At 47.7% G+C, this 72,089-nt stretch overlaps 1 protein-coding gene across 1 annotated transcript; it reads left to right on the top strand.

The window, feature by feature from the left end:
• Positions 1-18,589: 18,589 nt before the first annotated feature.
• LOC147736873 (uncharacterized) lies at positions 18,590-65,385 on the top strand. The gene is made up of 3 exons (XM_086953550.1): positions 18,590-18,624; positions 29,508-31,471; positions 62,489-65,385. The coding sequence occupies exons 2-3, from the start codon at positions 29,539-29,541 to the stop codon at positions 63,826-63,828; spliced, it is 3,273 nt and encodes a 1,090-aa protein (XP_086809676.1). The 5' UTR covers positions 18,590-18,624; positions 29,508-29,538; the 3' UTR covers positions 63,829-65,385.
• The last annotated feature ends 6,704 nt before the right edge of the window (positions 65,386-72,089 follow it).

The following is a 72,089-nucleotide window of genomic DNA, read 5'->3' as shown; positions in this document are numbered from 1 at the left end:
ACTCTTTTCAATTGGACGCCAGTTTAGTTCACGAAGAATAGGAGCAGCCAGGGCATACTTCGAAAGCTGAACAAGCATTGGCATAGCCAATAGGTCTCGCTTTTGGGACCTTATAAGTGTTTAGCCATGCAATAGTTGGTGTACTTGCACCAAGGATATTCGGCTGCATAACTAAATACTTATAGGGTCCAAAAAGCAAGACCTATTGGCTATGCCAATGCTTGTTCTCATTGCAAACCAATTTATAGGTGTTTATTTTCAGATCTGAGGCGTATAAAGAAATCTTTGTGCGGCGTCGTCTGTGGATGGTTATGTGAAAGTGTTCATTTTTTTCTTTCATTTACTTCCGTTGGTTTTGTGCGTCTTTGCTTTTGTTAGTGGGTGTTGTCTGACGTGTCTTTTTTCTCTGGATGTAATAGTCCCATATGGATGTAGGAAGACGTTGTGCCCAGCGCATTTTGGACTGTTTGCTTCAGGAGACGTTAGCTTTCCACAACAATTACTGAGGACATGGGACTGTCTTGCTAAAGCTTATTTTGTCGAAATTTTTATGCTTATGGCTTTGCATTATTGGAGCTTGTACGTGTACCCAGACAAAGCTGCAATACATACATGTATACGCGAGGGAGACAGGAAACACATGACCCTGAAGTTGGAATCAATGTTGTACACATTACTTGTAAGTCATTTACGAATTACAGCCGCATTCAGCATCATGTGTCTCTTCATCGGTCTTACCCTCATTAGGAAAATGCCACAGTGAAATGTGCAGTTTGACTAATAATTCTAAGAAACACACCCGCCCAAAAATACGAGTATGAAAATAATGCAGGATGTCAAAAGCACACGATATTTATTAGTAAAGAAAGATCTGAAAGCAATCTTACTACAAAAGGTTCACAATGTGTTCTTACCAGTAGGAGTGCGCTTTTGGTCTGTGAATGATGGCAGAGACCTGGAGTCGTTAAGGTTTCTGTGAGTGATGACACAGGCGCTATGTGCTTTGCATAGGTGTCAATGATGGAAGGCTCGGTTTGAGTGATGTCAAAAACAGTTTGGGCTTTGGGTCTGTGTGAGTTATGACAAAGGATGTGTGCAGTGAGTCTATGTATGTCATGATTTTGGCAGACACAGCGTGTTCTATACATGGCATTACGAGTGATGCAGACAGTGGGTGAGATGTTATTCCGTGTGACGTTTGGGCTCTGTGAGTGATGGCATACAGAGGGTGTGCTTTAATTCTGTATGAGAACTGGTCTCTGTGAGTGATGGCAGAGCGAATGTGTGTGATATTGTCTGTGTGAAGATTGGGCTCTGTGAGTGATGGCAGACAAAGGTATACTGTTAATCTGTGTGAGGGTTGGTCTGTGAGGGATTGCAGATATAGGGTGCAATATTAGTGTCACGGTTGGTCTATGTGAAAGTTTGACTGTGTGTGGGATGGCAATCACAGGGCACGCTATTGGTCCGTGAGGGTTAGTATGTGTGAGCGATGGTAGACACTGAGTGCGCTATCAGTTGGTGTGAAGGTTAGTCTGTGTGAGGGATGCCATACATAGCGTGTGCTATTGTTCGGTGTGAGGGTTGCTCTGTGTGAGGGAGGCCAGACACAGGGTGCGCTATTAGTTTCTGTCAAGGTTGGTCTGTGTGACCTATGGTAGAAACATTGTTGGTCTGTGTCTGGCACGGGCGTGCTATTGGTCTGTATCTGACAGCAGACTTGAGTAAAACTGCTCTAAAGGACACTTCACTGTGAGGCGACTCGAACTGCCTTTGATTCCGGTCACGCGCACACATGTGATTACAAGCCCGGAGCAGGATGTGAGCACTAGCGTTGTGCGTGGTCGTGATGATGCTACAACATGCAAGGGATGCGCGCGCGAGCATTGTGCGTGATCGCGATGACGCTACAACATGCAAGGGATGCGAGCGCTTCTGGCAAGCTGATCACCAGCCAAGTAGCATTTCTCAGAGCCCTACTAAATGCCTCCCCCAGACAGCGCATGCGCTGGCTCAGGCGAGACCTAAAAAAGAGACTTGCAGCTGATTCTGCACAACCTACAGACGGCGAATACAAGCCTTGTCTATTCCCAGGTAGAGAATATTACCGTAATCCACTCGTGCGAGTAACAGGGCCTGAATAAGCGTTCTTTGTGCCATGTGAGGAATGATCCAAATAATCTTCCTCACACTTCATCGCGACAAAAACAGGTGGATGCCGCTTGGGGTCGCATAGACAGGGTTTTATCCAGCCAGAATCCCCATTTTTTTACTTGAGGGATAAAGTTAGAAGAACCCCCAAAGACTCAGGTAAATGTTGTGGACCCTAGAGCTGTAGATTCCTACCTAAACCCATAACCTCGGTTTTATCATTTTTGAATTTAAGGGAGTTACTTTCCATAGAAGAAGCAACTCGTCTTAGACCAAGATGAAGGACATCCGCTGTGCCATCATTTGAAGGCGTGACCTGCAGGTTCATAAACGCTGTAGTGAACATGCTGCCCGCGGATCTATCATACCAGGTAATATGATACATTTCCAGTAGATTTGTACTTTGTTACAATGATAATTCTGACAGAATGAGTGGTCTGCTGTGCTTTTGCAATCAAAACAATTCCTAAAAAATACATACATACTGATTAAGTGTCATACACATCCGGCGCCCACCGATGAAAACATACTGCATACGCTGAGTCTGCTGACTTCAGCTATTGGTTACACTCTCAGACGAATGATGGCATTTTGATCATCCCCCGACTAGACTCTGCTCTCTTCCTCCTCAGTCCGCCTCAAGACTATCCTTGCACATGATTAAGCGGCCTCACGATCCTCGATCCACCTCCACTCAGCATTCAACAAGGCTACCTCACGACTCTTCCACTCCGCCTTGAAGACCCGGGACCCCTGGACTGCTGATCCTCCCAGGTCAACTGAAATTAGCATTCAACAAGGCTTCCATAAGCCTGAGCACGCTTGGACTACCGAACGGTCTTTTCTTTTTGCTGACGATTTTCTAATATGCTCAATTACCTTGAAACAATGCTGTAAAGCGCTCCGATACCCTCGGGTCTGGTCAGCGCTATATAATACTCCTAAAAAAAACAACAATTCTTTTTAAAATACCTGAAAATAAATGCAATTCAGTGCCAGGACAGAGTGCCCGGTCTTTGAATGTTCCTTTTTCTCTTTTTACATGTTTATTTAGTTTATTTCTCTTTTATAAATGTTTTTAGAGCAACCTGCTGCTCTCCACACAATAAAAATGGGCAGCTTGCTTGACAGACATTTCATTTGTGGTGCACTGCATCCAGAATGATCACTTCTACTAAACTGGGCAGCAATCTTGAGACTCATTATTTTACCACTCCAAGATTTTAGTAACACTGTGTCAGCAAGCTGTGATTGGAAGTAACATTGATACTAAGCAAAATAACATTCAAAGGTGGGTGTCCAACTTGGAATGATATTTGTTCGGTGATTGGATGTTTAATCGCTGCAAGACAGCCACCACGATTCATTTAAATCTGGCAGTTATGAAGGATCTTGAAAACAATGGGAAATTAAATCCAACACCAGTGAAATCCAGGAGCCTGCTGATAAGTACAGTTTCATTATTTAATGCAAGCATATGCTTGCCATGTTTACGCAGGGGCATATTTTTTTTTTTTACTTCTTCTCCTTTATCTTCTACTAGCTTCCCCGCTGCGCATTGCTGCGATCGCAGAAGAAAGGAAACTTGTTATTGATAACATTCAATTTACATTGTGTCATTTTTATTGAAACGTATTCATTTTAATATGGAAAACATTTCAAAGTGTCGTTTTAATTCTGTTTATTTATTCGAGTGCTTGTGAAAACACGATATTTTTTGTTTTTCCGTCCGTCTGGTGCGTACACAAATAAATCAGAAGTTTTTCCGACGCGTGAGCTGGCCACATAGAGTTGTCCATGTGAGAAACACGGATTCTCCAAATCTAGTCCACACACTTGCAGCGATTGTCCTTGTGCTTTGATGATGGTCATTGCAAAAGCGAGTCGCACCAGAAACTGTAAACGTTTGAATTCAAATGGCATATCTGTTGGGATCATTGGAATACGTGGCAACAGTATATCTTCGCCCTTGAATTTCCCATTCAAAATTGTAGCTTCGATGACATTGTTAATTTATTTTATTTATTTTTTATGCCAGAAACCTTCGTAGGAGTGTACTCAACAACTTCCCAAAGTTTCATGGCGATCAGATGAATGGTGTAGTAATGCATAAAGGACAAACAGACAGACATACATTCGTTTTTTTAGATATAGATATGCCTGTTGAGTTTGTGTGTGTTTTATCATCGGTAGATAAGTGAGTGAATGTAAGAATGAGTCGTCCCAGGCTGATGGGGTGGGTCTGAGAATGAGGACCTCCGTGTTGTCTGATTTCAGCTTCAGTCTTCTGTCCTACATCCAGTCGCCGACGGCATTCATCCTCTGTGGAGGTTGGCTTTGGCGGTGTGGGGGTCTTCGGTGAGGGATATGATCAGCTGGGTGTCGTCGGCGTAGCAGATGATGTTGAGGTGATGTTGTCGTGCGATGTGGGCGAGCGGTGCCATGTAGATATTGAACAGCGTCGGGCTGAGGGAGGATCCCTGTGGGACGCCGCAGATGATCTCGGTGGTTTTTGAGCGGAAGGGTGGGAAGCGGACGCTCTGAGTTCTGCCGGAGAGGAAGGATGTGATCCAGGCCAGGGCCTTCTCTTGGATTCCGGCGTCCTGGAGGCGTGCTGATAGGGTGCGGTGGCAGGCCGTGTCGAAGGCTGCTGATAGGTCCAGGAGGATGAGGGCGGCTGTTTCTCCTTTGTCCATCAGGATCCTGATGTTGTCGGTGGCGGCGATGAGGGCGGTCTCGGTGCTGTGGTTGCTGCGGAAGTCGGATTGGGAAGGGTCCAGGATGTTGTTGTCTTCGAGGTAAAGGGTTAGCTGTTTGTTGACAATCTTCTCTGTTACTTTTGCTAGGAACGGGAGCAGGGAGATGGGCCGGAAGTTCTTGAGGTCCTTGGGGTCCGCCTTGGGTTTCTTCAGTAGGGCGTTGATCTCGGCGTGCTTCCAGCTTTCTGGGAAGGTTGCTGTCTCGAAGGAGATGTTGATTGTTTTCCGGAGGTGGGGCGCGATGGTTGTGCTGGCTTTGTTGAAAACGTGATGAGGGCAGGGGTCGGATGGGGATCCGGAGTGGATGGAGTCCATGGTTTTGATGGTGTCTTCGTCGCTGACGTTGGACCAGGCGGTCAGGCGACTGGTGCGGGTGGAGGTCGCAGGGGTGTTGGTCTCGGTGGTGGGTGCGGGGGTGTTGGGGTTAAAGCTGTCGTGGATGTCGGTGATCTTGCGGTGAAAGAAGGTGGCCAGGGAGTCGCACAGATCTTGTGATGGTGGGATGTCGTTGGTGTTGGAGCTGGGGTTGGAGAGTTCTTTCACAATGCTGAAGAGCTCTTTGGTGTTGTGTGCGTGTGTAGGAAGGTGGCTACCTGACTATGGTTACCCCAGATTGTTTGCCTTGTGTTTAGCTGGTTTTCGACTTAGTTGGCCTGGTTCCCTGCTAATCAGGGCCCCAGGCTGTCTGCTCTCTCTGTAAAATGGATTCCATGTACCCTAGGTGCAGAACTAGATTGGCTTGGGTCACCTATCAGCCCCTGTACAGAGCACTATAGGTGCGCAGGGCATAGGTGCCACCAAGGCCTACCAGGGGCTGAAGCATATCTTTTGCTCCCCCCTGACTGGTTCTTAAATTGACACCACTGGCTGATCACTCAGCTGGGGCAAGGTGGTGTAATCACCCCTTGCTTAGATATAGTATGCCTATATCTAAACCTATCTGGACACATATAAACCTGTGAGTCACTCCTATGGAAGGCCTTATCAATCCTGGAGGCAGAGTGCGTGGTTTAATGTGAGATGGAGCTCTGGCATGAGCTGAGCCTGTCTGCAGCTGTCGGGAACAACTTCCTAAGCTGATCCGGGATAATGCCATACCATATACTATTAAGTACCTTATAATCCTCGCGGTTATATAGCAACTTTGGTTTGACTTTATCAAAACTTTCGTGTAAGGTGTCATACGAATTGGAATACTACCCCCTCGCCAGTCCTGGCGACGGGGGTAGCATTCCACCCCTCTAGAGGGAGAAGACATGTTACTTTGCTGAAACGCGGTTGGTTTAAAATGAGCCTCAGATCCACAAAATGGATGCCTCTGCCACAGACACGGGTCTGGCCTCCTGCTGCTGACCGAAACTCAGCAAATGGTGGCCTGGACAAAGGGTTTCCTGTCGCAGGGCGGTGTCAAACCACCCCAGACAGGAGATAGTGGATTGTAGCAGGGAGGTTTCAAAGAAACCAGACACTGCCTGGGGAGCACAAGGCTGCCCCTTGCATAATCCGGCCAAACCGGTTCTGGGGCATCCCAGCCCCAGTCCCAGCGCGGCCTGGATCAAAGGAAAGGGGTGTATCCACCCCCTTCCTGGGTCCCACCCATAGGAGGGGACCTAGCAGGATGTCCAGCCCACCAGATTCGAATAAGAGTGGGAGCAGTGCCAATGCAACTCAGATAATCCTGAAGAAACATAAGAAACGAACTCTGGACCCTTCGACCTACTACTCGACGTATAAGACTGAAGAATCTCCCTTGTGGTCAAGGAGTGACCACCCTGTGCAAACAGGCACCATCCAGCACCTCGACCCTTGCTTTGTTGCAGTTCCCGCCGGAACTCGAGCGACAGAGATCAACGAGATCAAGCTTGCCTGCCTTCCTCCAGCCCGATCCACAGTCCCTGCAGAGCAGAGACCCGTGGAGGCGACCGGAAGCGTGGGGCACGCCATCTTGAAAAGGCCACGAGACGCTGACCGTGCAGCCCACGAGTGACCCTCGAAGCTGTACACCGGGGTTTGAGAAGCCCCAGCCCCGAGCTACACTTGCACCAAAGCTACCCCCTCCACACTCGACGAGTGCTGCGTGGGGCCCTTCTGCTTGTGTTGGCTCGACGCGTTGGCCCGGTCACTTGCCAGCTGGCTTGTGGCCCCTGTGCCAACGAAAACCCAAAATCGACTTGCTTTTCTGGTTGCTCCAGATCTGCACCAGCTCCTGTGAAAAGGAGCCCCCACTCTGACCCTCCTGGTCTGAGTGAGAAGCAATCTCCCGGTTCCGCGTGGATTGCTTTTGCCAAGTGCTGTTTGCTGCAATCTTGAAGCCCACGGTGCTGACGGTGAGAGCCTACGTGGGGCAGATCGTGACCTGCTCCTGGACGTCGCAGATGCCCCAGAGCCCACGTGACAGTGGAGAGAAGTCTCTCGACAACTATCTGATAGCGCCCGACATTGCCTGGTTCCGTCCTGGTTCCACCCTGGTCACTGCTGAGTGACCCAGACTCTGTCCCCTCTGCTTTCAGATTCATATCGACTTTGATCCACCCTTGGATCACACCGGACACTTCTGCTTCCCATCGCCTGCAGCATCTTCAGCTCCAAGCACCAAGAGCCTGCATGTCAAAACCCGACGCCACTTCGACCCTGTGCACCCACTTCCTGTGGGTGAGGTAACATTGCAACGCCGGTGTGCCCACGTTGGTACACACCTCTAGAGTCTGTGTCTTAAGTGTTGTTCCTCTAGGTTCAGCGGAAGTGCCCTTAAACTAACTTTGTGTAACTTTTAAGCACCATTGACATTGCATTGGTGCAAGCCGCACTTTTACGTGCTGCACCCGAATCCCGCGGGCTTTTCCCGACTTCAGCATTGCTAGTCCAGACTGCTCCCAGTGATTCCCTAGGCCCTAGGCCTAACCACTGTTCGATTGGTATCTCTTATACCACTTTTTTAATATATGGTTTGAGTGGCCACCCGCCCTCATTCATAATTGTGCAACTTTATATGTTATACTGTGCTTTTGGTTTAACGCTTGTGCCCCTTTGCTCATAAAGAGTACTGGGGATTAATTTAGAAATAAACACATATATTTTTATAATATATACTTGTGTGGTGTCCTTTCATTTGGTATTACAGGATTGTATGTGGTAAAACAGCTCGCTTAACACGACCTCTTAAGTTAAGCCTTTAAGGCTGCTTAGTCCATGCTACCCCTAGGATAGCTTGTCTAACAAGGTTGACTTACAACCAGACACCATAAGGGATTTTTTGGACTGATACAAGGTGGTTCCAGAATTGGAAACATCACATATCAGGCCAACTTCTCACAGCGTTGGTTTCTAGGCGGTCCACGAAGGCGGTCTTCTTGGTGGTCCTGATGAGTTGGTGGTGTCTGCGGGTGGTGTTCTTGTGGGCTGTGTGGCTGTCTGGTGAACGGTCGCAGAGCCATTTCTTTTCCAGCTTTCGACAGGTGTGCTTGGAGGTTCGGAGGTCTTCAGTGAACCAGGCAGCTTTCTTGTTGGTGTGGTTGGTTGTGGAAATCTTGAGAGGGGCAAGGGTGTTGACGCAGTCGTTGATCCACTGTTTGAGGTTGGTTACGGCGGTGTCGGGGTCAGTGGGGTCGGCGGGTGGTCTCAGGGCGAGGGTGGTAGTCAGTTGGCCCTTGGTGACCTTGCCCCAGCAGCGGCGTGGCAGCTGTTGGGTGCGGTGGTGTGTGGTGGGCTTCCTGAAGGTGAAATGGATGCATCTGTGGTCGGTCCAGTGGGGTTCGGTGGTGTGGTTGAAGGAGACGTGGGGGCTTGCGGAGAAGATGGGTTCCAGCGTGTGTCCGGCGGCCTGGGTGGGTGTCAACCAAAATTAGGCGTTTGCTTAATTATGTACCATCCTAAGACGCCTACTTCTTTTTTGCATTAAAACACATAACTTTGTAATGTTAGTAGCCCACTTCTGAACAGTACAAAAAGTCACTATCAATCAGGTAATATGACAATCCTATTTACAATAACAACCATACATTATTGTACTGATGAAATAAACTACTGTCAATACATTATAAGGATATGACAGGCCATTGGCGAAGTCACTGATCAAAATAAAGAGAACACAGCAATTCTGCCATTTCCCCGAGGCTTCATCTTATTATGATATGGTTGTGGGCTCTCGTTCACCGGGACCAAAATTGATGTACTTTGCATGAAGATCCATTACTGTAGGATCACTTTAAAAATGGTGGAAACCACTTAAACTGTGAAAAGCAAATGGAAAACTATACAGGAATGCAACCAAAAAAAGACTCTGCTGTCATTATAAATCAGGCTGTCCCAGGGGGGGGTTCCTGTTGTTGTTCCAGACCTTCAATTATATCGGAGTTAGGAGTAAAGACAAACGTAGGGGCTTTGAGTAAGGACTTTAAAGAAGGTTTTATTGGAATGTAAGTCTTCTTCTGCATAACAGAACTATCAATCCGGTATGGGAAATCAGTCTTGCAAAGAGTTCAGAAAAATAAAGGTAGGGTTTGGGACACATCCGTCGGTAACTCCGGAAGACCAATGGTAGGAGGGCTTCGGACCAGTTCTTCTCCCCGTTGCAGCCCGGCGTTGCACGACAGGTCCGCCGACACCCAAAAGCAAAAAGACAGGCAAGAAGACTAAGGTTACTGGGACGTCCAATATGTACAGCTTGTTAAGGAAGGGGGGTGAAGGAAACCAAGTGCAAGTGAATCCTCTAACGTGGCGCAGTGCTTTCAGTGCTCGTGAGGGTAAGGGCACAAGGGATACAAGGTACACTCCGAGGCGGTAACTATTCAGTATGGACGTTACTACGTCCAACCCACCCTGCTACCCGGCCCCGTACCTTGTCAAGCCACGTTCCTCCCTCGGGACCGTGGCAGGGCGAAGCACCGGAACGTTGGCCTCCTGGCTTGTCGAACACAGCAGGGCTCGTCTGAAGCTTGTCCTCCTTCCCGGTCTCACTCGCGTTGATCCTTCCGGTCCGCAAACAGTCCTCCTCGAGGGAAACGCCGTCCGCCGAGGAAACAGTGCTTCCGCTTTTTGACGTTGCTCCGTAGAGAAAGGGCGTGGCTGACATACCCGGCTCGTTCCAATTAAAGGAGCCGGGTCCAGTATTCGTCTTTCTTCTCGCTCCACTCGGTCTCGGGCAGCTGTGGGGACAATGTGCAAGGTGAGAGGGGAGCGGCGGACCACCAGTCCAGATCATTACGGGGTTCACCCAGCACCCCGTCACATATCTCCCCCCCTGGCATCTCCCGATCGGGGAGAGGAAAGACCCTGGACAAAAAGTCAGCGTTCCCATTGTCTTTGCCCTTACGATGCTGTACAGAGAATGAGTAGGGCTGTAGTGACAGGAACCACCTCAACACTCTAGAGTTCTGGCTACTGTTCTGGTGGATCCATCTCAAAGGGGCATGGTCAGTATGTAGGAAAAAATGGGTCCCCTCTAAATAGTACTTTAACTTGTCCACTGCCCACTTGATGGCCAGTGCCTCCTTCTCGATCGTGGAATAGTTGCATTCCCGAGGAAACAATTTCCGGCTCACATATAGTATCGGGTGTTCAATCCCATCCTCACCCAACTGGGATAACACTGCCCCTATGCCCACATTTGAGGCGTCCGTTGCTAGAATGAAGGGTTTTGTATAGTCAGGGGACAGTAGGAGTGGTGAAGTAGTCAATGAGGTTTTTAGGGAGTGAAAGGCATTCAGAGCCTCCTGGGATGGCTGCATGAACTTCTTGTTTGCTACTTCTTTCCGCAGGAGATCCGTTAGGGGAGCCGCGGTCTCTGCAAAGTTAGGAATGAACCTACGGTAGTAACCCACCAGTCCTAGGAACGCCCTCAGGTCTCTTTTTGTTGCTGGGAAAGGCACCCTCTCTATTGCCCTGATTTTCTCAGTTTGAGGAGCAATGGCCCCGTCTCCCAGAACGTATCCTAGGTAGTTCACTTTGGTGAAGGCTGCCCTCGACTTCTTTGCATTAATATGCAATCCTGCTTCCCGTAAGGCTGACAGTATAGTCTGCAAGTGTCTCAAGTGTTCGTGCCAACTAGTGCTGTATATGACAATGTCATCTAAGTACGCAGAGCTGAAGTTGGTGTATGGCCGCAGTACTTGGTTCATGAGACGTTGAAACGTCGCTGGTGCCCCATGTAGGCCAAAGGGGAGAACTGTAAATTCAAAGGATCCTTCATCTGTCACAAAGGCGGTCTTCTTCCGATCTTCCTCACGAAGAGGCACCTGCCAATACCCCTTCGTGAGGTCAATAGTAGTGATGTAACGGGCGTCGCCTATCTTCTCCACCAGCTCATCCACCCTGGGTATCGGGTAAGTGTCGAAGTGGGACACCGAGTTTAGGGCCCTGAAATCCATGCAGAATCTCTTCGTGCCATCCGGTTTGGGGATCATGACGATCGGGGAAGACCAGGGACTCTGGGATGGTCGTATTACCCCCAAGTGAAGCATCTCAGAAACTTCCTTCCGAACGGCTTCTCGTCGTGCGGCTGGAATTCTATAGGGCCGTTGTTTCACTATCTTCCCTGGTAATGTTTCGATCTTATGTTCCACTAGAGTGGTTCTTCCGGGAGTATCCGAAAATACGTCTGAAAAGGGGGTCAACACTTCCTGTAACTCTTCTTTCTGTCTTGGGGACAGATCGTTATTCACAACCAACTGTGGTAACGAGGATGGTACAGGGTCTGCGGGTGCGACCACATGACTGTCTTGAGGGGGAGCCCCCAACCACTCCTTGAGTAGGTTGATATGGTATGTTTGTGTTTTCTTCGGAGATATCTGTAACCTGTAGGTGGTTTGTCCAATGGCTTCAATCACTTGATAAGGTCCTTGCCATTCATTTTTGGAACTGTTACCTATGGATGGAAGAAGTACCAGAGCCCATTTTCCTACTGCTATCTTGCGTAGCTTCTTCCCGTTGTCGTAGTTCGTTTTGATTCGCTCTTGTTGCCGGTCGAGGGAAGAATTAGCCAATTCCCTCAACTTCCCCAGCTTGTTTCGTAGTTGTGTGGTATACTCCAACATTCCTTTCTTCTCCATTTCTTCTTCTGTTTCCCATAGTTCTTTAGTCATTTCCAACAGCGACCGGGGAACCCGTCCATACAGCAATTCAAACGACGAACAGCCTAGGCTGCTCTGTTTTTGGGACCTGATCACAAAAAGGGCTAAGGGTAGTAGCCTGTCCCAGGATGGACCTTCTGCAGACAGCATTTTTTTCAGGGTTGCTTTGAGTGTCTGATTGTATCTTTCTACGAGGCCATCTGTCTGGGGGTGGTATACCGAGGTTTTCAGGTGTTTAACTTTCAAGAGCTGGCACACCTCCTTCATTAACTTGGATGTAAATGGGGTCCCCTGGTCTGTGAGTACCTCTTTTGGAAAACCGACCCGGGAAAACAGTTCTACAAACTTCTCTGCAATGGCTGACGTTGTGGTGGTACGTAGAGGAAATGCTTCCACAAACCTGGTGGCGTAATAGACCACAACCAAAGCATAGAGATGGCCTCTGGGAGTTTTCGGCAGAGGACCGATAAGGTCCATCCCCACTCTTTCGAACGGCGTCCCTATGATAGGCATCCTCTGGAGGGGGGCGGCCGTTGGTCGTTGCGTGTTCCTCCTTTGACATATCTCACACTTTGCACAGTAATTCTGTACGTCCTTATAAATGCCGGGCCAAAAGAAATGACGGAGGATTACATCTGTAGTTTTTTCCTTGCCTGTGTGACCGGCTGTTAGATGGGCATGGGCAAAGAACAACACCTGTTCTCTAAAGGACGTTGGTACTAGCAACTGTAGATCCCCCTCATTCTGGGCTTGTCGATACAGCAATTCTTTTTTTATCAAGAACCTGGGGAATGTCTGGTTGGGGTTCCCTTCATTCGCGTGAGCAGACTCCCATGCATTATATAAGGTTCGGTCTTCAGCCTGTGCAAAGCGGAAACTTTTGTCCGCGACCCAGGGGTCGGGAGAGAGACTAACGTTTTTTGGAGATTGATTCGTGTTTAAGGTTTCCTTGAAAAGGGAAAGGAATTCAGGATTATCGGTACCAAGTATCATGTCCTCGGGTAGAGAGTCCACCACCCCCACCCGGACCTTACAGGGATCTCTTTGGGGCAAGTACAAAGTTAATTCAGCTACCGGGTAGGGTTTCACGTCGCCATGGACGCAACGTATATACACTGTGGCTGGGGTAGAGATTTGTTCAGGTTTAACAAACCGGTCCTGGACGACCGACTGTCGGCATCCGGAGTCTAACAGAGCTTTCACTATGAGACCGTTCACCTTCATACTCACATAAAAGGCACTACCAAGCTCCGCTGAATACATCACGGTCCTTGGTAGATAGCCCACTTCCATGGGTTCTTCTGTAGGTTTTTTCCGCGGGCACATTCTGGCGATGTGGCCCCACTCTCCATATTCGAAACACTGGGGTCCTCTGTTCAAGGGGGAGATCATGCCAGCAGGACGGGACCGAAATGCTTCGGTCTTTACTTGGGGTTTCTTGTCGGATTTTGACGGTACCATCAGTTTTTGAGTTTTTTCTGTTTTGTCAGTATCCCAAACTACAGTCCGAGGTTGTGCTCTGGAAAAGTGTGACGCCATTTCAATTGCTCGGTTTACGTCCAGATCAGCATGTTGACGTAACCATCTTTGTGTGGCATAAGGCAGAGCCTCCATGAACTGTTCCAGGTATATCTTGTTTAGAATTTCTTCCTTCGTACACGTCTCCGGTCTTAGCCACTTGTTGGCGGCCATTCTCAGTCTAAAGAAAAGGGTCTTTGGATTCTCTCCAGGTGCTCCTCTCTCTTTACGGAATTTTACTCGGTAGGCCTCCTGGTCTAGACCCAAATGGTCAAGAATGACTTCTTTAATGGTCGAGTAGGTTGTACTCCCCAAGGGGTTTGCGGCCTGATAAGCGGATTGGGCCTCCCCAGTGAGAAGAGGAGCAAGGAAAAACGGCCACTTCTCTTCAGGCCATCCCATAGCCCGGGCCACCCTCTCGAAATTGAGTAAAAAAGCATCGGGATCCTCTCCTGGTATGTATTTTTGTAGAGCCACCCCGCTATGATGAGGGGTAATCTGACGCACTTCCCCTGATACGATTTGAGTGGGAGGCGGCATTGTTTTAAGGCCTTCGAGTTGGGCCGATACTGTGGACTTAATTAATTCCCTATCAGCTTGAGCACATTGGATCTGTTGCTGTACTGCCCACTCGAGCTTCTCTTGGCCTTTAATGATATGGTCTATGAGGGCTTCCATCTCTTTTTGGCAGATGGATGATGTTTCTGATCCCACTTCTGACACCAGTTGTCCCAGGGGGGGTTCCTGTTGTTGTTCCAGACCTTCAATTATATCGGAGTTAGGAGTAAAGACAAACGTTGGGGCTTTGAGTAAGGACTTTAAAGAAGGTTTTATTGGAATGTAAGTCTTCTTCTGCATAACAGAACTATCAATCCGGTATGGGAAATCAGTCTTGCAAAGAGTTCAGAAAAATAAAGGTAGGGTTTGGGACACATCCGTCGGTAACTCCGGAAGACCAATGGTAGGAGGGCTTCGGACCAGTTCTTCTCCCCGTTGCAGCCCGGCGTTGCACGACAGGTCCGCCGACACCCAAAAGCAAAAAGACAGGCAAGAAGACTAAGGTTACTGGGACGTCCAATATGTACAGCTTGTTAAGGAAGGGGGGTGAAGGAAACCAAGTGCAAGTGAATCCTCTAACGTGGCGCAGTGCTTTCAGTGCTCGTGAGGGTAAGGGCACAAGGGATACAAGGTACACTCCGAGGCGGTAACTATTCAGTATGGACGTTACTACGTCCAACCCACCCTGCTACCCGGCCCCGTACCTTGTCAAGCCACGTTCCTCCCTCGGGACCGTGGCAGGGCGAAGCACCGGAACGTTGGCCTCCTGGCTTGTCGAACACAGCAGGGCTCGTCTGAAGCTCGTCCTCCTTCCCGGTCTCACTCGCGTTGATCCTTCCGGTCCGCAAACAGTCCTCCTCGAGGGAAACGCCGTCCGCCGAGGAAACAGTGCTTCCGCTTTTTGACGTTGCTCCGTAGAGAAGGGGCGTGGCTGACATACCCGGCTCGTTCCAATTAAAGGAGCCGGGTCCCATTTCAGGAGGGGTCCAGTATTCGTCTTTCTTCTCGCTCCACTCTGTCTCGGGCAGCTGTGGGGACAATGTGCAAGGTGAGAGGGGAGCGGCGGACCACCAGTCCAGATCATTACGGGGTTCACCCAACACCCCGTCACACAGGCATAGGTGAAAACACTCATGATACCCTTTCTTAAGATGGGGGTAACTGACTACGCCGCTTATGGCAAGCTAATCCATTTCCCTAAACTACTGTGTTTCACGGGCTGCAGGAACTTGCTTGTGCATGCTGTGTCAGAAGCTTCAGAGTGTCCTGTAACCTCTCCTTATGTCAAGAGTTGCAGATAGTTCATTTCTATACCTGTGCCATAGGCTGCATGATTCACATGGCTTGGCCTCTTCTCCCTGCATTCAAAGGCTGTAGGGAACTTGGACATGTCCACTCTTCAGTCAAGCGATGCAGTTCAGTTACTCACCTAGAAAGTGTCCACTTCCTCACAATGCTCATGTCCTTTCATACTAGGCCTCATCCTCGACTTCACCTACCAGGCTTCCCCTTCTTATCACCCTTCTACTGGGGTCTACTCAGTGGCGCTTCCAGGCCTTGCCCCTGCCGTACATTCATGAAGATAGTGGATATCTAGACTATTGTCTTCTCAATGACCCCATTCCTCCCTCCTTTCGCAACTCCACGACTAGGCCGAACATCCCCGGACTTGCATGGACCGGTAGCAAGCACTCCCCTTCTGCCCGGTTGCTTACCGCCTCCACGGCGTGCTGCAGTATAGGTGTGATCTTGGAGAACATCCTGGAGTGCTGCAGCCGCTGCCAGGAGTTCCTGCTCAGCTCTTCCAGCCGCCACTGCCGCTCCAGGGTCAAGCCGGGCCGGGGGTTAGCTCTGCTAAACAGCCTGTGGGGTTTCCGGACACCGTGGCACTGACAGGAGAGGCAGAGCACCGAGCTGGTGCTACCACCGGCGACCGCTCGGAGGCACCCGAATCACAAACCACCAACTGACAACTACTGGGAATGACTTCAGCAGGTGGGCGTCCTTATGCTTTCAGATCGCACGGGTAATGAAGAATTACAGTCAAAACAAATCAGAGGGTCCGCCACACCTGAAACTGGTTGTGCTCCTTTCATTGTATTGTACGAGTAGCATTCCCGTTCTAAAATGGAGAGCACGTGCACGCTAAAAGCAGTTTACCCCATTACAATGCGTCCCCGTCGACGAACAATGACGTACCCATGGCTACCTCCCACATCCGTGTGCCGGGGGCGGTGAGCCAGCTGGAGCGTCTTCGGATCAGCAGAGGCTGCTACAGGCAAGGGGTGCGCAGACTTTTCTGTTTTCCAGCTTTCTTATCTTTATGGGGCCAAACACATGGCCCCATAAAGATAAGAAAGCTTTTACTTCAGCCGGAAAGCGGATGAGCCCGTCCAAGTGGGCCGTCTGAAAAACAGAAAAGTCTATGTAAGAAAGTGCTCTTTCCCAATGGCTGGCCACCGTTTAGCATAAACGGTGACGCCAGCCAATGGGAAAGAGAGTCGGGGCTTAAAGCCTGATACTCAAAGCCCCTCTAATTCATTAGATCTCGCCAGCGAGACTGCGCAGCCTACGCAGGCTCGACCTAAAAAGGTATGAAAATGTACTTTAGTGCAGGAATGTGGTGAGATGCACTACAATGTGTTACACTAGCCCCTGATGCGTGGCACTTGGCACGGCTGATACTTGAAAATGCCTCCTCCCAGGTGGAACATCATGAAAACTCTTGCACCTAAATTCAAAACGAAAGTGAAAAACAGACTCAACAAAGAACAGCTTTCACCTAGTCTAAATACAGAAAGGCAGACTCTCTTATCCCTTGAAGATAAGTGGAAGAAGCCATCAGCACCAACTCCCTATAACGTACAACAGCCTAGGAAAAGAAAAACCAGTAACAATAAATACAGAAGCTGTTTCCCTCAAGATTAAATAAAAGCACCTAAAAGTGATTGAATTCGGCAAACTCCTCCTTTACTCAAGCATGTCGCTAAATTGCGGATTTGTAAAGTGTAACTTATCGCCCCTAAGGGTATCCAGGCGCTGGGGCCATTGGGGAGATTAAGTGAGCTGTTGCCCAGAGTCACATGATGCTGAGCTGCGGCGAATGCTGGGGCTGAGCAGTGAGCCCTGTGCGCCGGAGTCAGCTGCTCTGGCCGCTGCGCCACACCTGTCCCCGGAGCCCTGTGCGCCGAAGTCAGCTGCTCTGGGCGCTGCGCCACACCTATCCCTGGAGCCCTGTGCTTCAGAGTCAGCTGCTCTGGCCGCTCCACCACACCTGTCCCCAGAGCCCTGTGCTCCGGAGTCAGCTGCTCCGGCCGCTGCACCACACCAGTCCCCGGAGCCCTGTGCTCCGGAGTCAGCTGCTCTGGCCGCTGCACCACACCTATCCCTGGAGCCCTGTGCTCTGGAGTCAGCTGCTCTGGCCTCTGTGCCACACCTGTCCCCGGAGCCCTGTGCGCTGAAGTCAGCTGCTCTGGCCGCTGCGCCACACCTATCCCTGGAGCCCTGTGCTCTGGAGTCAGCTGCTATGGCCGCTGCGCCACACCTGTCTCCGGAGCCCTGTGCTCCGGAGTCAGCTGCTCTGGACGCTGCGCCACACCTGTCCCCGGAGCCCTGTGCGCCAAAGTCAGCTGCTCTGGCCGCTGCGCCACACCTATCCCAGGAGCCCTGTGCTCTGGAGTCAGCTGCTCTGGCCGCTGTGCCACACCTGTCTCCGGAGCCCTGTGCGCCGAAGTCAGCTGCTCTGGCCGCTGCGCCACACCTGTCCCTGGAGCCCTGTGCTCTGGAGTCAGCTGCTCTGGCCGCTGCGCCACACCTGTCTCCGGAGCCCTGTGCTCCGGAGTCAGCTGCTCTGTCCGCTTCGCCACACCTGTCCCCGGAGCCCTGTGCGCCGAAGTCAGCTGCTCTGGCCGCTGCACCATACCTATCCCTGGAGCCCTGTGCTCTGGAGTCAGCTGCTCTTGCCTCTGCGCCACACCCGATACTCAATACTATGGCTGACTTGGAAACTGACAGGTTTATTAAGTGGGATGTAAAGTTGGATCCTTTCTTACAACTGTGGCTGTCACTCCTCATATTTACATTTATAAATGAACTGTCACTCTTTAGTTTCTCTTTCATATTTACATTTATAAATGAACTGATGCTCTTTAGTTTCTCTTTCATATTTACATTTATAAATGAACTGACGCTCTTTAGTTTCTCTTTCATATTTACATTTATAAATGAACTGACGCTCTTTGGTTTCTCTTGCTCTTTTTCTTGTCTAGGGTGAAATTTTTAAACATTTAATTCAAAGATACATTTATAAACCTCTGCTTTGGGGTCAGTGGAGGCTGGGCCTGGCAGGACTCACTGCTGCTGCTGACTCTGCCACCGCTGACCCGGAGACTATTCACCCTCACAGGAAGAGGAGAGCTTCGCAGCCTCCGCTGCTTGTGCTGTCGTTGCCGCCGCTGACCCGGACTTTATTACCTACAAAGGCCAGGGAGAGGCTCGGTCTGCTGCTGGCGCTGACCCGGAAGTGATTTGATACAATTGAGTGAGAAGGAAGCATCGAGAAAGGACAGAGGGTGAGTCTGAGAAGGACCCAGAGGGGGGAGGATGGAGTAGGAGGGGCTGGGGCAAAGGAGGGAGAGGTGGAAGGGGGAAGGGAAGGAGGCCCTGGGGCAGAGGATGGGGAAGGAGTGGGGGCAGAGGAGGGGGTCAGAGGAGGAGGGGGGCCCGGGGGCAGAGGGGGGAGGGGCGACTGGGGCATGGGAGGGGGGCTGGGGCAGAGGAGGGGGGTGGAGGGGGGGGCAAAAGAGGAGGAGTGGGAGGGGGGACTGGGGCAGAGGGGTGGGCTGGGTTAGAGGAGGGGGAGGGGGGCCTGGGGTAGAGGAGGGGGGCCTGGGGCAGAGGAGGGGGGTCAGAAGAGGAGGAGGGGGGTAAGGAGGTAGGGGGGTGATCTTGATATTGTGCTCTCTGATGTAAGACCTTTTAAGGCAGAAGAAGTCTGTCCTGAATGTGAGTCTTTAGTTCATAATCGGAGGCCTCCTCCCCTCTCGTGGCCTCCCCCCCCCTTTGGTGGCTTCCTCCCCTCTGGTGGCCTCCTCCCCTCTGGTGGCCTCCCCCCCTCTTGTGGCCTCCCCCCCCCTCTTGTGGCCTCCCCCCCCTCTTGTGGCCTCCCCCCCCCTCTTGTGGACTCCCCCACCCTCTTGTGGACTCCCCCCCCTTCTTGTGGACTCCCCCCCCTTCTTGTGGACTCCCCCCCCCCTTCTTGTGGCCCCCCCCCCTTCTTGTGGCCTCCCCCCCCTTCTTGTGGCCTCCCCCCCCCTCTTGTGGCCTCCTCCCCTCTTGTGGCCGCCTCCCCCCCCTCTTGTGGCCTCCTCCCCTCTTGTGGCCTCCCCCCCCCCCTCTTGTGGCCTCCCTCCCCTCTTGTGGCCTCCCCCCCCCTCTCGTGGCCTCCCCCCCCCTCTCGTGCCCCCCCCCCCTCTCGTGCCCCCCCCGCCCCCCTCTCGTGGCCTCCTCCCCTCTGGTGGCCTCCTCCCCTCTTGTGGCCTCCACATGATTCTTGCTCAGATCGCAGCATCTTTTTGTTCTAATTTCGAACTTCTTTTCAGCCGGTGCGAGGCTGTGGAGACTGCACTGTTCATAGGAAATCATGAAGACATGAAGTAGAGGTGGAAGGGAGAGACAGAAATGATGTAGAAGGATATGTGAGGTGGAGAGAGGAAAAGTATACAGAAAAATGTGAGGTACACGGATGGAAAGATGAAGAGTGGTAGATAGAGGAAGATGTGAAAGAGAGGTAGAGACATAGGTAGAGTTTAGAGTGAGGTAGGGAGAAGGTAATGTAGAGAGGCAGAAGAGGACAGTATTCCAAGGGGGAGGTGAAGAGAGAGAGACAAAAGCAGCAAGAAGTGGACGATGCACGATAGAGAGAGCAAAATGAAAAGAGGTAGAGCCCAACATTTCAGGTAACAAGAGCGGAGAGGGGTGAAGTGTAGAAAGAGGAATTTGAAAACATATATGAACTAGAGAAAGAGAGGTGATGTTAATATGGAGATATCGAGTTGTGGGAAAATTAAAGAGGAAGAGACATTTAGGTAGAGCGATCCGTACAGATAAAGTTTGAGAGAGATAGTTGAGGTGGAGGGGGTGAGGTGAAGTGGAGAAGGAGGTCCAGAGAGAGAAATATGTGTTTGCATGAAAGAGCGAGCAAGGGACAGAGAGGGTTGAGGATGGGCAGAGAAAACTTTACATATTTAAAGAGAGAAAAGTTCATGGTCGAGGTAGAGGGATAGAGGTAGCCAGAAGTAGTAGTAGTAGTAAATATTTAGAGAGGTGGAGGAAAGGGAACAGAGGTAGAGGGTGAGAAAGAGAGGTGGCGAGAGTAGTCAGTGAACTAAGAATTATGTAAATGTTAAAATGTATGTAGTGAGCGAGGGTGGTGTGGCAGAGAGAGAGGAGATAGAGGAGAATGGGGAGGCATGGAAAGGGCAGGGAGAGAAGTAGAGGTAAGGTAGTAGACATGAAGAGAGGATGGAGGTGAGGTAAAGCTAGAGATGAGTTTGTGTGAGAGGTGAAATGGAATCAAGGGAGAAACAAGGATGTAATTGAGAAACAACATAAGTGCGGTACAGAAATAGGGATGAGGTAGAGAGTTGAGTAAGAGAGCGGGAATCGAGAGCGATTAGATCTAGATGTAAGTACAGAGACTGAAAGAGAGACAAGGGCATGAGAGAGAGGTATAGAAAGAGAGCGAGGCAAGGGCATGAGACAGAGGTAGAGAAAGAAGAAGCTGAGTGAGGTATATTGGATGAGAGTTGAGGTAGAGCAGGCTGAGTTAAACAGATCAGGGATTGATAGAGGAACATAGAGAAGTAGAGAGAGGCTAAGAGAGAAGGTGAGGTTAATCTAGAGATGATTTAGTGTGAGAGGTGAAATGGAATCAAGGGAGAAAAAGGGATGCAATAGAGAAACAAAATAAGTGCGGAACAGAGATAGGGATAAGGGAGAGAGTTGAGTTAGAGAGCAGGAATTGAGAGCAATTAGATATAGATGTAGGTACAGAGACTGAAAGAGAGACAAGGGCATGAGAGAGAGGTATAGAAAGGTGGAGCCGAGTGAGGTATATTTGATGAGAGGTGAGGTAGACGAAGCTGAGGAAAAGAGATCAGAGATAAAAGAGAGGGTGGGGGTATACATAGAGAAGTAGAGATAGGTTAAGCGGGATGGTGATGTCAAATAAGGAGAGAGGGATGAAACACTCTCATTTCACTATAATTGCCAGCAGCTGCCGGAGAATGTGAGGGTTAAGGCTGAGCAGACCAAGCATGCACAAGACAATGTGAGGTTTAAGGCTGGTCATGCCAAGCATGCACAAGAGTGTGAGGGTTAAGGCTGGGCAAAACAAGCATGCATAAGAGAATGTGAGGGTTGAGGATGGGCAGACCATGCATGCACAAGATTTGTGAGGGTTAAGGCTGGGCAGACCAAGCATGCACAAGAGCATGTGCGGGTTCAGTCTGGGCAGACCACGCATGCACAAGAGAATGTGAGGGTTGAGGCTGGGCACACCAAGCATGCACAAAAGGTTGATGAGAGTGTTGAGGCTGGGCAGATCATGCATGCACAAGAGAATGTGAGGGTTAAGGCTGGGAAGACCAAGCTTGCACAAGAGAATGTGAGGTTTGAGGCTGGGCACACTAAGCATGCACAAGAGAATGTGAGGTTTGAGGCTGGGCACACTAAGCATGCACAAGAGAATGTGAGGGTTGAGGCTGGGCACACCAGCATACACAAGAGAATGTTAGGGTTGAGGCTGGGCAGACCAAGCGTGCCCAAGAGAATGTGAGGGTTGAGGCTGGGCAGACCACACATGCACAGTAAGGAGCAGATACATTATTTTTAGTGCAACTCAGTGCAGCAGTTAGGTGCAGCGCTGTGATGTGCGAGGGAGATAAAGCAGTGCTGAGCCAGATTTATGAAATACAGCACGCTGCTGCACACTGCCCCGGCACAAGTACACAGTCTACCTTGTGCCATACAAAACCTTTACACCATAGGGCAGAGGAGTGTGTGCTGTCTAGCATAGGATTAGTACTGGAAACACACCATTCCAGTATAAAATCCTATACATAGAGTAATCCTTCTACACTCCACAGGTTGTGGTGTTTGTGCTGTGAAGTGCAGGGCAGGTTGTTTTTGTGCTGTGAAGTGCAGCGCACATGCAATGTGTGGAGTGTTTGAAGAAGTGACAATGTTTCTCCGTGTTATCACCTACTTCAATTGCTTTTTTAACATAAAATTAACAGACCCTCAGTACTCTCACAATGCGATATTGAAGCCTTGTACATTTTTCCATATTTCCGCGCGTCGCTAATATATGAAGTATCGCGTGTCCATGGTAGTGATAGAAAGGAGGAATTTATTTCTTACAGAATGCTCCATCCACAGATCGCTTCCTCCTCAGATACTGACACCTTCCAACTCCCTCAACATCATTCCAGATGCAGTGTTGCCTCAGACTCTGTGTGAAGAGTGACCCGTGATTATTTGAGGTGTTACATGTGATTGTGCAGATCTGTGCCCACCCTGTGCCCACCCTGTGTGTAGGTCTCTGGGAGTAGGTGATGCTCGTGAATGGCTTGGACGAAGTCTAACCTTTCAATACAGAATGTATGGAAGTGATTTGTGTGTGCGAGACGGTGTGTATGTGCTTGTTTATGATTGGGCCTCTCGGGTGGATACATTTTATATATGAGTGTGTAAGCGACTGATCCGTCTGATTACTTATTTCCAGTGTGTGGGTCTTTGTGCCTGGGGGTTGAATTGTGTTTCACGTGTGTGTGCACGGCAGAGCACAATGCCTGTGTAATTGTGCAGCATTGAAGATGTGGTTAAGAGATATCTGGTTTGTTACATTAATCCATTTATAAATGAGGTGTGAGGCTGTACAAGTGAGATTTGGAGTTTGTGTCACATCTGTGAGTATACAGTTGAATGGAGTTTTTAAAGAGCAGTTTCTTTGTGTGTGTGCTGCAAAAATGTTGCCAAAGACAAGCCTGTCTGCTCCCAGGCACCCCTGTCCACATTCGCTGGGACCAGGAAACACGTAGTATACTCAATATTTCTCATAATCAGCATAGGATCTATAGTCTTTAATGTACACAGATTTTAGTATCCCCCCCCCCATGCTTGCCTCGACTTTAGAAGTAAATGTTGTGTATGCCAGCCACACATATAGGGTAATCGGGCACTCAACAGCACTCACTGCGGACCAACAAACAATAAGACTCTTCTACATCCTCAGATTGAGGAGTCGTTAAAAGCGGCTTTACTAAACCCACCCTCCCTAGGCAAAGATATGGTGGAAATACTCAAAATATTAGAATCTCCTAAGCCGGATATCCTGTTCTTAACTGAAACCTGGTTGTCCGAGGAATCTACTCCACATCTCCAGAAGCCAAACCCGAAGATAACCAAAAGAGAACAAGCTCAGAGGAAGGAGTGAGATAGCAGCAATTATTCACCAGTGGATCCACACATCTCTGAAACAAATTACTCAAACTGAAGGGGTAGATCTGCTTTCCTTTCTCAAGTTTGGAATTGATGACGACAACTCGGCCCCTAAAGATAATGAATTTGCTGAGTTAATGATGTTGAGTTTACACCAGCAAATGACATGCTCAGATCACATGAAATGAAGTCCCTAAGATCTGATCTGGGCATATAATTTGAATCGATCCAATATAATCATCCCATCTTGCATACGGTCCAATCAGTATTTGATCAGCGTTGTATTCCGGTAGATTTTTCTAACTTGATCCACAAGCAGCAAATGAAACCATACACACATGGCGATACATTAATACAGAACCAGTGTTATCAACACTCTCACAATCCCACCCCTGCCCCACTTACCATCAATTGAAGACGTTCTCTCCAAAGAAAAATAATCCACTCTGTGGCTCAGACAGGCTAGTTATAAACCGCATCAGACCGGTGCTCTGGTACAAGGTAGAGTTAAAGAAGGCGAAACCTGCATTGCTTCGAAACTGGCGGGAAAGGGATGATGAAGAGCGAAAAATCAAATTTAAAATTGAGCTTGCAGAATATAAAGGCAAAACCGCTCATGCAAAGTCCTCTGAATAGGCAAATAATAAAAATTATTTGTTATATCCTAAATGATTTGTCGCCCCCAGATGAAATGAGAACTTCCCTGACTCCTATCGGGGCATTCTGTGACAAACTACATACTTAACAAAAAAATTCTTCAAATATAGTATAAACAAATACAGCAGCAGTAATTCTGAAGTCAAATCAAATCAAAACAAGCTTTATTCGATTTTAAAATCATAAAAGCAGTCAATTAAAAACATCTCATCTCACTTCTAAAAATATAAGGGTAAACATAAATATGTACAAGTTCATAAAACAGTTCATTTACTGTCTCTATTTCTAGTTCGTCAACATAAAAATAACACATCCCATATATTTTCTGTCAAACCTCTAAACATTTAAAATGTTCCTTGCTCTCAGTATGCTTTTTAGGAAACCCACCATCATTCCAATGCAATAATAGTTTTCCAACATCTGTAAATACAAAAGAGCTGGACGGCATTGTCTCCATCCCCCCTGTTTTAATAGAGGTATAATCCATCTATGTCGTTCATTTATGTACAGAATAGGATTACATGGATAGTTGTTTATGGAGAGATATTATTGCAGGGGCACGGGCATTATTCCCTTGACCAATTGTTCATGTCTGGGTGACTAATCAAACGATGCAAGGTCCCAACTCTAAAACATGTTAACACGTATCCATCGTATCCCCCTATACAACACAATAGATACGGATGGATGTTATACCTTATAGTAATTATTTGGTGCTGAACCACCATACATTTATTCGTTTCCAGAGCTAGCCTGTTCTCTTCCAGGAAAGTCATACAAGCTTTTTTGAATTCCTTCCGATGTATGGAATTCATTGCTTCAAGTAGGGAAAAGTATTCCGTACGCCCAATATCCTGCATAAAGTTTTTTAAGTATTTTAGCCAAGTAATCTTGCTGGCATGGTCTAATTTCATTGCGTCGGTCAGGATTTCCTTTTTTAGATCTGTGCTGGTGGAGGTCCAAATTCTATGCCAGAGCAGCACAGGTTGTACCTTCATTAAGTCTGAGATGAATGATACTCCTACCTCTCTGTGGCAGTTAAAAATGGGGTGCTGGTGAGAAATCTTAAGGCGTTTTCGACATGTTGGATTGGTGCACAATCGTGAAATCCCCATATACCTGTCCCAAAGGTTGCTATGCTCACGCATTTATCCTGGTAGATTATCAGGAGAATTTCGGGTGGCCTTTTGCCCAGTTTTTCATAAAATTAATTAAGGCCACAGTAGACTTCATAAACCAAAGGCTCCTATTCTTGATCACTTGAGCCCAAGACCCAGTATGGTTAAATAGGACACCATGATATGTAATGTAATGTAATGGACATTTCTACCGCGCTACTTCCACTCCAAGGAGTATCTTGGCGCATTACACAACTCAGATGGAGAGTTGGAAAGGAAAAAGATGTCTTAATCTCTTCACACACATTACACCAGAGAATTGTAAAAGAGTTAATAGGTTCCACCCTGCTCCCTGAACCTTGAAAGCTTCGACACTTTTGTTTCCCCCTCCCACAAGTCATTATAAAGCTTTTCTTTGCATTCATTTTCAAACCCAGGTTGTCCATAAAACTAGTATAAAAAGTAAGAGCCCTTTGTAAACCAATCTGGGTACGCGCCATAAGTAACGCATCATCAGTGTAGAGAAGGGAGACTATCGGACGCTTATTTACATATGGCGGGTCCCTAGCGTTTGACACCTACTCCTGTTCCAATGCTTTGGTATAGAGAGTGAACAGGAGTGGTGCCAAAACGCATCCTTGCCTCACTCCCCTCTCCACTTTGAACAGAGCGGTACACTCTCCCTTAAGTCCATAACGAACTTTAGCTGTGGCACCAGAGTATGTCTTAGAAACTGGTTTAGTATTGGGTCGACCTTGAGATCACTAAGAACGCCCCACAGTTCGCTGTGTATAATGCAGTCAAATGCGGCTGTAAGGTCGACGAATGCCAAATAAACTGTCCCTGATTTAGCCTGAGTGTACTTTCCAATTAGTTGATTCCTAAACCAGATTTAAAACCATACTGTACATTACTTAAAATATTGTTTTTCTTCTGCCCGTGTTTGCAACCGATCTAAAACAATCCTTCCTGCTAACTTCATAAGGGACTCTAATAAGGATATCGGGCGTTAGCAGGCGCGATTTTCCCGATCCCCCTTCATAAAAATTTGGACAATGATCCATTCGCACCATGTATCTATAAATCCTTTTGCACAGCATGCTCGTAAAACCGGTGTTAATATTGGGGACCACAGCTGCGGAATTGACTTAAATAAATGAATTGGTACCCCATCCAGGCCTGGGGCCGTGCCACTCTTGCTTGCATTTGTGGCCATGGTTACATCTTCCAGCATGATATGAAAGTCAAAAGGCAGAAAACCCTGGTCCATAACCCCCCCCACCCCCCCACCCCTCCCCGAGCTCTTGCCTGCAGTCTGTTTCCCTCTCTGTGGCATTCAGTAGGGAGTAAACATTTGAAAAGAAGTCCACCCAAGTTTTTTCCTCAATTGCTACCTCAATGGAAGGCGCATCGGGCTTGTTAGTAAAAAAAGTGCGTTCACGCCCTGCCAAAATAGGGAGCTGTCTTTACTTGTTGAAGCTTGTTTAAGGTCCTCCCAAGTCTTCTCTTTCATTTCATTGCGCCAGTTTTTCTAGCTTCATTGTACAGCTTCCTACATTTCCTATTTTCCTCCTTATCTCTTACTTTCTCATGTAAGGCTTTTTTTCTGAAGTCAAGTCTGAAAGAACTCTACCACCTTATCCTCGTTTGAAGAAATAAACAAGCTTCATGAATTTATGATCAAGGTCAAATCCGGGTCACCAACTGACCCTTGCCCTCCAGCAGTCATGGAATCTCTGACCTCATCAATCAATCAATCAGCATTTATAAGGCACACCCCAAGGGTATCTGGGCGCTGCGGGTGCTGTGTCTCCATCTAAAAGCCAGGTCTTGAGCAATCCCCTGCAGAGCGTTTTCATCAATTCAGCAGCTCAAGCGATCGCTCCAAACACGTTTCAAAATGCTGTAGAGCTCACGATACTGAAAGAGCAGGGAGAAGTCCCGGATATAACCAGGAATTATAGGGCAATACCTCTGCTCCCTTCACCAGCAAAAACTATTGGCCAGAGAACTGTCTTCAAGCGGTTCCAGGCTTTATAACTACACCGGCTCTCAGATAATTCTTATCAATGGAATGTCAGCCTCACAACTCAAGTCTCAAAATATGATGCAATTTAATGATTACTTGATGAGGATGAATCAGCTAAAACCGTATGTGGACAAAACCGAGTTTGAAATTCTAAAGAATAAGACCAACGTTTGGAAACAACTTTACTCTCCAACAAAAATGAGATTGTTACCGGAGCCTAAACCCACAGCTAAAAGCATCTGAGTGATAATCAATAGTAATCTTAGCAAGAACCAGCAGGCTGGAGCAGTAGGATGTAAATGCAGATTGATGCTGAAACTGCTTCAGAAACTAACCCCACTCCTCCCACTTTAGAACAGAAAAGCAATAGTGGTGGCCGCAGTCCTGTCCAGATCGCATTATGCCAACAGAGTATATGGAAGAATGCCCAGTATCACCATTCATAGACTGCAAGTAATTCACAGCGACGCTGCTTGTTTACTACATCATCTTCAGAGGTGGGCACGAGCCACACCTATATTGAAATAACAAATCCAGTCTTAGACCCTCTGCCTCAGCCCTAAAGGGTTGAGAGGTCTAGCCCCTCACTTCATTGCAAGATACACCCGCAAAACACTTACGATCTCACTTGAATTTACTTGCTATTCCGAAATTACAGAAGATCAGATCAGGTGGACGCAGCTTTGTGGTACAAGCTCCTTCCATACAGGGCTCTCTCCCGGCTAAATCCATTTGAATCTTACTTCAAGTGTTTTGCCAGAAATCTAACAGCCCACAAGCCTACTCATACCACTTTCTTCCCTGGTCTGATTGGTTGTCTCCTCTTGCGTATTTCTGATTCCGCTCAAAGAAACCCCAGGTTGAACATGCTCTCTATATATGCAATGACATAATAAGCATTTTGTAGATCCTGTAGAGGTTTGGTATGTTGGCGCGTGCTTCCGTCACTGAACTGAATATTGCAAAAGAGAGCTGTACAGTGCAAGTGAGAATGATAGAGCAGTCTTGGCTGCTGGGGAATTATAAACCTTTCATTGCTGCAAGGCTGTTCAATTTTTTTCATAAAAGTGTGCAATTTGAGCAGACCAAGGAACACACATAGTGTTGGAAATGCATTTCAAATCAGTGCCTTTCTTAATATATGTACTACTAGCTGTACCCTGCCACGCGTTGCTGTGGCTCAGTCTGGTTAAATGGAAGAGAAAGAAAAGAGTAAGCGCACGTTTCTGATATGTTTAATTTCACAGTGCTTGTGGGTATACAATATGTTTTTGTGACTATTGTCTATATGCGTCCCTTGTAGTTGTTGCGCAGCAAGCAAATAGATAGGGTCTGTTCGGCCTTTCGATTAAAAACACACGCTTCTTGTACCCGCGCGTGTTCGAATCCAACAAGGTGTATATATAAACACGCGCTAATGTTGCAAAGTGAACCAACTCCTCCCACTCCCTCCACCCACTTCCCGGTCTGCCATCCTGACACCAACTGTCCATCCTAATATATGTAGACTATTGTCTATGCGTCCTTTCTTAATGTTGCAAAGTGAACCAACTCCTAATTTCACAATGCTTGTGGGTATACAATATGTTTTTATGACTATTGTCTGTATGCGTCCCTTGGAGTTGTTGTGCAGCAACCCAATAGATAGGGTCTGTTCGGCCTTTCAATTAAAAACACATGCGTATTGGAGACGTGCGTATTCAAATCCAACGTTGTGTATATATAAACACGTGCTTAATCGAATCCAATGTTGTGTCAAAATTTCTAAGCATTCGGTGAAGAAGTTTCAGAGATTTAAGATTTTGAACAAACGAACATTGACAATTTTATGTGTCTGTTAGGGCTTTCGATTAAAAACACGCGCGTGTTCGACCCGCGCATATTCGAATCCAACGTTGTGTCAAAATTTCAAAGCAATCGATGAAGAACTTTCGTAAATTTACGATTTTGAACAAATGATTATTTACATTTTTATTTTTATGGATAGTTGTTATGGATATTGTTAAATTTCAATGATTGAATTTTTTCTGGGTTTTAGAAATTCGCAATTTCCTCTGATCACACTGGGGTTGGTGAGTCAGGAAGGAGTATTTTGGCCTAGTTGTCCTGTTATAAGGTGTTGTCTTTTCTCTTTTCCTCTCCTCTGCAGACACTTGAGACTTGAACGTCAATTTACCAGAATGGGCAGAAGACGGGCTCCAGGAAAGAAAGTGACAGCGCAATGTTCACGTGAATCCGTAAGAGCCACAGTCCCATCTTTACCTCTCCATGACGTCTCAACTTCAGGATCTCAAAATGATGCTCAGAGGGACCAGGCCCTGGAACTGCTGTCAGAGAACCTGTCCCACATTATCCTTCTATCCATGCTGGAGGAGTTGGAAGCCAAACTGGATAACTTGATGAATACTGTGGAAGACGTACCTTCTAGAGTCGCTGGGCTGATTAAGAATATCTGGATAGAAAAGGATCAATGTTACCTAGATAATGGTACGGTGTCTTTGGAGAAGGTCTGTCCAGCGAGCATTAGAGATTGTACTGTTAGCCGGTCTCCTGTGACACCTCAACTGGACAGGTCAGGGGAACCGAGCTTGTGTCTTCAGACAGTGTTTTCTGATGGGCATGCACCAAAGCAGGACTGTACGCTCTCTTCTCCGTCTGATGTTAAAGTGCGTCCATATGAGCCAAACCTTTGTCTACAGCCAGTGTTTCCAGATCGACGTGACCCACGGGAGGACCAGTGCTTGCAACCTGGGTTTCCAGATGTACATGAGTCGAAGCTAGATCAACGCATGCAGCCTGGTTTTTCAGATGTACACGAGTCGAAGCAACACCAGCACATGCAGCCTAGGTTTCAAGATGTACACGAGTCACAGCAGGATCAGTGCATGCAGCCAGGGTTTCCAGATGTACACGAGTCACAGCAGGACCAGTGCATGCAGCCAGGGTTTCCAGATGTACACGAGTCGCAGCAGGAACAGTGCATGCATCCTGGGTTTCCAGATGTACACGAGTCGCAGAGAGACCAGTGCATGCAACGTGGGTTTCCAGATGTACACGAGTCGCAGCGAGACCAGTGCATGCAACCTGGGTTTCCAGATGGAAATGGAGTACAGCAGGATTGTCCTCTATCCCGGTGCCCTCAGACAGATCCTCCAGGCAGATCATTGGAGGCAAACCTGTATCTTCCCTCAGAATTTGTTCTTGGCCCGGCATCAGAGCAAGACCAGAGCGTACAGTCAGCGTTCCCAGAAGAGAGAAAACCAGATGGGCCCCTGAAGCAAGAACCATCCCCATTGTCTACTAATTGCTGGGACCAGCAACAGAACCTCTGCCCACACCCAGTATTTCCTGATGGACACGAGCCACAGCAAAATCACTGTATACAACCTGCGCTCCCAAATGGGAACAGTCCCGATGATCCCTTGAAGGAAGAATTGATGTGTTCTGATTGCCAAGATCCCCAGGAGAACCGCAGCCTACAACCCGTGTCACCTGATGGGATGTCATCAGACGAACACTTAGAGTCTGGGCTGTTGTCCTTTGATGAGTTGGGGTCACAACAAACCCAGTGCCTACAGGAACACCTATGCTTTGAGCAGGAACTTCCTTATACGCAGGATCCAAACGTGAACTACGAGCTAGAATCCATGCGCCCTGAAGCACAGGAACCAGATCAGAAACACAAGCTAGAACAGACCTGTGCAGATGCACCGGGTTCAGATCAGACCAACACGGTGGAACCACTGCACACTGCTGCACTGGATCGAGAGAGAGAATCGGCGCTTCCTGAAGCACAAAAAACAGATCAGAAAAACACGGTGGAACCACTACACCCAGAGGAGCAGGATTCAAATCAGAACTGCAAGCTAGAACCAGCCTGTACTGATGCACAGGGCTCAGATCAGAACTACATACTCGAACCACTGCACCCTGAATCACAGCATCAACATCAGAACTGCAAGGCAGAACTGCTCTGTCCTGAAGAGCGGGGTCAGCCTGTGCCTCCATCATGCCTAGAACTGGACACACTTACTGCAGATGAAGATGCCCCCTCAGACTCAATGGAGACAGGACCAACACAGTCAGATTTATTGCCGTCCAAAGCCACCCCAGGTATGTGTTTCGCTATAAATGGACACATGGAGTGCACTAACACATGTAACCTCTTTAGAATGCATATGGGCAGGTTTTAGTAAGTCTCCGAGGGGATTAATATGGTTTGGGTGGAACCACCTGAGAGATACCGACCCCCAGAGTACGAGTCAAGTCAAGTCAAGTCAATAAACTTTATTCGGTTGTGCGAATTGACAACCATAAAAGCATTTACACTACATTTAAAAAGAACACATTTATACATAAGAATAAAATACAGTTGTAATATAAGCAAGGAGAAGACAAATATACAACAAGCATTCAAAGTATTTTGCGAAGTCCATTATAAAAAAGAGGTAATAGCAATTCATATATTATTTTTATCCTTCCATACTATTTCTGAATTTTACTGCCAATTTTAAAAAACTACATATATACAGGGTATATTCACAACTTAGTAGCTGTAGAAAGTGCAGTGCAGGACGATATTGTGTAAAATTTAGTTTTTTCAGACAGGGTTTTAAATATAGATTCCTCGGTACAGTATAAAAGGGACAAAAAAAAAGAAAGTGTGCCAGGTCTTGCGGAGACATATCGTCGCAGCCGCAAGCCGGCAACACTTGTCCACGATGAGATCCCCTTGGTACAGCCAGCAAAAAATGAAACCGATTAAACCTGAACCTGATCAGTAAAAAACGGTCATAACTGGGCAATTGCCAGGATAAATAGGGTACCATGAGCAAGGTGCTTTTTACTAATACATGATTACGAACACTTTCTTTTTTTAGCTCACGTGATTCCCTATCTTGGAATCTAAAATCGATAAAAGCTTTCTTGACCGTTATAACATCCTGTTTAGTGATCGATTCAGGGGATAAAAAGAGTTCAGGGCGACCTAAATCAACAAAGCACTTATAAAGATACTTTAACCAGGGAACCTTCATCCTGTTGTCCCATGTGAGTGATTCTCTTAAAATAAGCTGGGTGAGTGGAATGTTATCATTTAACCAACAATTCATCCAGCATAACATGGGATTAACAGCAATCTTGTCACTTACGAAGGAAACCCCCAGTTCCTCGTGCACGGAGAAGTTGGCCGTACCCCTGGGAACCCTTAATACTAGTTTCAAAAAGTTATTTTCAACAGTCTGTAGGGGATCCGGAGGAACATAACCCCAAATTTCACTTCCATAGCACGCTGTGGAGACACTTTTTGCTTGGTAAAGTTGGAGTAAGGCGGCAACTGGACTATTACCCACTTTCCTAGAAAAGTCCATTATTGCTGCGTTACCCTAGTGACCTCTCCCTTCTTTTTTTCAATCACGGGTCCCCAATTTAATTGACTGTCAAAGAGGACCCCGAGATAGGAAAATGTATGTGTAGTAGGAATACGCACTCCATTTACATTTAGGCAGTTTACTTTTTTATTTCCCTGTCCGACCTTCATTATGTAAGATTTGGAGTTATTAATACTTAACTCTCTTGAGGTCATAAAAGAATGGAAGGAGTCTAGTAAGATTTGAAGTCCGTTTGCTGTTCTTGATAGGAGAACTGCGTCGTCCGCATATAAAAGGACTGGCAGCCCCCTACGGCCAATATACGGATAATCCGTATTGGTGCTTAAAAGATGCTCTTCCAGATCATTTATATATAAGTTAAAAAGGAATGGGGCCAGGATGCAGCCTTGTCGGACACCACGATGCACCCCAAAGTCTTTGGTCACATTTAGGTCTTGGGTGAATCTGACATTTGCATTGGTGTCCGAGTGCATATCATCTAACAAATCGACTAGGTTTGGATCCACGCCCATTTTTAGCATGGCGTCCCAGAGCTTCCACCGACTCACGCAATCGAAAGCCGAGGAAAGATCCATGAACGCCATATGGATCGTTCCTCTTCGAGCCTTAGTATACTTCGCAATGATGAGGTATAAGTTTAAACATTGTGAAATCGTAGAATGTCCAGGCCTGAATCCATACTGGATTGAAGATATTATATTATTTTCTTCTGACCATCTGACCAATCTATTCAATATTACTCCTCCCACAACTTTAACCACGGAGTTTATTAAAGATATTGGTCGATAGCAGGCAGGGCTACTACGGTCTCCTTTCTTAAAAATAGGCACGATAGTGGATACCCCCCATGATTTTGGGCATCCACAAAGCACAGCGGCATTGAGTACAGCTGTAAGGACCGGTGCCCAGAGTGTTATACAAGATTTGAAAAGATCAGGGGGGAGACCGTCAGGTCCTGGGGCCTTGTTGTTTGATAGGCCTTCTATGCCCTTTATTACCTCATCAATTGTGAAGAACAAGGATTTTTCACTGATTTCTTTTGGACTACATTGTACCTGGGAACCGTTATCTTTAAAAATGGAACTGAAGTGGTTAATCCAAACTTCTTCTGGGATATTGGTGCCCGTACTTGAAATACTGGGGTGATCAAATAAGGGCTTGTTAATGATCTCCCAGAACTTTGAGCTATTTTTTAATATCTCTGGATCTAGCAAGGACTCCCAAACGCTTTTCTTGACAGCACGTTTGCGAATGGCAAGAGACTTTTTGTACTCAGCCCGCAACACCCTGATGGTTGATGCATCTCTTGGTTTTGTTTTTAATGCTTTCTTAAGCTCGCGACTGGCCTTCGAACAGTTGCTGTCAAACCATTTTGGGTTATTGGATGAGTTAGCTATCCTCTTAGCAGGTAACGTTAAAAGTGACTCCACCTTTTTAGCAATCTCATTAAAAGACGTCAAAATTTGTAATGGTGCTGAAGCAGTAGATGTGCATATTATCAGATCATGATGGCATACATTGTTAATAGAAGAATAAAATTGTTTACTGTCCACCATTGACCACTTTAAGCGTCGCTTACCATTAATACATTTAGTAGTACCACAGTCCTCTCGAGGGTTGTGTTTTTCGAGTAAATTCACACCCATAGTAATACATAAAGGATTATGATCGCTGAAAATGCTGGAAATAATCGAAAAATCCCCAACAATATTAACAAATTCTGCCGATAATAGAATATGGTCTATATATGACCCTGTTGCGTGACCTTTAAAAGTAGGGGTTGAAAATACAGTTTGTTCCTCAACTATTGACATAGCAGTGAAAAGGTTATATTCATTCAATAAGTCATTTAAACGTGAACCCCTTCGCGAGTGATCAAAGTGAATTCCTTCCAGATTGTTACATCCCAAATGACCGACAGGACTCAGGCTAGGGTTCCCACATAAATGAGTGTTGAAATCACCCGCTATTATCTTAAGGCGGGGAAGGGAATCATCTTTGGCCCTTAGGAATTCACGCAATGACTCAATATTGCAATCACCAGACTGACTCACTGCATTATAGAAATTGATCAGAACAAAACTTGTACTGCCCCTCTTAAATTCGACAACCTGAATATTGTTATTGCCAGAGTGATGTACAGTTTTAAGGCATATAAGTGACAAATTAACAAAAATTGCCAAACCCCCTTTAGCTCTACCACTAGGTGAAGGAACTGCCGAAATTATAAAACTCTCATAACCGTCAATGTGTATATTTTTCCCCACTGCCCAGGTTTCTTGGAGGCATATAACGGGGTAATCTTTAACAAAAGATAACCAATCTATATTAGACAATTTATCCTGCAGTCCAGCTATGTTCCAGGATAATAGCCCCTCCTTATATTTAATTGGTTCGTGTTGTGTTATAGCCACATTTCCACGTGCAATTTGAGTGATAGGTGTTAAGCCTGTACAGCAGCGTACCCGATCTGTCCCGGGATTAGCCGAAGTACAAGCTATAGGAGAGGCTGGGTTTATATCAGTGGGTAAACCTGGTATATCAGTTTGATTCAAGCCACCCAAACCCCCATCCTTACTGCCTTGCGGTTCTAACACTTGAAGAATATCTCCTAAGTCTGTATCTTCTGGCAATCGGTCGTTGGGGAGGAGGTTAGAAGGTGTGTCAGGTAGTCATTCCACCCCATCCAGTCCCCCCTCATCTGAGAAGATGCCATACCTATTGGAGATGGGGATATTAAAGTGATTATTAAAATGAGTAGGGTAATATTGATCTGGAGGGGGTGGTCGTATTGGACGTTCCCTTCTATCCTGACTATACCCCTAGTTATTAGTTGGTACCTCGAAATCCCAGCCATTAGGTGTTGCTGGCCATATAGGCCTGGTGAAATTATGAGTAGGCTTAGGATAGGTCATGCTCCGCTGTTTTTTGCCGAAAAATTCTAGGGTGAGAGGAATGATGGTACCTCTTCTGCGCTGCGGCGGCAAAATATTTGGCAGGATGTTTGGTAAAACTGCAGAATTGGCAAAATTTATAATAATGCAATCACCCTTGAATTTTTTGGGGTTTTGACCTATCCATGGGACCCTTCTGGCTGACTTAATGTCACCAGCTAGCTGTTGTTTCCCCCACGGGGCCAACTGCATATTGCCTGATAACCAGTGCAGGGCCTTACTTGTTACTGCCGGGGGGGATTCTGATTGGTCTGGGGCTAGTGGGGGGACGTTAGCCAATACCAGCACTAATGGAGCCGCATCTTCCAGAAACTGTACAGTGACTTCTTCTGTACTAGGTGCAGGTATTACAGGCGGAATTGGGGGTAATGTATCTCCTGGCAATAAGTGATGTGTCACTGTAGTTGATGACTGTTCCTGTAAATTTGCGTGTATAGTGTTTGAAGTAGTGCCTCCCTCAGATGAAGGAAAAAAAGCCTCTTTTACGGGTAGAACTAGGCTGGTAACTGTGTCTGATATATTAGACACAGCTTCTGCTAACTTTTTTTGATCTGCACCTAATTTCTTTATATCTGCAGTTAGCTTGTCCAGTTTGGTCACTACTGGTTTAATTAAAATTTTAAGTTTAGTGTCAATTAGATCAGCTAACCTTGATAATAACTCCTCATCCACGTTATACTTCTCGGGTTCTTCTACTTTCCCCCTGCTTTTATCCCTACTTCTCACGGGTGACGCAGCCCTCTTCTTCCCTAAATGAACTCCACCACGGTGTAATTGAGTTTTTCTACATTTTCTGATGGCACGTGGCGCATGATCTAGAACTGGGGGATCAACTTCATTATTTGGCTGCTCACTCTCCTGCACAATTTGATCTTGATCTTGATCAGTGTCAACTACCTGACATTCCGAGTCATTAGCCCGAGCTATGTCTTGTCCCTGTATTGTATGAGTACTCAGGTTTGAAATGCCATGTTCTAAAGTATCGGAGTCTAAAACTGCACTTCCCTCGACCTGAGAAGGTATATCAATCCAGGGTGAGTCAGGTGAAGGACTTAGGGGAGATAAGTTAGGGGACAGGCTAAGACCTAAGGATTCGCGCCTCTCGTTGTTAATCTTTGAGACTACTTGTATCATATAGTTTTCTATAGTTACCTCCCGCCGCTAAATTCTTTTTAGGCATTCTTCTTAAACTAGTAATATTAACCAAGTAACCACAATGTTATAATGGATGACGGTATATCCAAGATGTAAAACAAGTATGAATAGTCTTACTGCAAACCACACAAAACGAAGACAGTAAGGGCAGAGTGGCGTGTCCAGTCCAGTCTCAGCCTGTCTCGGACTGTCTTAGACTGTCCGCCCTTTGTCCGGCCTTCGTCCGGCGCCCCGCACACGCGTCCCGCTATGCGTCAGTAGCACGTTTTTGTAGGAGGAGCAGGGGCGGGAAGAGACTCCAGGTGCGCTGCGTTGATCCTGCGCGGAACCCTGGGTCTCGCAGTCCTGGCCCCTGGTGTAGCCTGCCTTTCACTCTCCTCGATGAGAACACAAAGCTCCTCAGCACACTTCACTGCTGGCAAACGATCAGGGTCAGGAACAAAGTCACAGGCTCTGCACTCAGCTGCGAGCGGCTCCCGCGAAGCGGGGGCCGCGAGCTGTTTTAAAGGCACTGACCAGGCAAGACAAACGGGGAGGAGCAGGGGCGGGAAGAGACTCCAGGTGCGCTGCGTTGATCCTGCGCGGAACCCTGGGTCTCGCAGTCCCGGCCCCTGGTGTAGCCTGCCTTTCACTCTCCTCGATGAGAACACAAAGCTCCTCAGCACACTTCACTGCTGGCAAACGATCAGGGTCAGGAACAAAGTCACAGGCTCTGCACTCAGCTGCGAGCGGCACCCGCGAAGCGGGGGCCGCGAGCTGTTTTAAAGGCACTGACCAGGCAAGACAAACGGGGAGGAGCAGGGGCGGGAAGAGACTCCAGGTGCGCTGCGTTGATCCTGCGCGGAACCCTGGGTCTCGCAGTCCCGGCCCCTGGTGTAGCCTGCCTTTCACTCTCCTCGATGAGAACACAAAGCTCCTCAGCACACTTCACTGCTGGCAAACGATCAGGGTCAGGAACAAAGTCACAGGCTCTGCACTCAGCTGCGAGCGGCACCCAAGGTTCAGGTGTGTCCCTGCACTCTTCTCTGGTTCCACACAGGACTGCATCCTTCCTGTGCAGGAACAGGCCTGGTTATGGGACTCTGCATGAGACAAGGAGGCCAGTAGCTCCCGTCCTTCCTTGTTCGTCCCCATTCCAGGCTGAGGAACTGGAAATAGTGCTATTCATGGGAGGAATTACTGGCCGGAATCACACGTAATAGTCGGATGCAAGTGATGTGGTGTTTATTGAGAATAGCAGACATGCGCAGTCTAGAGAGGGAACTGTTTCCTGTTGCACAGTTACATTGGGTAACACGCAGTCGTCTCCAGTTCCTGACATAAAAATGCTAGCCTGTATTCGGCCTCAACAGCAGGGCCGACCAGGGATGTTCTTATCACTGCAGGGTTCTCCAGGAGTGCACACCACCCCATGATAGACAGATACACAAAGTGATTTATGTGTCACTGGTGAGTTCACCCTCCCAACCTCCAGCTCAGTCCCAAGTGTGCTATGAATTGTTTTATGCTCAGACAAAAGTAGCGATGATCTCCCTACAGCAGCATCCTGCCTTTAGCAAACTCTTTAAGTATGTAAAATGTCATCGCATCATGAGTTAGGGTTTGCACACCCGTAGTGCGAGTTATGGATTGTGGTTCTAACTAGAACTTGCATATTGTAGTGGTTTGATGAGTTTTAAGTTTTAACTATGAATGCACTTTACCCTTGTTTATTAAGCAAAGTAATTTTTTATTTTTTAAAGATCCATTAAGGTGTTATAACAAAACCAACTATAATTTCACTTTTATCTTATTCAGTGAAAATATTTTAGGGATAAAGTACCTCCAGCCACACATGATAAGGATATTGCATGTCAGTGAGGAGTTCCATAACTATATAGAGGAACGAGGTCTAAGGCAGAGGTAATTTATAAGGTTATGGGACGCCGGGGTGACTTGCAGTAATCTTATAATGTGCGCCAGGTGGTACTTTATCTCATATAATATTATTATTATTTCGAATTTTGTATAGCGCGTAGTTACCCTAGAGCATCCCATCGCTTGTTCCAGAACAACAGAAAGGTAGCAGTCAAGCGTAGTCAGAGGCATCAGTTAGGAAAGAGGTGCGTTTTGAGGAGTTTGCGAAACCGGAGAAGACAAGTCTCCGATCGCTAACTCACGGGGAGTGCGTTCCAAAGAATCGCTGTGTTCACTGAGAATCTTCTCCCTCCCGTTCGTGCCTTTTTAACTTTAGGAATTTTGAGCAAATGTTTCTGATCTGAGCGCAAGGCTCTATTGGCCTTGTAAGGCACAACTAAATTCTTCAGGATAGTGAAGTACTGGGTTTTTAAGAACCCAGCGGTGCCAGGGGAAACACCCAAAGACTTTGAGTTCTTCTGTCTCAGACTACAGAAACGCAGAGTCTTCTTGGTGACTTCAAAGATTAATTGTATTGGCTGCAGCCAGTAACAGATATCTTAGAAGTACAACACAGTGTATATTCTCAGGAGACTGCTCAACTTTACAAAAGCAAGTTACTCCTTTTATACTAAATATTGTGCTTCAGGCAAAAATTCCTTATTTACAATAAACTAATCCCATGTGTATACGACAAAAGTATTGCATGACAAGCCCACATTTCATAGTCCAGCCCACCAAGAATGACTTGGTAAAAACCCGGCACTCTTCATCAGATAGATGGTCGGGCCCCTAATAAAAATGGGAACCTCCTCATCGTAAACCAGGTCATAAAGCAAAGAGCAGAGACAGGTTTGTGTAAGATTAGACATAGTTGTGTGCAATAAAGGGTTTATGGTAGGTTGTGCCTTGATCTCAATCTCGATCGGCCACTGGGAAAGGAACTGGCCGAACAGGTTTGGCTCCGGGCAGTGGAGTCAGCTTGCCCAGGTCACACAAAAGTCAGCAAAGGTGTACGTGTCTCTAAGACTCGTTTTTGCCTTAGTCATCGGCCTATGTGAGGGCAACCAAAAAATGGCTGCCATGCACCAAATAGAACCCGAGGGTTCAAGACGGAATCTGTGATTTCAGGGTGATCACGTCACTCTAACATGACGGAAATACTCGTATATAGTATACTCGTCATTCTCGGTCTATTGATACTAAAATCGTCCTGATACGAACATGTTTATTACATGGGTCCAGAATCCACGGAACCACAGACCCTCCTTTTGCCCTTACATAGGCAATAACCTATACTCACGCTAATCTGAGTCCAGGTCGATATTCATAAATTCATTGAGATGTTGCTGTAGCATCATCCTATTACTTAGCTTGTCCCTCGATACAGGTCTCCTTATACACGACGTAGCACAGAGGCCACATATAGTAGGAGCACACTGTACGCACAGACAGAACAGGAAAAGAATGGCTAAGATTATCCCAATGACCATTAGAATCTTCCATCCCCAGGCAGATAACAGCTCCCAGAACCATACCATCAATGACCAATCTCCTTTATCCACATGAATGGACTCAGAGATCTTGTGCAGTCTGGAAATAGCCTGGTACACTGTCGGAGCGTTATCCGGAATGAAAACGCAGCAACTGGATTGGATCAATACATACCCCACCTCGGTCTGCGAGTATGACATCTAACGAAACTCTGTTCTGAAGAGTCATAAGACGGTCCGACTGGAGCTCAGCAGTCAAGTTACTAAGGGCACCGGCAGTTTCAACTACAGTGGACTCAACCACCCTTGTCAATTGCCTTATGTTCCTGCTGTTAACCATAGGTCCCCAAAACGGCAGAAAACCCTTCAAGAAATCTCCCAGTTCTTGTTCTGCAGTGTCTTCCTTGCTGAAGACACCTCTAACTACCCTTGTCTTGTGGTAATCTGCCGCAGCTGTGTAGGTGGGAGGCAACAGGAATGAAACGAAACATGTGCCCGAGAAGTCAGGGGGCAACCATGTGTACGCTCTATCGTAACAGACAAAGTAGGTACCCTTGGCTGCTAAAAACGATGGGGAAGTCCGGGACGCAAAAACATACGTCTCAGTGCAGATACTCTTCCCTAGCTGAGCTCTCGGATTCTTGCCATTACCCTGCAGAGAGTAGTGACCCTGATGGGGTACAACCCAAATCGGGGAGGATCCTTTTGCTCGCTGGTTCTCACTCAGACTAACTCCATATCTGGTTCCATTCCATCCAATATATGCTAGTGTCTCATCTCTCGGGATAGTCTCGTAGGAAGTAGCTCCTCTAATCATATCTACTATACCCTTGACTAGAGCACTATTCTTTGGATTGTCTTTTATAGAACGTAGGGGGTGGACTTCACGAGCATAGATGAACATCGTTCTGTATGCCCACACAGAACCATTATGGCTGAATGGCAGGATCGGGTAAGGGATACCTTTATCAGTGGTATGAGGCATAAGACCGCACACCCAACAGTTAGTCGTGTTCACTACTAATTGGTGTTGGTGTAAGAGCTGAACGTAGGAGTTATTAACGAACTCTAATCTTCTAGCGGACTCGTGTTCAGGCAGGGGGTGAAAAGAATGTGAGGAAACAGTAGAAGAAGGTATAGGCTGTGCAGTGGGTGCAAATGTCACTTGAAGGGAGAATATCACATATCCCATTAAAAACATCATTAGGCTGAGCAACATAAAAAGGCACAATATCAAAAAACGTTTCTTGGTCATCATTATACACATTTTGGCTTTAAAGTTCATCTCTTTAGCAGGTCTCTCCATCTCGAAAAACTCCATCCTCTCATAATTGTTGCTCGCGGTGGTAGGGTGTTCTATGCTAAGGAATGCTTCTGTCAGTCCAGGGCAACTCCCTTAGACCAACCAGAACCGTCGACTTAACGTCTTCGGCTGCACCCCAAAGACTTGGGCAGCCACGACCCTACAGCTGAACCCGGATGGCGGTTCGAAAAACAAAAATCAAAGTAGTTCCTCGGAGGAGAGCGAGCTGCATTTTCAAAAATAGCAAAGAAAAGGAATTTTATTTGTCCATGGTTCTCGGCCTCAGGTTATACCGGCTTTTTCCAGATAGTGTCTGGTCTTGGAACAAAAGTTCAGACTCTGTAGTGTCCAATCGATTTGACGGTGGCACAGTTTTTTTCAAAAGATCGTCGTTTTCATGTTCAGAACTTGTCCCTTTTACACATGCATCGCTAAAAGGCAGAAAACGAGGCACAGTCTCAGTCTCAGAGTCAGCGATACCCTCCCGGACCCACCGGTCGTATGGCAGAGGGACCCTCTTGCAGTGTACGCCGTGGATCCAGTTCTTCTTTCCTTGCACTCGTACTGCGGATCTCGTTGATAGCAGGACTAGATAGGGGCCGGTCCAACGGGGCTGGTCATTCTTTGTCTGCTGGAAGTTTTTCACTAAAACCCATGAGCCAGGATCGATGATGTGGCCTGGATCTGTAGAAGCCTGAGGCAGAGTATTGTGAACCTGTTGATGTAAAACACGAAATGTAGCCGTCAAATCATACAAATAATCAAGCAGTACAGGGTGTTCAATCTCGCTGTATTTCGTCGGCCTCGGCACTCCCCATATGTTGGCCGGGCGACCGAATACGATCTCATATGGACTAAGTCCCACTCGTGAATGCACAGTCATTCTTGTGGATAAAAGTGCTAAAGGCAAAGCATCAGGCCATTTAAGACCAGAGCTTGCTTGTATTTTGGCCAGTTTCAGTTTTAGAGTGCCATTGTAGCACTCTACTAGTCCAGCTGATTGGGGGTGATTTGCAGCGTGGAATTTTTGCTGGATCCCTAGCCCCTCACATACTTTCTTCATCACTCGTCCCACAAATTCACTCCCATTATCACTCCAGACCATTCTTGGCAAACCAAATCTCGGGAAAAATTCTTTGACAAGGGCTTTAGCTGTGGATAAAACAGTGTTGTCTTTTAAGGCATATGATTCTACCCATCTTGAAAAGGCACAAACAACCACGAGTACGTATTTCAAGTTGTTGCACCTTTCCATGTGGATGAAATCTAGCTGCAAAACCTCGAACGGGTACGTAGGAGGAGCAAAATGACCAGCTGGAGTTGGGGTACCCCTACCAGGATTGTATTTCAGACACACCATGCAATTCTTGACCACATTTTCTGCACACTTAGGAATTCCAGCGTTTTGCCATACTGGAGCCAACAACTTAAAAAATCCCTTTCACACTGATGTGAGCCATTCCATGCGCCATCGTAACCACTGCAAGCACGTACGCATCGGGTAACAACCATCTTTGATGCTCTGACAACTCAATCCAACAACCATTCGCATCCAATTTACCCATACTCTCTCTCCACACACTCAACTCTTTCTCTGTAGCTTCAGCTTGAATCGACTTCACACTCTCTATCGTATCTTCACACATTCCAACGTCACCAACCCATCTTGCTGGACCCGCAACATACATTCGATTCATCACATCTTTTGCCGTTTCTTTCGCAACCTCGTCTGCAAACACATTACCACGACCAACATCGTCAGTAACCTTCTTGTGTGCACTGCATTTTACAATCGCGACTTGTAGTGGCAAAGTAAGTGACTCAAGAAGCTCATTCACCAACTGACCATGCTGAATCTTGGCTCCATGCGAAGTCAGGAACCCACGCTCTTTCTACAAGCGCCCAAAACTATGAGCCACACCAAATGCATACTGGCTGTCAGTATATATGGTCACTTTCATTCCTTTTGATAACACACATGCTCTCGTAAGTGCAATCGACTCTACTGCTTGAGCTGAATTATGTGGGATACGTGCAGTTTCAACAATCGTATGCAAAGTCGTAACAGCATATGCCGCAGTCGTATGACCATTCGGAAGCTTGGAGCACGAACCATCCACCCATAAGGTACCATCACACTTCACAAGAGGAGTGTCTTTGAGATCTACTCTCCCTTTCGCTTCTTCTTCTGTCCTGTGAAAACAATCCTGTTGTTCAGAAACATCTGTTTCTGCTACAACCGGCAACAACGTAGCTGGGTTCAACGTGTTGCACCTCTTTATGTGCACATGACTTGCTAACAGTGTCAACTCATATCCGGACAATCGAGCACTAGTTAAGTGCTGTCTCTTGGTCCTCTTTAGCAAAGTGACCACTGAATGTGGGATCATTACAATCAATATGTTATTCATTACCAAACCAGCAGACTGTCGAATAGAAACAGCTGCTGCCGCCGTGGCTCTCAAGCAACTCGGCAATGCTCTAGCTACCTGATCCAAAGTCGACGAGAAATATGCACATGGATGTTGCTTGTCCCCAAAGGACTGTGTCAGCACTGACAATGCGCATCCTTCTTTCTCATGGACATACAGTGTAAAGGGCTTACTGTAGTCGGGGGTACCCAACACAGGAGCCGAACACAATGCCGCAATTCTGACAATCTTCAGACCACGGAACGGGATTCGGTGTATCTTTACAAGTCGAATATGAAATACGAAAATGCTTTATTCGATTTTGTTTTTTAAAATCATAAAAGCGTACAAAGAAAAAGACAGTCATTAAAAATAAATATGTACATTCAAGAACAACGTAACTTAAAAAAAAAGACATATCCCCAACCTCAAAGTTCAGTGGTGTGACATGTTATTGAAGGGGTTTATCCCTATCAGGAGTAAAGATACACAGGTTTGTCCTTTAAGGTGAGTAGATTCAAGAGTTGCGACAGTTGTACAATGGATCAAATCTGTTGGAAACAGAGAAACTAATACCACTGGGTACCTGGACTCCCCCACCCAACGGGTGGTGGTAGGCTATTGTTGGTCCTAACCGGGGGATATTTTGCATACAGGGATAAAAGTCAAGTAGATCCTAAATGTGTATTGGGCCATCCCCTTCTTGGGGCGGACAAGATCTTAAGTATGGAGCGATGTTCCGGTTCCTGAATCTAACCAGTACCAAGTCCCCTGAAATGTTTTTTGGTAGTGGGCCCAACCAGCCCACCCTTCTCACACTCAAGATTCCGCCATCTTTGTCCGGTGGTAGGGGTCTATTTCTTCCCATCCAGAATATAATTTTGTTCAATAGGTCCTGCTGTCTTTCAGCTTTTCCCATCGCAAGTGCTGGAACTCCTGAGAGGACGGACACATATGGCGCGGCTTCTGGCGGGAGGTGTATGTGTGGTACTTTGCGTACTGTTTTAACCTCTAAGGGCCTTGATATAACAGATTTGAAGGGAGCTTTGGAAGTGGTCGAATCTGGGATTTTAGGGGATTGTAGAGTGACTTGAACGCTTTTGTGGTTGGGAGTTGGCTTAGCTGTTGGGAAAGTAGTAGATGGCTGGGGTCGGTTCGATGTTACTGAATTATTGATGGGTTTCAGGATAGCCGTGATTTTATTCTCTAGACCCGAGAGCCTTTCCCCTATGGCGTTGATTTTTTCTGTTAGTGGGGAAATGATGGTTTTAACAAGTTGTTCAATCTGAGTCAGTAGAGGAATCTGGGAATAAGATATTGGTTCATCCAGTTTGACATCAGTCTCCATGGTGATAGGGGGATTGTGAACAGACAGTGCGGGGCTTACAGGTGGTTTATGGAGTTTGGATTGATTCCCTTCGGCATTTTCCTCATCATGCTTTCTTTTGACGGGTAATTGCCGTGAAAGTACTAAGGCTTGTGTGTTGGATTTGTTCAATAAAAAGGAGGATTCCTGTGTACTGCCTTTAGTACTTGTAGTACAGGTGCCTTTGGCGAGAGAGGGTGAATCCACACTGACATACTTTGTTTTGCATAGACTGTTTAGTTCATCCCACAGGGACAGGTTATGCATTCTTGGGGAGATTAGTGGAGGAGATAGCGTACTAGATGGAGAGTAACAAGGACAGTTTATGTCTATCACATGAACAGTAGGCAGTGAGCTTGTGCTAATCGTTTGGTACATTTGCACCACTTGACCTGGGCACCCCTGCGCAGCTGGGCTTGTTTCCCCCTTACAGGGCATGATCAGAGTAGAGATAGTAGTGTTACAGAAAAGTCAAATAAGTGTGTGTACACTGTACCTCCTTTAGCAGAAATGACAAGGGGGAGGCCTGTCCTGTCCCCTTCGGTCCACGGAGGGCCACAGAGGGCCCGCCCTTTGCCCGGGCTTAGCCCGGCGCCGACCCGCGCGCGTCCCGCGGGGCGGGAGGTGCTCCGCGTTCTTGAGGCGCCTCCAGGCGCAGCGGGAGCGTCACGAGCGCGCCAGGACCCGGGGCTGCTGGGAAGTGTAGTTTTCAACTGCCCGACTTGGCCAGGAGAGTCCCTGTCTCACCGTTGCGGTTGCCGTTGCCCTCACGGCTGTAAAGGAGAAGGGATTGCTTGGCCGTTCCCCTCACGGCTCCCCACCGCTGCAGGTATGTTTGGAAATGCCCCCAGGCCCGCTGGGCGCTCCGCGTTCTTGAGGCGCCTCCAGGCGCAGCGGGAGCGTCACGAGCGCGCCAGGACCCGGGGCTGCTGGGAATGCCCCCCTTTACAAGTCAATGCTACCAAAGGTTTGGCCAATAAAGAAAAATTCGGTATCAATTGTCTGCAATATGATGTAATACCCAAGAAAGCACGCACTTCTCTCTGTGTCCTTGGCACGCTCAATTTTGCAATTGCCTGAATTCTTTCTGGGGTCAGTTTCCTTCCCTCCTTCGATAAGAGATGACCTAAGTAGGTCACTTCTTGTCGACAATATTGCAATTTCGAGAGAGACACTTTGTGATGCAAATCAGACAAATGACGCAACAACGACAAGGTGGCTTCTTTACAAATTTCTTCAGTATCTGCAGCGACTAATAAATCGTCAACGTACTGAATAAGGGTAGCGCCATCAGGTAAAACAATCGTATCAAGCTGTGTTCTTAAAGCCTGACTATATATTGATGGACTTTCACAGTAGCCTTGGGGAGCGCGTTTGAACCGGAAGCTTCGACCTCCTAAACAGAAGCCGAAAATATCCCTGCTCTCTTCACCAATCGGGATGCTGAAGAAAGCATTCTTCAAGTCAATCACCGAGAACCAAGTTACGGAAGCTGGAATCATAGTCAATAGGGCAGTGATATCAGGAACAACTGGAAATTGTGGCACAACGATTTTATTCACCTCTCTAAGATCAATCACAAACCTGTAAACAGGTGGCTGAGAGGGGTCAGTGCGCTTCAAAACAGGTAGAACAGGACTATTGCAAACATTACCTCTAGTTTCTTCAATTACATCTTTTTCAATCAGATCATAAATGATCGCTAGCAACGGTTTTTCACCTTCACTAGAGATCTTGTATTGGGGAATGCGTGGCATTTTAACATTGGCTTTCAATGTCACTACATATGGCGGTATTTCCAAAAGACCCACATCATTAGGACCAGTAGCCCAAAGAATATCCGGAAGTAAAGACAATTCTGTCGGAAGTTTATCCTTCGACAAACACATCGGGGAGACCACTTTCTTACCCAGTGTAAGTTGTACTCCCGAAGGAGAACAATACAATGTCGCATACAATCTCTTCAACAGATCCAATCCTAACAAATTCTCACCACAACCTGTCGTCAGAATAAGGGGTGCTTCGAATTCACAAGGTCCAACAGAAAGGGACATAGGACTAGAGATCGGGTTTCGAACCGGGGCGCCAGAAAAACCTATTGAAACATTCGTCTCGCCAGACAAAGGTGCGCCAGGGAGTTTAGAGTGCATAATAGAACTCTTTGTAGCACCAGTATCCAACAGAAAAGGCTCTGACACACCTGATGTAATTACCTCAACATAAGGTCCACTCTGATCTAATGGAACTGAAACAACTCCCTCTCTTTGTCTAAGGCTGTCCTAGCAATCATCACCTTCCATGTTCTCAACCTCTGCATAGTAGTCATCAGCATAGTATTGACTCGTCCTACCGGACACGTTATTCTGCTGATCAAAACTATTCATTGAATTTTGAGGCGGAAAGGGACGCGCGTTCTGGGGGAAATTTCCACGTCCTCTACCTCTGGGAGCTTGTTGAACACCTCGACCTCTTGCACCAGAAGCACCATTCATACCCTGTAACAAAATAGGGCAACTATACTTGAAATGACCCTCTTCCTTACAATATGAACATTGATTGGGGCCTACCAGAGCACGTTGTTGAGGATACTCAAACCTTTGCGAGTTCCTCTGAAACTGCTAAGGTTGCTGATAGTCACGCTGACCACCACGAGGCGGATACGCTTGCTGTAAAAGAACCTTTGTCTTCAATTCTTTAGTTTTCTTGTCTACTCTATCCTTCTCATCTTTATCCCTATTTTCGTAGTACTGTGCAGTAGCCAATATCTGTGCTGAGGAGGAAACTGCCCAAGAACTCTCTGAATCTTTCAATTTCTTACACAGCTCGGGAAGCAAATTGTGCACAAACTTGTCGACGAACAACCGTTGACCACCTTCTGTACTCATATCTTGACCACTGTGGTCGATAAACGTCTCTTCAAACCTACTGAAGAAAGCAGACACGGTTTCATCTTTCTTCTGCTTACACGCAGACAATTTGTCCCAATTCACTCGCATAGCAGGCATCAAAGTCTTCATATAATTAAAAATTCTACCAGGAAGTTCTGCTACTAAAGGCTCAGGTTTAGCACCCCCAATTTGTCTGTCATTCGCAGCGCTAATATTAGTCCATGTGTCACCTAATTCTTGCGCGTGGTCAGTATGGCGAATCAAACCCCACAAAGGCTGCGGAACAACATTTCCAAACAACATGTCTATATCAGCTAGATTCATAATACATGAGTCTGCAGTCTGAGATAATTCCTTATAGTACCCTGCAGGATTTTTACGAGGGTCAGGTAAGGTCTGTTTAAGAGCCAATACTTCGGCTCTTTTCCATGGAACATGTACCCAAACACGCTGAAAATGAGCCGGCACAGCTGGCGGATTATTACCCGCACCAGCAGGTACCGCGTCTCTCCATACCGGAGGAACTTCTCTCATCGAATATTTGTGCGTCTTCTTTATAACCGATGGATCAGGCTCAAATAACGACTGAGAAGGGGGCTCACTCCTAAACGACGACAACGTTGCAACTGCTTTCTCAACATCGGAACCCACAATAGTTCCCTTTGCAAACTCAGACTGTATATTGAACAACTCGCAAGGAGCCTGTCCCACATCATCATCTTCCCATTCCTCACGAAGGAAAGTACACACCTTATCGAAAACATATCTCTGCTTTGGTGCTTCCCATTGATGGAAGACATCCGTAACAGATTCCACATCATATCTTAAAGGACGAGTGGCCCATTTACGCGCCAGGCGGTCCAATATTTCATTTTTCTCGCGAATCAGGCAGTTGGCTACGCAACTGTTTACCCTCCGATTCAGGGGTCGCACTATGCGACCCAAAGAAAGGAGTGAAAAGACTAGTAACAGTGTTTGTCATTCTCTGTCGAACAGAAGGAGAAGTTGACAAGACGGGAGATAGAGCAGACTGAGAAAAGGTCAACGTAGGAGCAGTAGTAGGGGAGGTAGCAAGAACAGGTGGAAAAGTTGCAGGAGTTAAAGGTGGAGCAAGTAGCGGAGCAGGTAGCGAAGTCAGTGGCCCTTGAGAAGGCTGAACCAGAGGAGTAGGGGCCAACTGGAGAGGAGCTGGCGACTGTGGAAGAACTTGAGGCACAACAATTGGGGGTTGCACAACTAAAGGTTGCGGAGGAGCTGTAGCACTTTGCGCATAAGGGGGTGCGAACTCAATAAGTGTGACATTAAAGGATCTTTTTCAAGTTCTTTTGCTGCATCTTGCTGAAGAAGCGGCAAAACTGGGTAGCATTTATCAATCGCCATTTTACGTTGCCTGTGCAATTGTTCACTCACCTGCTCTTCTTCGTTATCTTTAAACTGTGTAGCAGCTTGCATTATCGAGATACCCTTTTCTCTTTTATTCCTCTTCGCTAATTTAATTTCCTTCTGTTTGGCTTCCTTTCGCCATAGGCGGAAAGAGTCAAACATCGCCGGTCGGGCTTTCTTCTTAAAAAGTCTAACCTCTAGATTATATGAAATTTCTGTGTCAAAACTACCATATTGGGGCCCTTTTAGGACACCGTCTTTCCTAGTATATCGGACCCATACTTCATTGTACGTGATAGGACCCACGCCATGCTTCACGTAGAGTTCATAGGTTGGAGTTCCAATTGGAGGAACCGGACATGAGTCCTCCAATCGGGAATCCCTATTACAACCAAGACAAAACAAATTTCCAAGTCTGCTAAAACCAGGCATCTTACGCCACTTCTCTTTGTTTTCTTTTCCTGAGGCTGCCGGGGTGCGTGACCACATCAAAGCCATCAGTTGAGAGAGAAGCGTTCCTGAAAACATCCCAAGGACCTTGAAATGAAGAACCCTAGGAGTTGTCATTGCACCAATCTTCAGGATATCCAGAAGAAATCAGAAAAGAAACTGTTCATTGTAAATAAAAGCCTGGCACCATTGATCCACGAATTCGGCCTAATTGCTTCTTCTTTCGCCCTTCCCTCTCACACCACCGTCGAGCAATCCGGAGTCTCTAGTTCTAATGTGAGGAACGCGGACTGGGAACCTTCGCTGAATCTGTGTGGGCTGCTGCAGCTAAGAGAGAGTTGCCGCTGCTGAGAGCCCGCCTAAATTTGAACCTCCGGAACCTTCTCTGAATCCGTGTGGGTCGCCGCAGCTAAGAGAGCGATGCCGCTGCTGAGAGCCCGCCTGAATTTGAACCTCCGGAACCTTTGCTAAATCTGCGTGGGCCGCTGCAGCTAAGAGAGAGCTGTCGCCGCTGAGAGTCTGCCTGAATATGAACCTTTGGAACCTTCGCTGAATATGTGTGGGCCGCTAACAGAGGGCTGTACCCGCTGAGTGCCCACTGTTGTGTCAGCCTGGTCGATACCATCCTTCATCCTGTGGGCCGCCGTAGCTATGAGAGAGCTGCTGCCGCTGAGTGCCCGCACCTTTGCCAACTTTGTATCACCGTGATTCGTCCTGTGGGCCTCCGTAGCTAAGAGAGAGCTGCTGCCGCTGAGTTCCAGCACCTTTGCCAACTTTGTATCACCGTGATTCGTCCTGTGTGCCGCCGCAGCTAAGAGAGAGCTGCTGCCGCTGAGTGCCCGCACTTTTGCCAGCTTTGCATCATTGGGATCTGTCCTGTGGGCCGCCGCAGCTAAGAGAGCTGCTGCCGCTGAGTGCCCTCACCTTTGCCAACTTTGCATCATCGTGATTTGTCCTGTGGGCCACCGCAGATACGAGAGAGCTGCCGTCGCTGTGTGCCCGCATCTTGCTCACCATTGTCGAGGATTGAGAGAGCTGCTGCCGCTGTGAGCCCACCACGGAGCTGCAAGACGAGAGTCATTGCCACCACCAGCCCGGGCGGCCGCAGCCACGTGATGCTGCCGGTAAGAGCCCACCTGTCCGAGAGTGCCCGAATCATTGTGGGTGCACACTGCGGACCCCTTCAGCCAAGACTTTTGGTCCCTGGGAGTCCGCCTGTCACCGTCTCCGCTTCTTCGAGAAGCTGCGTGCTGTGTCCCCTTTCACTGTCAGGTATCTGGTGCGCAGTGGGTCGCGTAGACCCCGGCCTTGAACTCAGTCAGTGTCACGTCTGGTGAATAAGTTATTGCCTTTTTGAGTCCCTACTGGTTTCTGTGCATTGTAGCTTGTGGCTGCATTTGTCGTGGATACCAGTGTACTGGAAGCTTGTGACTAGGTGCGGTGGTGATGTTGTCGAAGGTGGCCTAGAGGTCCAGTAGGATGATAGTGGCAATTCCTCCCCAGTCAAGGAGGGAGTGGATGTCGTCGATGGCGGCGAGGAGTCCAAGCTCGGTGCTATAATTGCTTTGGAAGCCGGATTGGGAGTTGTTCAGGACATGGTTCGCTTCGATGAACTTGGAGAGTTGGGCGTTGAGGGCCTCTTTGATGACCTTGGCAAGGGATGGGACGAGGGAGACAGGTCTGAGGTACTTTAGGTCTGTCGGGTCGGCAAACGGCTTCCTCAGCAGGGGGGTTGATCTTGGCGTGTTTTCAGGCGGCAGGGAAGGTGGCAGTTTTGATGGCGCAGTTGATGGTGCTGCCGCTGCTCAATAGAAGATGTAATACGGGCAAGGAACCGGTGGGGCTCTGGAATGGATGCTCTTCATGGTCTTGAGTGTGTCATCTGTGGTGAGTGGAGTCCAGTTGAGCATGATATGTTGGGGGTAAGGCTTTGTTGTGTGCGATGGTGGCAGGCATTGTAGCAGGGTCTTGGGTGTCAAAGCTGTCGTAGTTATGTCTGAACGTGTGGTGAAGAATGTGCTGAGTTTGTTGCAGAGGTCTTAGGGAGGGTGGGAAGTCTGTGGTCTCGCTGTTGGGCTTGGCGAACTCCTTGACGATGGCAAAGACTTCTGTGCTGTTGTGTGCGTAGGCATTGATTCTGTCTTTGATGGCCGTTTTCTTTGTGGTTTTAAGGAGAAGGTGGTGTGCGTTGACAGTGGTTTGCTTGGGTTTCTGGGATTTTGTTGTGCCTCTATCTCTTCTCAAGTTGTCTGCTGTTACGTTTGGACTTGTGGAGGGCTGAAGTGAACCAGCTGGCTTTCTTGAAGTTTTGCTTGCCTGGTGTCTTATTTAGGGGTGCTGGTGTGTCGGCTCAGTTGGAGATCCATTGATGACGGTTGTGTGCTGCGGTGTTGGCGTCTGCTGGTGGTGCGGTCATGCTGAGAAAGTTGACGAGAAGTTCTTCGGTGGCCTTGTTTCAGCTACAACAGCGGAGGGGGTGGTGAGGGTGGTGGTGAACGGTGGGATTGGCTAAGTGCACACAGTGCGGGTTGGTCCAGAGGAGTTCGGTGGTGTGGCTGTAGGTAATGTTCCCACTGACGGAGAAGATGAGGTCTAGCGTGTGTCTGGCTGTATGGGTTGATGTAGTGACTAGCTGCTTGAGTCCGATGTTGGCGAGGCTCTGCAGTAGGTAGTCAGTGTTTTGGTCACTGGGGTTGTCCAAATGGAAGTGGAGGTCTCCGAATAGGATGTAATCTGTGGATGCTAGAACTTGGGGTGCGATGAGGTCTACGATGGCTTTGTTGAAGGTCGGGTGGCTGCTGGGGGTCTTGTAGATTAGGGCCCGCCCTTTGCCCGGGCTTTGCCCGGCGCAGCTCCCGCGCGCTCTCGCGACGCGGAGGTCAGTGATGATTTTAAGGCGCCTCTTGGCGCGTCATCCCCCGGCGTCAGCTGCACAGCGCAAGGGCACTTGGGAGATGAAGTCTCTCCGTGCCCCCCGATCTCCCCTCCTCTGCTGTCGCGCTGGTGTTGAAGGAGCGCCGACGGCAGGGAGAGACCGGGCGCTGCGTGGGCGTTGCAGTTTTGGACTTTCCCAGTGGCAGGGACAGTGATTTTCCCCCGGCGCTGACACACTTCTCTAACAGTAGCCCCGTCGTTGAGTCATTCGAGTAAATGGTCAGTTGGTGGGTGTTCTTGAGGATGATGGCTTTGCCTTCTCCTGGTCGGTCGACGCTGTATTTACGGGTGATTTTGTAGCCGCAGGGGATCGCAGTGGTATCACTGATTTTAAGTCCAACTTCTTGCGCCTTCTTGGTGAGCATTATCAATCTAGTATGATTATGAGGTATACCCCCCTTACCCTAAGTAGAGCACTGAGAAATGTAAAGAAATTCTATATTTTTAATCTTGCAAGGAAATGATGGCTTTTTTTAACATGTGTTCCAGAGAGTGTCAGTAGTGGGGAAGTGTGCAGATTCGACATCAGTAAGCATCCTATGTGCCCGTGTAATTCCTGATCTTTATTCAGGCCCTTGACTTCCTCGGTACCAAGCTCTGTATTATATCTTAAATCGATTCTTTTCAATTTCTTCTCTTGATCACCTCCTCTGATATAAGGCCAAGGAAAATGAGCGAGTCTACAATGCTATCGTGGCATTTTACAAAATCTCCAGACGCTGGTGAATTTAAGTCGCGTGTTTGATGCCTCTCATGTGCTCCATCACTTGCCAATGGGGAACATCCAGTTGGCCACATATTGTTTTCTGTGTGTACATTCTTTCACGTATATATACCCAGAAATCTGTGCTACAGGTTATGAATTGATTGCTTTTTCTTCCTGTTATGCAGAATAACCTCCTTTATTTTGACACCAGATTTGCAAGCCATACATTTCCCTCATTTTCTGAAACCTTTTAGGTTAGATGGCCCCTTTCTTTCATTGGACTATCTATATAGCTATGGGCTTGTTTGTCCTTTAAGGATAGGGCTTTACGATACGTAATGGAGGGATGTGAGGTAATATCGTGTCCAATCACCTGATCAGCTTTTAATATTTTCCAATGTTTAGAATTTGTCTTGCTGCTGTGTACCTCGTATTGTTTGTAGTCATGAACCTTACTGTACTATCAGGTCCCTCCTTTGGTGTCTCTGATTTGAAAGTAGTTTATTCATGTTGTGGGTTCTCATTTATAGATTTAATTCTGATCCCCTGAGTGAATTTTAGGTTGAGATCAGTTTCTGTCTCTGGATTAATCTTTTAGACATTTCCCTACTTCCGTCCCACAGCAGGGAAAGGTCATCTATATCCCCGATCCAAATCAGCGTATGGTTTGTCATGTTTTCATTTTGTGATGTCCAGACCACCCGTTATGTGCCCGGTCTAGGCCCATATAGCAAAGTGGCTCATTTCATATATTGTCCTATTTTTTACAGTAACATTTCTGCTGTGACCTTTTGCACATATTTGCATGCAAGACAATGTTGAATTACTTTCTCTGAGACTACTTTGTTTACACATCTAGCTTTGCTCAACATTACCACGATGCCTGGAACACCACGTACAAGGCCTTGTGACGCACTATGTACAAATGTCATCTCTATCTTCATCCACAGGGTGACAGGGCTATCTACATATCTAGTCCATAGACTAATCTATATGTACATCACAAAGATGGTTACTATTATAAATAATGAGCATCCCAATCGATTAGTAGAGGAGGCACTACAGCTGACACCCAGGGTCCGTGCAGGCTGAAACTTCACCATGCAGCGGGCTGGCATCTCCGTGAGGGGGAGTTCAGTTTGTAACCAATACGGGACCTGCATTCTTTCCTGTCAGGTAATGGGGTGGGATCGTCCCTTAGTGGGGATTCTTGGCTTCACACCCACACACACTCTAGGTACACGCAGAGTAGGGAGTGCATAGTAGCAGTACGCCTGATTACTGCCTTGCTTATATGCCTGCATATATACACTGTTTTAGCACCATGATAGAACTATATCTACTATTTACGTGCTTGTAATCACTTTCAGCTGCTTTGGTCTACTGATTATTGCAGCTTATGTATTCTATACAAGAATAACGTTGGTTCAATAAATATATTGAAAACGTCCCACTGTGTATTCTTTGTATATTTCTTTGAGAGCAAGTAAGCTTGAGTGACTGAGCAAAAGGTTCTGTTCTGTTTCCACGATCCCTGAGTGGTCAGGGTTGTCATGTTCAGGGGTTGCCAGAAACCATTGGCTTCCTGGTAAGGTTAGGGAGTCTTATGGTGGCACTGTGAGCTAGCTGGTCTCTAGGCCAACTCATCCTGCGGAGGTGCCCGGAGCCAGTCTAATAATAATAATAATAATAATAATAAAGATATTTGTAAAGTGCTATGGCTGCGCCATCTCGGCGTGTCCCCGCGCTGCCAGAGCAATACTAGCCAGGCACTTTGACTGACCCACATCAGAGACCAGCATCGAACTCACCTTTGGAACAGGTGAGTTTTTAACATACACCGAAACTTAGTTTCCGATTGTTGGAGGCGAAGACTGAGCGGGAGTTTATTCCAGCTTGTGGCGGCCATCACTCTAAAAGAGCGACCTCCCATTTTAGCCCTCTTAAAACGGTGGGTCACCAACATACCCATTCCGCAAGACCGCAGCGCTCTCCTCGGCTCATACCTAGTGATCAAATCAGTAAGGTATGGGGGAGCCTTCTGCCATAGGATAGGGTGACGTGTCAGGAGGGCCTTAAACAGTATCCTTTCCTTTACTGGAAGCCAGTGGAGGGTCGCCAATGCGACTCTGGATGTCACTCTCTTAGGTAGTCTAAGCACTAGACGTGCCACTGCGTTTTGTAATACCTGAAGCCGACCTATACTTTTGCTGGAAACTCCTAAGAGGAGGACATTCCCGTAATCAAGCCGGGATGTAACCAGGGCCTGGGTCATCGTGCGTCTAGCCTCCAAGGGGAGCAGGTCCAAGGTTTTATTCAGGATCTTAAGCACCCCAAAACACTTCCCCACCAACCACCCAATATGTGCCTCATAGGAAAGTGTGGGATCTACCCAAATCCCAAGGTTTTTCGCTTCCGTACACTGGGTAGGCACTGTACCCAGACAGCTTGGCCACCAGTCGCACGTCCATTTGAGTTGATCACCACCGACCACCAGCACCTCCGTCTTTGAGCCGTTCAGCTTTAGACAGTGGTTATCCATCCACACTGCTAAGGCCTGCATACATGCTCTAAAGTTGTCGGCTCCACCTGACGGTGCCTGGGAGAGGGTGAGCAGCAGTTGAGTATCGTCGGCGTAGGATACTATCTCTACACCAAACGATTGAACCACAGCTGCTAAGGGGGCCATGTATAAGTTAAATAAGGTAGGGTTCAAGGCCGAGCCCTGCGGCACCCCCTGTTCCAGTGCCATTTCCACAGATTGAAACGGGCCTCTCTGGACCTGGAAACTTCTGCCAGTCAGGAAGGATTTTAACCAGCTGAGCGCCTGACCCGTCACACCTCCCCTGTTCAGACACTGTAGCAAGGTGATATGTGCTACAGTGTCGAACGCTGCACTTAGGTCAAGCATGACCAGTGCCATGGTGTGACCTGCGTCAGCGCCCTGCCGTAGCGTCTCTGTGGCACGCAGTAAGGCAGTTTCGGTCGAATATCCTGCCCGAAACCCCGACTGGGAAGGATGAAGGAGTTTGGCCTCCTCAACAAACGCCATCAATTGTGAGTTCACTATTTTTTCAGCTACCTTCGCGGTATATGGCAGCAAGGAAATCTGTCTCAGATTGTCTAAAACAGCAAGGCTTATGTTGGCCTTTTTCCTTATCGGTAGAACGATAGCCTTCTGTGGTATCTTCCACCTTGACCTCTGCCCTTCACGCACCCTGGAACACTCCGTAGTGACATCACTTAGAATGTCACTGCTGCGAAGGTTCCAGGGTGAGCGCCGTGGTTAGAACGGTGACCTGAGGCGCCGCGATCGGACTGGCGACCAGTGGCTGGTGTCGTGTGCAGTGACTATCTTATGATACTGTACATAATAAACTCTTGGATATCACCATCGTCTCCCTTTGCTTTACTACAATGCTACACCTTCTTCCAGCTCAGCGGAAGGATCTGGGTGCTAAATGAAGTTAAGGACATGGCGAATGTATGGTTCTAAAACCTCTAAGCTCTCTCCCACCACTCTAGGGGGGGCTGGATCACGAGGAGATCCTGACTTCACCCTAAGGCATGTTCTTACAAGCTCCTTAGATTTAGGTACTGTGAAGCACTCCAGCCTTCTGTCAGAGTCAGCCTCCCTCATTTCTACAAAGGCCTCCCCACTTGCAGGACAGCTGGAGAAGGAGCTATAAATTTTACGCACCTTACTAGCAAAGAATTCTGCCACTCTGTTACATTCCATGATAGAGTCCGACTCAGGCGCATTGGAGCTGGAAACCGCTGAGATCTCCTTTATAAATTTTAAAAAGCTCTCACTGATTCTAGTTTTGTAATGAAGGGCCTTTGCTTCTCTCACCTTTCTTTGATAGCCCCTCTGGGCAAATCTATACTCATTATTTTTAAGAGTGTCAAAGTCCCTCCGCCAGCTTCTTTCCAGCTTCTTACACTCCGACCTGAGTGACTGCAGGTCTGACGTATACCATGGGGCAGATTTTCTAGCTCTCTTCCCTTGCTTAGCGGTATACAATGGCGCTACTGCATTCAGGGTTTCAAGGATACGGGCTTCCAGATTTAAATTGGAGCTTTCACTATCCGCTCCTCCCGGCATCCCCCAATGCGTAGCTTCTCATTAAATATAGACTGGGAGAAGTTCTTCCACTTTCGGTGGGGATAGCTGTTATCACCCCCCCCTCAGGATATCTTCAGCCTCAGTGATACAGATATCAAAATGAACCAGAAAGTGGTCAGTCCAAGGGAGCGGACTTGGGGCTCTCATCATTATACCATCCCAGCTGGCAAACACTGGATCCAATAAATGGCCATGCGTATGGGTGTGGGTGTGATTTAGCAGCTCTAAATAGTTATCCTGTAATTCCAGTTTAATCTCTACAGCCTCTTTCAGTCGTGCATCCTCAAAGTGAATATTCATATCTCCCAGTAGCATAAACTTACTACGCCAAAGCGCCATATGTGCTACACATTCTTGCAGACTTTGTCTAAAATTGCCTAAACTCCCCGGTGGTCTGTAAAGAAGGATACCCGATATATGACCCTGAGGGCCAATTTGTAGTCCAAACCTGCCGGCCTCACAATTCTCTATCCCTAGAGATTCAAAAGAGCACACAAGAGGCACTTTAGTGATCACTGCAATCCCCCCACCTCTTCCTGAGGGTCTATCCACCCTGGCCATGCTATAACCCGGCGGTAATGCCTCAATGACCTCAGGGTCTGAGTCCGCCCCCAACCACGTTCCTGTCAGGAAGAGTATGTCCAACTTCTCCTCTAAAAGAAGATCCCAAATTTGCAAACCATGTTTAGGGAGTGATCTGCAATTCAGTAGGGCCCCGTGGAAACTACTTACCCCTGCCTTACATGCTAGCTCTCTCTTAGCTTTAAAGGAACAATGGGGGCACTTGGTGGACGAGATTACCTACAAAGTGTGCCTGCAACAATCCGCAACCGCTGGACGTAATTCCCACAGCTAGCGTCCGTCATAGACTATAGGGACCGCGGAGGATTGAGCAGGGGGTAGGGCACTGGGCCGTGCCCGGTCGCGGACGGGCGCAGACAGGCTTAACTTTGGCGCGCCATCGTCACGCCCGCTGCTCTCGTCCGCTGCGCGGCCGGATGCACATTGGTATATGTGAGCCGTGCCCCGGAAGTGAAGCTGTAGGTGGGAGGAGTTGCGTCCCTCCGCTCTAGCAGCAGTCTAGGCACCTCATCCAAAGTTTATTTTGTCCAACAAACGCGCAGGTCCTTCGGATTAGTGGGAACTACACGACACACCTGTTCCTTCCACCATACCACAACTACATTTGCATAGTTGGGAGAGAAGGTGCCCGTTGCTGTTCCTGAGATTTATCTGTAATACCTATAGTTAAATATGAAAATATTGTTATTTAGGCAAAAGTCATGGTCCTAAGCATCCATGTATAGTCATATGGAGATATTGGTCTATTGCAAAAAGCGTGTTCATAGGCTCGTAGACCTTGCGTGTGTTGTATGCATAATTAGCAAGATCACATCCTAGGTAATTGTCAAATATTATTGTCTCCTGTGTATATCTTTTGTGGTGGGAAATTCTCTCCATCTATACAATATGATGGGAGGCTCTCCACAAGAATCAGCAATAAATGGTTTTAGTTTATTGCTGTGTTTTCCAGTAAGCGATTGTTGGAGGGCGCTAAACGCCCCCCTTGTTCTTGCATACATTTGTTAGAAGGTAAAAGCATGGTACAGTAGAGGGTAGTGTTTTACACAAATGAAAATGTTGCCATTCCCTTTTCACAACAATCCGAATTTAATAATTATTGAAAAGCCTTTAGTTCATAATTGCAAACAATCATTAAAACCACATTCTTGCCCCTTATCGGATGACATTGGTACTTATGTTGTCATTACGTAATGTGTTAATGGCCTCCCTTTGTCCGTTACTCAAGTTGGATCTGATTCTTCCCTTCTTGCGTTGACTGGTGAACAATTTATTTGAACAAGTCTTTGGCGACCAAGTCACTAAAGACATCCAGATTATCATGAGGCAAGTTGGAGTTATATGCAGCTTGCTTTTTGAAGCGAGTTAGGCTTCCCCGATCTATCTGTGCCCTCTTTCCGAGCAACGCTTCCCGCTCTTTCGTTGCATATATATTTCCATCATCCAGACCAGCCAATGTCATGAAGTATCAGCGTCTCTTGAACACAAGTCATGTTTTCTGAATTGGGCTCCTCTATTCTCATGTTCATTGGCTTGGGTCTGATTTTATGTTGAAATCTTATAAATGGAAATATGTCAATTCTACATGAACTGTAATCTAAGTCCCTACTGGGGCAGAAATATAAGCCAAGGTTCTGGATATTTAATTCATCCATTGTCAGTTAATGTTGTGATGAGTTAATAATGGAGATTTAATTCATATCTCGCCTTGCTCTATCACCTTTCTCTTCCTAAGGGGTGAGTTATCTTTTTGTCTTCCATTTGCTCTTTCCTGTCTTTCTCTTCCTCTGTTTGTGCCTCTTGCTTTTGTTTTTCCTTTTTTATAATATTCCATTGTCCGTCCTTGTCTCAGTAACCCGTACTCAGTGAAAAAAGGGGCAAGTAGTTTTTTTTTCTAGGTAGTTGCTAGCAGAGTCGTCTGAGTCACCTTCTGAGCTTGATTCCTCGTCTTTGTGTCAATGTAATTTTGACCGCTCTCCTTACTTATTCGTATCATCTTACAAAGTTTAAGACTCTTCCAGGACAGTAGTCTTGCTTTTCCCTTTTGAATTTCCTCTTTTGTAGCTTTTACCTCTTTCTTATCACTTGCTCATCATTCTCGTTGTCCTTAAGTTCAGCTCTTATATTCAAGGGCAACAAATGTCAGGTTGGAGAACTCCATCAGACTGCAGACTTAGAACTGTAACAAAACAACAAGTTAGCAGGCCTTTTCCATCTATGAACTCATGATCTGGAACAACATCCCTGTATCCATCAGGACCGCCCGACATTGCTCCCGTGTAGGAAAGAGTTGAGGACTCCCTTCTTTAAAAATAATTTATGCTCATCCTTGGCTCTAGCTTTAGTCTAAGTTTGCAGTATAGAAATAACATATAGATACATACATAAAGAAGCTGGCCTAGCCTACACTAACGTTTGAATACTTTAAAAAAAAACTCTTGTGAAAATGTTCATGGGAGAGTTGAGAATGGTTATCCCACCAGAGCACCCCTGACATCCAGTTAAGATTTTAATGTTGTCTTATGAGTAACAAGTCCACCTTTTAAGCCACTACATGACTGCAAGCCTTAATGGGGATAGTTGTCCACCTAGTAGTAGTCACTTCCTCAAACAGTTAGCAAACGGCACGCCCCATAAGTAGATGAACAGTTCCTGCAAGTTTACAAAGACAAAGTTGAATATGCATCCAGTGTTAAACATGCACTCATGCTCTACATTATCAGAATTGAAAAGGTATGAAAAATAAGACTGGTTTTTGCACCGGCACAATTTGGCATATGGTTTTCTACTCGTGCGGAGACATGGGGTGGGCGAAATTTGCGTAGTCGTGTTACGCAAAGCTCAGCGAAAAAAATCTCCGTGAGCACGCAGAATTCTGCGAAAACACAGAATTGCTTCTACTTCCCGTACACAATGCTTTTTTCCTGTTCGCGAACACTGTTTGCGTGCTCGGGGGGAAATATCTTGCAAACACACATTTTGAAAGTGTGAACAAGCAAAAAATTCTGCTAAGTTGCGGATCGCGGAAGTTTTGACAATTCGACAACTGCCGCAAGTGGAACTGAATTTACCGCCCAGGCCTAGCGGAGACACCACATAGAAATACCACAGGCTGAGTCCACGTGTGATAAAGATGCATCCATGGCTTTTCTACCCAACATAGCTCTAGTAAATATTTGTAAAGCAGAAACATGTGGTTCTGTGCATCCTTTCATAAAATATTTCTCTGGTGACATCAATGCAAGGAAGATACCCAGAAGTGTTTAATTGTTCTAAGCATATTAGTAACTCAATTAGGTATTCTTTCATTTCAATCAATCAATCAGCGGTTTATAGAGTGCGCTACTCACCCGCAAGGTCCGTGGAGGAGAGGTTCCTCTTGGGTACGTGGAAACATATTCGGTTGTTGAGGTATGTGGGTCTGATGTTGTTGAGGGATTTGTAGGTGTGGGTGAGGAGTTTGAAGGTGATCCTCTTCTCGACGGGGAGCAAGTGGACTCTTCGTAGGTGTTGGGTCATATGTTTGTGGCGTGGATTCTCTAGAATGAGCCTGGCTGCGGCATTCTGGACCTTACCGATTCTTTTAAGTTATTGCACAACCTGTGATGTGCCACGGCTTGCTGCAAATGGAAAATGTTACTCACTTGCAAATACTGTCAGCTTGTCATGTTGCAGGCTCACATGCATCACCCACTTGCTGTATGGTTGGAAAGTATATAGGTTGCTCAGATTAAGCAGTTTATTTTTTTAATTTTACACATATAAGCAGTCGTACTCCGATGGAGAAAACAACACAATGATTTAAGTTGGAGTCTGCTCGCTGATGCATTATGCCTTTCTGGTATGGGATTACGAGTCGTTCTCCAGATCAAAACTCAATCTTAAATTAATTATTTTTAGTAGTCAGAACCCAACCCATGAGAGAGCACCACATGTGAACTGTAGAACTACAAGCAGCAAATGATTGTTTACAGGTAGTAACATTTTCCTTCCTTCCTAGATATTACTGTCCACCTTTCTCATATTATAACCGTGCATTTCTTTCAAGTAATATTTCCCATGTATAATTCTCAGTGTTCATTTCATTCTGCAGCACAGCAGTCGACGACAGAAAGTATGAATGGGAAAGAGAAACGTAAAGCTTCTGGAGGACGGAAGAATTTTGCTTATAAAATGAATGAAAGAAAACACCAAGGAATACACAGGACGGAGAATTGTAACAATAAAACACTACTTACAAGGCAGAAAAGAATAGGCACCGGCCTAAGAGCTTATGCCTGTGCTGAGTGTAAGAAAACATTTACTGGAAAGACGCATCTTTTACTGCACAAACAAACACACAAAGATCGGTATCCCTACACTGAGCATGAAATGAGGTTTGCGGATAAGGCAACACATGAAAAAACTCACAAAGGAGAGCGGCCCTTTCACTGCAATATCTGTGAGAAAAGCTTTACTCAGAAGGGAAATCTTCTAAAACATCAAAGAACTCACACAGGAGAGAGACCTTATCACTGCACTGTGTGTGAGAAGAGGTTTTCTCGAAAGGGGACCCTTGTACGACATCAAAGCTTACACACAGGAGAGAGGCCTTATCACTGCAATGTGTGCTCCAAAAGGTTTTCTTGGAAGGCGAGCCTTGTACAGCATCAAAGCGTACACACAGGAGAGAGGCCTTATCACTGCACTGTGTGTTCCAAAAGGTTTTCTCGGAAGGCAAGCCTTGTACAGCATCAAAGCGTACACACAGGAGAGAGGCCTTATCACTGCACTGTGTGTTCCAAGGGCTTTACTCTCAACGCAGACCTTGTACGGCATCAAAGCATACACACAGGAGAGAAGCCTTATCTCTGCACTGTGTGTTCCAAGAGGTTTTCTCGGAAGGAGACCCTTGTACGGCATCAAAGCGTACACACAGGAGAGAAGCCATATCACTGCACTGTGTGTTCCAAGCGCTTTTCTCATAAGGCAAACCTTGTACTGCATCAAAGAACTCACACAGGAGAGAAGCCTTATCACTGCACTGTGTGTTCCAAGAGGTTTTCTCGGAAGGAGACCCTTGTACAGCATCAAATCGTACACACAGAGCAGAGGCTTTATCACTGCACTGTGTGTTCCAAAAGGTTTTCTCGGAAGGCGAGCCTTGTACAGCATCAAAGCATACACACAGGAGAGAGGCCTTATCACTGCACTGTGTGTTCCAAGGGCTTTACTCTCAAGGCAGCCCTTGTAAGCCATCAAAGCGTACACACAGGAGAGAGGCCTTATCACTGCACTGTGTGTTCCAAGAGATTTTCTCAGAAGGGGACCCTTGTACGCCATCAAGTCACACACACAGGACAGAAGCTTTATCACTGCACTGTGTGTAGCAAGAGCTTTGATCTTAAGGCAAGCCTTGTACGCCATCAAAGAACACACAGGCGACGGCCATGACGCCGTACAGGATATGGAAACTGCTGTAAACAAAAGGTGGTGCTCAGCAGCATCAAGTAACACAAGATGGAAGCCTTCTCAAAGCACTGCCAAAAAACCTTCATTTAAAAAAGAAATCTGATCTTTTACATCATCTAAGAATCTACAGCTAAAGTTAGACCTCTTCTGACATCAAACAATCCTTCCGGACTGAAATCCTCCCTTTCCTCTGAAGTCAGAAGAGCTTTGAGTTAAAGGACACACTCTAACGTTCGCAGCGTCTCCAAACAGAATGTAGCTTCTTCAACGTCACTAACGTCCCTTCACCAAGCAACGAACTTCTCAGAGGCTGCTTCACTGCGAATTAAACCTGTCAGACTCTCATGAAATGTGTGCAGTGTTGAGGACGTGTTACCAAGTGTGGATCATAAACTATCCTGATAGACATAACTTCTGGGATTCAACAAAAAAATATTGAAAGACCTGAGCACATAGGAAAAAGAAACTAGGAGAAGAAATGGGAATCAATAACCACTTGAGGACAAAAAATATAAACTCCTTCCATCAAAAAAGCAGGAACATCTACTCCCTGTCAGTATCTTCAGACCGGCTGTGTAAATATTCTGTACAACCCATCCAGGCTGAGAGATCAAAAGAGGATTCGTGGCTGTCCAGATTCTAACAACTTACAAAGGTGGCACCAACCATATCATTCTGCAGTTTCAACAGCCGAGACCGTTACACAATTCATAATGTTTTGAGATGGTTTATTCTGGTGAGAATTCCTTTTTTTTTTTTTAATGATAATCAGTTTTATTATCATTTTGAGAAGAAAAAAAAAAAGACAGCATACATCTTACACAGTAAAGCCAATTCCATCTCCAACAGACAGTAAAAAAAAAACACTGTTAGGGTAGGAGTATTTATGCAAGCCACCCCAGCTGGAAAGCAGCATCCCGTTACGTGGGACAGCCAAAGCTGGCAATTTAAAAGAGTAGGTTCAGCCATTTGCCCCAAACCCTATGGAACCTCGCGGGACAACCATGTTCCTCCTGGGCCACGCACCCATCCACTCCCTGTTGCACTTTCGCAGGGTAGTGGGGTTGGGCTGGGCCCAGGCCGCTGCAATATCTCATTTAGCCACAGCGACCGCCGTACCCAGAAAATGTTTGTCCGCTCTTGAGCCATCCAAACCTTCAAATACACCCAGGAGAAGATGTAAGGGATCGTGTGGAACCTGGCGACCTAAGGTCTGTGTGAGCTCAGATTCCACCTCGGACCAGAATGGGTCAAGGCCAGGGCAAAGCAAACCATATGGTCGAAGTCGGCCGGAGTTTGCCTGCTATTCTGGTGAGAATTAAATTCCCCAAAACTAACTTTCACATGCATTAAAAAACAAAGCAGATTAGCTAATGAAGACCCTGTGAAGAGTATTGCATCTCATTCTGTGATGTGTTTTGTGAGGTCAGTTGTTGTCCTGTTCTAGTGTGAGGGGGAGATTGACAACTAGACAAAGGACACTGTCGCAGGGAGCTGTTTGCCAAGAATGTCTTATTTTATGCAATAAAACTTTGCTAATAAACCAATCTGCCTGCCTGTTCCATGTGGCGATGAGACGGGAGATACTTCAAACTCATCAGTACGTTCAGAGTGTCGTTTTCTATCTTTGTGATTAGTCTGTCACGGAAGAGGGTGGGGAGGAACTAACATCCCCCCCCCTGCAGCCCTTCCACCACCAGCCCCTCAGATGTGAGGCGTTCCAGGGTGTAGTTTGCGCCATCACTTTGTTTATTAGAGTAGTGCAAGCGTTACAAGTACAATTTGCACTGTTGATGTTTCAGACGACAACCTTTGAAGTTTAATAGTGTAATTGCATTGGGAACCCCTTTGTCCCTTGGCCCTTTTCCTTCACTGAGCGTATTGATTGGCTTAAAATAGTCTGATGACTCTGGACCCTGTGCCATCTGTGAGCGCACAAGGCGTGCCTCTAAACTATTATATCGAAGCAACAGCACTAGTGTATGGAGTCGTGAATCATCCTGGTGAACATTGTGTGTCCCCTTCAAGATCCACCCGTAGTCATCAGTGACCATGAAGCAAGGGGCAGACAGATGCCTGGTGCGAGGCTGCTCTGGGGTCACTCAGACACCAGTGCCCATGTCGCCACCCCTATCCCAGACAGTGTTTAACATCTACGTCTCTCCTTGGGCCAGACTTATCAGGAGGCATGGATTTGCCCTGGTCTCATATGCTGATGATTCTCAGCTTGTTATCTTTAATCAGCCTGAGGCCACAGACGCCAGGTTTCATGCTTGTCTCACTGAGATCATGACCTGGATGAACCATAGCTTCCTGAAAATGAACACTGACAAAACGGAGGTGATAGAGTTTGGCCCTGGCCGGTGCCTGTGGAATGACTCCTAATGGCCGGTTGAGGCCGGGGAATGCCCGTGTCCTGTCCCCAAGGTAGGGAACCTCGGAGTCATCTTCGATGACCAGTTTAATTTTTCTGCCCAGGTAAACAGTCTCACTTCCTCCTGCTTCTTTTTACTAAAAACCTTGAGAAAAATCTTCCCTTTTCTCTCACAAAAATTGCAAAAGACGCTGGTGGTGGCGCTCTTCCTGTCTAAACTGGACTGTTGCAATGCCCTTTTTTGGGCATTGATAAGACCCAGCTGAGAAAACTGCAGTCTCTACAGAACACTGCAGCAAGATTACTTCTAAACATTCCTAAAGGACAATCAACCTCGGCAGGAATTAAGTCACTGCACTGGCTTACCATCCAGCAGCGGGTGGAATTTAAGGCCTTATTCCTGGTGCACAAAGCCCTTTATGGTGGCGGTGCTGAGGATCTCCAAAAAATGTTCCTACATTATACCCCCCAAGTGCCCTTAGATCTGCTAATTTGGGCCTTATCCAGATTGCTAAGATCAGACGAGCAAGATGGGATGGCAGGACTTTATCAAGTTGTGCATCAAAGTTACGGAACAAAACGCCTATGGCCATGACATTTCAATCTAATCAGCAGGTCTTTAGGAAGAACTTGAAAACATGGCTGTTCACTTCCACATAGTCCCCCGGTAACACAGGCCATACTTCCCTTCTACATACACTAGCGCCAAGACGCCACGGCAATCGAGCGCTCTATGAACATATATCGTATCCTATCCTATTTGGGTGAGTGCTCGGAGCTTGCTGTGGCTGGTAGCAAGCCCTGGATCTGCAGTGACGTGTGGATCTCTAGGAATGAACTAAGTCGCAATGGTGGCATGTATGTGTGTGCAATGATGAGACGCCCTGGGTGTAAGTGAATGATGAGACTAGGAATTGGCGGCCTCAGCTGAAGCTGTGATACTGGATTATTGTCAAGAGCAAGCCAGCGGGTCACAAGATTGTTACAGCTGCGTTGGCACATTTACGGCATATCAGCCAGACATAAAGCTTTATTCGGCTTACACAGGCTCTAAAAGTACAAGTTACTAGCATACTAGACTCAAAATTCATCTACTAAAACACAGTGATTTTTTGGCGCCAGATGTTTGTCCCGCGCAGTAAAATCAGTGTGAACGGCACCACGCACAGTGCAAGAGGGAACTGCATCTTTCCGCCGCTTGAGTAGAAGTTTTACTAGAACGGCAGCTTCCTCAACGTGAATGGAAGGTTTCTCGACATGAGTGTGAGTTCCCATCCCCGGGCAGCCGCGTTGAGAAATCTGGCTGGGAGATGGTCTAGTGCTGGATTTTCCTTGCTCACGCTCTTCAATTTAACGTTGGTGAGCACAAGCAAGGAAATGTTTTTCTGAACTCCGAGTGCTCTGCGGAGTGCGGAAAACTCCACAAAGTCTACGAACGGAGCGGAGTTCACCGCCCAGACCTAATGTTTATGTATCTGTATATAAGTGTTGAGAGAAATTTTTATTGAGCTATCACATCAAGAATTGTAAATGTTATTAAGCACATATTGGTGAGAATAATGCTTCTTTTTCTATTACTGAATTTGCACAGCAACCAATCAACAGTACACTTAAAAACTACATTCCCCATGATGTCAGTAACCACAGTCCACAAATCACTGCCCATTATGCTCCGGTATGGCCAGCACCATCTTACTGCCTCGTATTTGAGTATGCTCAGTTTCAAACAGTTCAACCACAATATCCCGGTCCTAGATGGGATTACCTTCCTTGTCTAACCTGAACACTGCAATAGTTGTATAAACGTCACTCAGCGGAAGAGCTGTAAAGCTCCATCTTGAAGGCTGTTACCTCGTCTTGTATCCAGGTGTCTTGTGACAACATGTCCCAGTTGTTAAAGAAATATGTCACGTTTCCCCCCGCCCAAATGTTATTTGACATGGAATGATCTATACCCTAAAAATAAGCATGGAGGGAGGTCTCGCTCTGGGCGGTCCCCCCTTAATTGAATTACTGTAGTCCTTCTCAGTGGTAAGGGCATCAGGGGCTGAGTACAGCTACTCTCTGTAGACACATAGTTTTACTCTTGCTGGTGCAAACTCTGGCCTAATTTCCAAGAGGCCTGCCCAGCTGGAGCTCGTGTGGCGCCGGCCTCTGAATCATATCTACAAGGCGACGCAAAAGGCTTCATAGATATGGAGTGAGGCTAGGCAGCGCAAAGAGCTGCGTCGGCTTACTCTGCATCAAGGAGGCATTCCATGGGTGTTGCTCTGGGTTCTCCCACGAAACACCCATTTATTTTGACACCGCCCCAGATTTAGACACTCAGGCAAACCTGGGGCAATGCCAAAACCTTACACCTCCCCAAAGCAGGCATAACGAGGAGAAATGTTTTCATTTCTCCTCTTTTATTCCTCTTTCCCTGTTCTTCAGCAGACATAGACCCCAGTGCACCATGGTGCAAGGGTGTCTGTGTTGGTGCTCGGCTGCATAATGTGTGCCTGAACGGCCAGTAATGCACTGTGTCCTGTACGGTGCATTCCGGCTCTTTTGATTGGTGCAGAGCAGGGCAACAAAAAAGACTTGCAATGCTGCTGTATGCCAATCCTTGGTAAATGAGGCCCTCAGTGTTCCCCGATCAGTGTATGAGGTGGTATTGAACGTGTCTTGTGGATCTAATTATCACAGCTCTGCCATCGGCTTATCGCTCGTGCAAAGCGGAGTGGGCACACTGGGGCACGTGCATCAAAGCAGGCAGTAGAGGGTGCGCTCCTCCGATCAGAGAGGGCACACTGGGGCGCGCGCATCAAAGCAGGCAGTAGAGGGTACGCTCCTCCAATCAGAGAGGGCACACTGGGGCGTGCGCATCAAAGCAGGCAGTAGAAGACTGCGCTCCTCCGATCAGAGAGGGCACACGGGGGCGCGTGCATCAAAGCAGGCAGTAGAAGACTGCGCTCCTCCGATCAGAGAGGGCACACTGAGGCGCGTGCATCAAAGCAGGCAGTAGAGGGTACGCTCCTCCGATCAGAGAGGGCACATTGGGGCGCGCGCATCAAAGCAGGCAGTAGAGGGTACGCTCCTCCGATCAGAGAAGGCACACTGGGGCGCGCGCATCAAAGCAGACAGTAGAGGGTACGCTCCTCCGATCAGAGAGGGCACACTGGGGCGTGCGCATCAAAGCAGGCAGTAGAGGGTACGCTCCTCCGATCAGAGAGGGCACACTGGGGTGCGCGCATCAAAGCAGGCAGTAGAAGACTGCGCTCCTCCGATCAGAGAGGGCACACTGGGGCGCGCGCATCAAAGCAGGCAGTAGAAGACTGCGCTCCTCCGATCAGAGAGGGCACACTGGGGCGCGCGCATCAAAGCAGGCAGTAGAAGGCTGCGCTCCTCCGATCAGAGAGGGCACACTGGGGCGCGCGCATCAAAGCAGGCAATAGAGGGTACGCTCCTCCGATCTGAGAGGGCACACTGGGGCGCGCGCATCAAAGCAGGCAGTAGAGGGTACGCTCCTCCGATCAGAGAGGGCACACTGGGGCGCGTGCATCAAAGCAGGCAGTAGAGGGTACGCTCCTCCGATCAGAGAGGGCACACTGGGGCGCGCGCATCAAAGCAGGCAGTAGAGGGTACGCTCCTCCGATCAGAGAGGGCACACTGGGGCGCGCGCATCAAAGCAGGCAGTAGAAGACTGCGCTCCTCCGATCAGAGAGGGCACACTGGGGCGTGCGCATCAAAGCAGGCAGTAGAGGGTACGCTCCTCCGATCAGAGAGGGCACACTGGGGCGCGCGCATCAAAGCAGGCAGTAGAGGGTACGCTCCTCCGATCAGAGAGGGTGCACTGGGGCGCGCGCATCAAAGCAGGCAGTAGAGGGTACGCTCCTCCGATCAGAGAGGGCACACTGGGGCGCGTGCATCAAAGCAGGCAGTAGAAGACTGCGCTCCTCCGATGAGAGAGGGCACACTAGGGCGCGCGCATCAAAGCAGGCAGTAGAGGGTACGCTCCTCCGATCAGAGAGGGCACACTGGAGCGCGCGCATCAAAGCAGGCAGTAGAGGGTACGCTCCTCCGATCAGAGAGGGCACACTGGGGCACGTGCATCAAAGCAGGCAGTAGAGGGTACGCTCCTCCGATCAGAGAGGGCACACTGGGGCGCGCGCATCAAAGCAGGCAGTAGAGGGTGCGCTCCTCCGATCATAGAGGGCACACTGGGGCGCTTGCATCAAAGCAGGCAGTAGAAGACTGCGCTCCTCCGATCAGAGAGGGCACACTAGGGCGCGTGCATCAAAGCAGGCAGTAGAGAGTACGCTCCTCCGATCAGAGAGGGCACACTGGGGCGCGCGCATCAAAGCAGGCAGTAGAAGTCTGCGCTCCTCCGATCAGAGAGGGCACACTGGGGCGCGTGCATCAAAGCAGGCAGTAGAAGACTGCGCTCCTCCGATCAGAGAGGGCACACTGGGGCGCGTGCATCAAAGCAGGCAGTAGAGGGTACGCTCCTCCAATCAGAGAGGGCACACTGGGGCGCGTGCATCAAAGCAGGCAGTAGAAGACTGCGCTCCTCCGATCAGAGAGGGCACACTGGGGCGCGTGCATCAAAGCAGGCAGTAGAGGGTACGCTCCTCCGATCAGAGAGGGCACACTGGGGCGCACGCATCAAAGCAGGCAGTAGAGGGTACGCTCCTCCAATCAGAGAGGGCACACTGGGGCGCGCGCATCAAAGCAGACAGTAGAGGGTACGCTCCTCCGATCAGAGAGGGCACACTGGGGCGCGCGCATCAAAGCAGGCAGTAGAGGGTACGCTCCTCCGATCAGAGAGGGCACACTGGGGCGCGCGCATCAAAGCAGGCAGTAGAAGACTGCGCTCCTCCGATCAGAGAGGGCACACTGGGGCGCGCGCATCAAAGCAGGCAGTAGAGGGTACGCTCCTCTGATCAGAGAGGGCACACTGGGGCGCGCGCATCTAAGCAGGCAGTAGAAGACTGCGCTCCTCCGATCAGAGAGGGCACACTGAGGCGCGCGCATCAAAGCAGGCAGTAGAAGACTGCGCTCCTCCGATCAGAGAGGGCACACTGGGGCGCGCGCATCAAAGCAGGCAGTAGAGGGTACGCTCCTCCGATCAGAGAGGGCACACTGGGGCGCGCGCATCAAAGCAGGCAGTAGAGGGTACGCTCCTCCGATTAGAGAGGGCACACTGGGGCGCGTGCATCAAAGCAGGCAGTAGAGGGTACGCTCCTCCGATCAGAGAGGGCACACTGGGGCGCGTGCATCAAAGCAGGCAGTAGAAGACTGCGCTCCTCCGATGAGAGAGGGCACACTAGGGCGCGCGCATCAAAGCAGGCAGTAGAGGGTACACTCCTCCGATCAGAGAGGGCACACTGGGGCGCGCACATCAAAGCAGGCAGTAGAGGATACGCTCCTCCGATCAGAGAGGGCACACTGGGGCGCGCGCATCAAACAGGCAGTAGAGGGTACGCTCCTCCGATCAGAGAGGGCACACTGGGGCGCGCGCATCAAAGCAGGCAGTAGAGGGTGCGCTCCTCCGATCATAGAGGGCACTCTGGGGCGTGCATCAAAGCAGGCAGTAGAAGACTGCGCTCCTCCGATCAGAGAGGGCACACTAGGGTGCGTGCATCAAAGCAGGCAGTAGAGGGTACGCTCCTCCGATCAGAGAGGGCACACTGGGGCGCGCGCATCAAAGCAGGCAGTAGAAGTCTGCGCTCCTCCGATCAGAGAGGGCACACAGGGGCGCGTGCATCAAAGCAGGCAGTAGAGGGTACGCTCCTCCAATCAGAGAGGGCACACTGGGGCGCGTGCATCAAAGCAGGCAGTAGAGGCTATGCTCCTCTGATCAGAGAGGGCACACTGGGGCGCGCGC

Source organism: Lissotriton vulgaris, chromosome 1_2 (genome assembly GCF_964263255.1).
Source record: "Lissotriton vulgaris chromosome 1_2, aLisVul1.2, whole genome shotgun sequence".
Classification (NCBI taxonomy): Eukaryota; Metazoa; Chordata; class Amphibia; order Caudata; family Salamandridae; genus Lissotriton; species Lissotriton vulgaris.
The sequence above is the reverse complement of the archived record's forward strand: the minus strand, read 5'-3'. Positions and strand labels throughout refer to the sequence as shown.

Bases quoted from the DNA above. Each gene is read 5' to 3' on its own strand.
- LOC147736873 (XM_086953550.1), top strand. From the start codon at position 29,539: ATGGGCAGAAGACGGGCTCCAGGAAAGAAAGTGACAGCGCAATGTTCA. The intron at 31,472-62,488 runs GTATGTGTTTCG...TTCATTCTGCAG, and splicing joins GCCGTCCAAAGCCACCCCAG to CACAGCAGTCGACGACAGAA.